The following is a 70,727-nucleotide window of genomic DNA, read 5'->3' as shown; positions in this document are numbered from 1 at the left end:
CTCTCAGGCCCGCATGGGGTTGAGCAAGGGAGTATGCTCAGAAAGCCTCCGTGTGTAAGTAAAGGAAGGGAGAGGGAAGGGATGAATGCCTGAATCTGTCACTGACCCGCGGTGGCCTTGCGTAAACCACAGGTCCTCAGTAAAATGGAGAGGTCATCTTTACTTTGCAAGGTTGTTATAAGGATGAAATTAGGGGCGCCTGGGTGGCTCAGTCGGTTAAGTGTCTGCCTTCAGCTCAGGTCAGGATCCCAGAATCTTGCTGGTTCTGTTCAGCAGGGAGTCTGCTTCTCCCTCTCCCTGACCCCCTCAACCAACCTGTGCATTCTCACTCTCTCTCTCTCAAACTAATAAATAAAATCTTTAAAAAAGAGAATGCAATTAAGTAGGGAATGCAAAAGTACATAGTCAGTGTTCAATAACTCTCAATCCTCATAAATTAAGACAATCATGGCACAAGGATTACAAGAAAAGATCTCGTATGTAAGGGTCAGTCCTTAGCCTCATGCATGGGCCCAGTTGCCCCCATTGAAAACACACTGCTAAGGAGTACGGGGAGGGGTCTGGTTTGCTTTTTAGTGTCCTTCCGGCTCACGGCAGACTGAGTGAAGGGGCCTGGGAGTTGTTCCTGTAGGCTGTTGACCGGGGCGGCTGCTGAGGACCCAGAGCTCTAAACCCAAGGAAGGTACAGGCTGGAGCAGACCCAAGTAGGCCAAGGTCAAGGGACCATTCCTGCCAGTGAAGGTGGAGGCCAGGGGTGAGGCTGTTTCTGTGACTGCAAGCTTCATTCGGTCTTGGTAGTGAGACTGGTGGGCACACCCTGTCTCCAGGCTGGGCCCCGACCCCTGCCCACTGAGCGGGAGCCACCGTAGCAAGCCAGATAGACCTGCCCTTACCTGATTCTGGCTGCCTTGAACACAGCCCACATGCAATCATATCTGTGCCTTGAGGCCTGCTGTCCTTGACACCTGGGATGTGCCATCCAGCCTTCTCTTTTTGTGACTCTCTCGCTAACCCGTCAGCAGCCAGCTCTACTGCAACCATCCCAAGATCTCCTCAAGTCAGAAGGGGTCACTCTTTAACTTGACCTTGGGCAGTTTACCTGACTCAGTGAGTTTAGTTTACTCACTTGTAAGATGGGACTGTTTGTACCTACCTGTGGGTATCATGAGCATTTAGTGAGAAAACTCATGAGAAAGTGGGAAATCCTCGAGGACAGGATTTTCCCATCCCCAGTGCCTAACACAGGACCTGACCCAATACAATGCTTGCGAAGGGAAGAGGCCCCTGGCCCCCAACAGCCACGTTCTCCAAGCACTTACTATGCTCCAGGCCAGTGGGGGAGCCTTCTGTGAGCATCATTCAACCACCTAACAAACACCTGGTGAGCTTCTACCCTGTGTCAGGTCCATCGGCGGCACTTGCGTAATATTGGTGAACAAACGGCACAAATCCTGTCCTGGGAGAACTTGCCTTCTGGCAGGGGAGCAGATGATGAAGAGCAAACATGAGTGTTAGAAGGTGATAAATGCTGTGAATAAAAATAGAGCAGTGCCGAGGGAGTGTGGGGGGAAGGGAGTGGATTACAATCTTAAACAGGGTGGTTGGTGTATGACTCCTTTGAAAAGGAACTTGGAGCCAAAGCTTGAAGGAGGTGAGGAACTTGGACAGTCATACCTGTGGTGGCGGCGGGGGGTGCTTGACCAGGGGAACAGCCAGGGCAAAGGCCTTAAGGTGGAGCTGACCTGGTTTGTCAGGGTGGAGAGAGGAACGGGAGAACATTAGAGCAAGAGGCCAGGGTGGTCACTGGGCTGGTTCGCCCGTCCTTACAGGCTCTCAGAAGGATTTTGATTTTTGCCTTGAATGAGTTAAGGAGTCATGGGAGGTTTTGAATATAGAAATGACATGATTTGATCTGATCTGATTTTTCTAATACTTATTTTTGTAGAGATATACTTGGCATATGATATTGTAGTTTTAGGTGTATAATCTCATAATTTGATACATTATGCCAGATGATTATCACAATAAATTTAATTAACATCCATTGCCACACATAGTTACAAAAAGTTTTTTTTATGATGAGAACTGCTTTTTTAAAAAAATATTTTATTTATTTATTTGAGAGACAGAGATAGTGAGAGAGAGCCAGAGTGGGGAAGAGAGGGAGGAGCAGGCTCCCTGCTGAGTAGGGAGTCCAATGCTGGACTTGATCCCAGGACCCTAAGCCAAAGGCAGATGCTTAACCACCTGACCCACCCGGGCACTCACTCTGTGATAAGAACTTTTAAGATCTACCCCCTTAGCAACTTTCAAATATACAACACAGTATTACCAACTGTAGTCACCATGCTGTACACTACATCCCCAGTACTCGTTTATCTTATAATAAGAAGTTTATGACTTTTGACCCCCTTTGCTCATGACCCACTCCACATGACTGTTCTGTGGGTTCAAGGCCCAGCCCTGTCTCTTCTTAGCTCCATCACTGGGCAAGACATTTTACCATCCAGTTTCATTTTTCTGCTCTCTGTAAAAAAGCAGATTAAGAATACGCATCTAACAGAGCCTTGGCAGAAATTCCTGTCTGCTTTTCAGCCTAAGAATAACAGCCCTTCTGAGCAGTTGGTCTGTTTCACTCCCATGAACTATGGCTGCTGGGAAGCCGGTCACAAAGCACGTGTCCAGCCAGAGCAAATGCATGGACCTTTAGGTCATCGCAGCCTTGTTTCTGTGCTTCCTCCCTTCCTACTTGCTTGAGAATTGTTTTCGAGTATTAGGCCACTTCAATAATTTCTTTACAGGAACAATTTTTCCTTGATTACAAAAATAATACATGTTCATGTTAGGGATTGGGAAAAATGGACATGTAGATGGACAGCATGGGGAAAACATGTGACTCAAGGATAACTACTGTTAGTCTCGTTTCTGGTAGAATTTCCATTTGATGATATGTATGTACATATATAGACAAAGTATATATAGACCCATGTATGTTACATATATGTGGCATATATGTAATATATGTAATATATGTGTAACATTGGGCTACTAAACTTTTATTTTCCTTTTCCCATAGTTCCTTTAATCCCTTGCCCTTTCCCTCACCCAGGCGCCCATGGGACTGAACCTTCATGCCACAGTGGAAAACAAATAATAAAGAAGCAAATATTTGGCTTTTGAGGTTTGAGGATAAGCAAAACATTTGGAAGAATTGAGGAAGAGTCCAGACCAGACAGGAATACTCTAGCAGAGCTGGGGGGCAGCGTTGGAAGGAAGGTGAGGGAGTATGGGTGCTGGAAAGGGGCTCTGTCTGTCTCTCACCTGGTCTGTCCCATCTGTCTCCCACCTCTGCTTTGTCCCTGGAAGTGGGGGTGTGGGGACCTGCCCCAGCATGGCAGAAAGGTGCTGTAGGGCTCCATGAGCAGGAAGGACCTGTGCCCTCCCCGTCAGCACATCCTGAGGAGGCCAGGGCACCTGGCCTGAGTCCCTGTTTCCTGCTGAGGTGCTGGATAGCAGAGCAGAGCAGAGGTGACTGGCAAGTCCAAGCATACCGGCCACGAGAACCCTGCAGAATGTTCCCCAGCCCAGGAGAGGCTAGGAGAGGGAGAGGGAAGTCTCAAGGCCTTGGGATGTTGTGGGGAATGATGGAGAACTCCTGGGGTTCCCTTTGGCTCATACATTACCACACACTTGCTGGCTTGGAACACCAGACATTTATTCTGTCACAGTTCTGGAAGCCAGAGGCCCAAAGTCATTTTACTGGACTGAAACCAAAGTGCTGGCAGGGCCACACTCCCTCTAGAGGTCCTGAGGGGAGAATCTTCTTGCCCCCTCCAGCCCTTGGTGGCTGTTGGCATTTGTTAGCTTGTGGCTACCCCTCTGTCCTGTTTTCATGACTGTCTAATCTCCCTCTACCTCTCACTTACAAGGCTACATGTGACTGTAGTTAAAATCCATCTGGATAATCCAGGATAAGCTCCTTCCCTCAAGAGTCTCATCCTAAACAGAAGGAAAAATAAACAAGTGCGACTATATCCAAGTAAAAGCCTTCTGCACAGCGACAGAAACCACCAACAATGTGAAGAGGACACCTACTGAATGGGAGAAAACATTTGAAAGTCATATATAGGAGAAGCGGGTAATATCCAAAATACATTACACCTACAACAACGAAATATGTAACTCCCACAACTCAGTGACAAAACGAGAGAAAACAAAAAACAATCTGATTAAATAATGAGTGGAGGATCTGGACAAAAAGTTTCCAGAGAAGACCTACAGATGGCCAACAGACACATGAGATGATGTTCTATATCACTCACCATCAAAGACATGAAAATCCAAGCCTAGGATTAATGAAATATCACCTCACACCCGTCATCAAAAAGACAAGAAATAACAAGTGTTGGTGAGGATGTGGAGAAATGGGTTTCCTTGTGCCCCGGTGGTGGGAATGCAAACTGGGACAGCCACTCTGGAAAATAGCATGCAGGCTCCTCAAAAAATTAAAAATAGAGCTATCCTATGACCCAACAATTCCACTTCTGGGTATTTAACAGATGCAAAGGAAACCACAAACTTTGAAAGATATATACATTCCTATGCTCATTGCAGCTTTATTTTACAATAGCAAAAATACGGAAGCAACATGAGCGCCCTGATGGATGGATGGATAGATAAAGATGTGGTGGACCTAGAAAAACTGGCATATTTTTTGGCCATAAAAAAAAAGGAAATCTTGCCATCTGTGACAACATGGAGGGACTTTGAGGGCATTATGCTAAGTAAGACTAGAAAGACAAATACTGCATGATCTCGTTTATATGTGAAATCGAAACCCTTTCCCCCAAACTGAACTCACAGATACAGGGAACAGATCGGTGGTTGTGAGCAGAGGGGGTAGGAGGTGGGTGAAAGGGTGGAGGTCCTCAAAAGATACAAAATTCCATTTATAAAGTCCTGGAGATAATAACGTACAGCATGGTGACTACAGTTAGTAATACTGTATTGTATATTTGAAAGTTACTAAGAGAGTAGATCTTAGAAGTTCTCATCACAAGAAACAATTTTTGTAACTACGTATAGGACAAGGATGAGGGGTGCCTGGGTGGCTCAGTCTCTTAAGCATCTGCCTTCTGCTCAGGGGTCCTGGGATTGAGTCCCTTGTTGGGGCAGGGTTGGTGGGGAACTCTGCTCAGTGGGGATCCTATTTCTCCCTCTCCTTTGCCTCTCCTCCCCTTGCTCTCTGCCCTCTCTCGGTCTCTCTTTCCCAAATTAATAAGTAAAATCTTTTAAAAAAATAACTAAACACAATTTTCAAAATAAGTAAAATCAAAATTGTAAACAAATACGTAATAATAATTTAAAACAGGCAAATCATTAAAAATCGTGACTAAGTAAAAATTTAAATACACCAGTAAATCTCTGTCCTAGGTGAGAATGAAAGAAAGAAATTGGTCTCGGGTGCTTCTCCGTCTCTATCCACGTGCGCATGGGTGTGCATTGTCCTTATGGGTCTCTCGATACAGGAACCAAAGAAGAGGGGAGTGAGGCGGGGCTCCAGTCGTTGCTATTCTTTTGTCTCTGCCTCAGGTTTGTCTCTGCCTCAGTGAAGGCACCCAAATGAATGCTTGAAATATACACAGAATAAAAGACAGAGAACGTTTTATTGGCCTCTGATGGGTCAGATGGGCACCTGTAGGGTTTTTGGATAAAGAGACCAACTGAACAAAGGTGAGGAAGATTCCTTTTCTGTATGAGAACTTAAGCTCGGTTAGGGCTGGGTCTGTGAGCCCCAGCACTTAGCAGAACTTGTGGTATATAGGTTCTTAGTAAATGCTGAAATCACCAATGAATTCAGTTTGCCCACTGATGGCACTTGGCTACATGAGCATGCCCCATTATGTTTTATTCTGATGTGAAAAAGAGAAGGGGAAAAATCAGGAGCCTCTAGGGGTGATCTGCCCTTAGGGGAACACATTTCTTTGGACCTCAGTATCCCTTTCGAAATTACGGGATGGGATTAAAAAAAAAAAAAAAGATCTTTATCTTAATCGCATATTTTTCCATTTATGGCAATATTCCTCTTTTGCCATATAAGGTAATATCCACAGGTTCTGGGGATTAGGAAGTGAATTTGTGGGTGCGAGGGGGCATTTTTCTGCCAACACAGGGGCCAAGAAAGCTGCCTGGACTGAAGGGTCAGGTGGACAGGAACAGGTCTTGACCCCACAACATCACCTGTGAGAATGGACAGCTGGGCTCCGCCAGGCTCATGGGATGTTGTCTCAGGGGACATTCCACCATTGTGGGCAGACGGCACTTGAGGACAGGGAAAAGGAGGTGGAGTTGGTTATGTGTGTGGGGACCCAGAAATGACTGAGGTCAAGTTTGCATCTCACAGAGTGGGGGTTTGTAATACAAATTAAGTTTAGATAGAAAAATACAGTTATCACTTTTTTGTGTATATCTGAATGGTCTGCATTTGGAACCCATTCCATACGCCCATGTATATCCTCCCCCAGGCAGGGCTCCTCTGTTCTCCTGTAGACTTATTTTTCTTAACTTAATAAAATGTTATAAAGAGCTTCCCATGTCATTAAATATTCTTCTACATCATCGTTTTCATAACCACCTTTAACACGCCACTGATTGATACACAATCCTATATATACCTATCCTGTATTGTTACAAAATCTTTGTAAGATTTTTTATAAGCCGCTTTAAATCCCTTTTTTGGACATTGTGAGAAATCAATATACTTATGAATGTCTCACAAGGTTGTTATGAGGATTATCTATAATATATGTAAAATTTGAAATTGTAATCCACTCAAACCTGGTCATACTTTTTTTTGCCAAATTTATTTTATTCTTTCCTTAGTTTACTCCTTCCTTCCTTCCTTCCGTCCTTCCTTTTCTAAAAGATTTTATTTATTTATGTGAGAGAGGGGGCATGGAGAGGAGGGACAGAGGGAGAGGAAGAAGCAGGCTCCCTGCTGAGCAGAGAGCCCAATGTGGGGCTCAATTCCAGGACCCTGTGATCATGACCTGAGCCAAAGGCAAACGCTTAACTAACTGAGCCACCCAGGTGCCCTTCTTTCTTTCTTTAAAAAAGATTTTATTCATCTGTGTATTTGAGCAAGCACATGCACATACGATGCTGAGTGAGTGAGCGAGCGTGGGGGGAGGGGCAGAAGGGGAGGGAGGGAGACAAGCAGACCCTTTAGGCTGAGCTCAGAACCCCACGCGGCACTCCAGATCACAACCCTGAGACCACAACCTGAGCCAAAACCAAGAGTCAAACATGCAAAGAACTGAGACACCCAGGTGCCCCCTACTTTACTACTTCTTATGGCAGTAAAGGGGTTGATCAAATTAGAAACCTGGATGTCACTGTGCCCCCCTCCGTCCCTACATCTAGCTGGATCATGCTCTGTTCTACCTTTTAGTGGGATCAGCGGGCTCTTGGCATCCTCACAGCTCCCCTCTGCTTCAGGCCCCATCACCCATCCCGGCACTGTTGTATGAACCTCCTTCCTGGCTGTCTTAGCTTGGGTTCCCCCAAAAGCAGGCCCTGAGACAAGGACTTGGGTGCACATAGGTTATTTGGAGGAGGGGTCTCCACTCTGCCTCCAGAGGGGTCTTCCAGAAACACGTGTCCCAGGCCGAACTGTATGAGAATGAGGAAGCAGGTAGAGGGGTGGTGAGACAGATTGGCTCCCCACCGTGGGGCTCACTGAGGGGCTGCCCTTTGTTCAGTCCCAGCTGAGCTAAGCTGGGCCATTCTGGACGGGAACAGGCCACAGGTGTGTGAGCAAGCCTCAGGACTAAAAATTTATTTGGTTCAGAGGAAACTGGAAAGGTCGAGTCTTCTGCATCGGGTTAGATGCAGAGGTGACCCAGGAGGCCCAGGAAAGCCACCTGGGAGTACATACAGGCCACAGACAAGCCACATGCAGATAACGGAATGTTTGCCCTGGGCCACTGGACCGTGGCACGAAAGGTATGAAGATGTATTTAAAGCAGCACTAAGGACAATTAATATCCATATATATATCCATGGTATGAAGATGTATTTAAAGCAGCACTAATGACAATTAATATCCATATATATATCCATAATATAATTATGTATATGTATAATATACATATATCCATAATATAATTAATATTAATTAATTAATATTAATATCCATGGATATATATATCATATATATATATAGCATATATATATGTATATATATATTTCTCTGTAGATCTTAACCAGGAAACAAAAAAGTATGCCACCCTTGGAGTATTGCCACTATTGGAAAATAAATGAATAAATGAGACACTCATGTGTGTCATGGATCAGCTGAGAAAGCAGCTGTCTGGAAGCCGGCGACCTTCCCCAGCAGCCCCGTGACTGGTCTCACTGACGGGACTCTCAAAGCAGCCGGGGACTTGGTTCCCCATCTGACTGTTGTGTGGACTGCCGCCAGAGCAGACCCTTCTCGGTCCTCTTAAAATCAACCTCTTAAATCAACAGCTTTCTTTATGTGCTAATTAAGTAATTAGTTCAGCCTTTTCTGCCCCGGGTCTTGAGCCACAGAGGTGGTTCAGATCTGATTTCTGCTCTCAGAGGGTTCTCCGTGAGGAGCGGCTGAGACAGGAGACAGAGTTTAGTCCTGTGATGGAGGGAAGCACAGAGACCCCCAGGTGGCTGGATGAGTCAAGGGAGACTTACCACAGGTGAGGCATGAGATGGCTCTCGACAAATGGGCAGAAGTTTCCTGGGTAGGAACAATGTGGGGACAGGGTGAGAGAGCATTCCTTCAACTCCATGTTCCATGTATCAGACCCCCTGATAGGTATTAAATGTATGACAATGATGAACACAGGAACCCTGGTGTTAAGGAAGCTGAGACCAGGAGAGGTAAAGTGATGTGCCCAGAGTCACACAGCATATGAGGGGCAGAGAAAGGACTGGGAACTCTCCAAGCCCCAACCTTTTCCCAGCCTCACTGGGCATGACTCTGGTGGACAGCCCTTCCTGGACAGTGGGTGGGATAATGGTTCCTCATTCTAAGTGTACCCAGGTATATTTTCTCCAGGCCAGCCCTCTCTTCCCACCTCCTCAGCACTGATGGATGTTGGATATGCCTTTGATTTCTGTGCCTCTCTCCACTGCTTGGGTTGGAGACTGTGAAAATATATGTCCCAGGTAAGGCCAAGGCAGGTTTCCAGGCCAGGAGGTCCTGGGGGAGGATCTCGTGGAGACAGCTGGAGGAGCTGAGCCCAAGCCAGCATTAGCATATCAGATGTGGTGGAGACAGAGTTGGAGCAGAAAGCAGCTCTGTGTCCCCTGCAAAGTACAGGTGGGGAGAGCGGGAGAAGGCCAGAAGCAGGGGAACAGAAGTTCACGTGGATGGCAGTTTTGTGACCTAGCCCCCGAAGTCAATGGCACCACTTGGGCTCTCCCTGTTTAGGCAGTTACAAGCGCCTGCCAGGTCCAAGGGGAGAGGGTATAAACGCTACTCTTGATGGGGAGTGGCAAGGTGCTAAAAGAGCATGCGGGATGGGAGAGACTATTGCAGGCTTCTGGGGAAAATAAAATCGGCCACACCCACTTTGAAGCTTGTGTTTTGACTTTACGGTATCTTTCGATGAACAGAAGTTCTAAAGTCTGTAACAGTCAGCCTTGCTGCAATTTTCCCTTTATGTTTGCATTTTTAAAAAAATTTCTTGCTCCTAAAGGAAATTCATAAAGGAACTTTCCTCTGTTTTCTCCAAAAATCCACAACAAAGAAGTTGGTTCTCGTATTTGAACTCTTAACCCATTTGGAACTGATCGCGGCTTACAGTGTAAGGTGCAGATCGCATTTCATTTTTTGCAGAAGGATCGCCAGAAGTGTCAGTGCTATTCAGTGAATAGTGCTTTGTTCATCTGCAACGCAGCTGTCAGATATCAAGTTTCCCCAGAGCAGGGGCCTACTTCTGGGGTCCCTATTCTGTCCCATCGCTTTAGTTGTTTATGATCAGCGTCAACACCCACTTTCTTAATTTCTATGGTTTTTTGATAAGTCTCAGTAGCTGGTAGGGCAGGCCTTTCACCTTCTTTTTCTTTTGGGGGAGTATCTTGGCCTTTTTGCTTATCAGTTAAAAAAAAAGTTAAAATTGGGGCACCTGGGTGGCTCAGTGGGTTGAAGCCTCTGCCTTCGGCTCAGGCCATGATCCCAGGGTCCTGGGATCGAGCCCCACATCGGGCTCCCTGCTCAGTGGGAAGCCTGCTTCTCCCTCTCCCACTTCCCCTGCTTGTGTTCCCTCTCTCGCTGTCTCTCTCTCTGTAAATTAATGCATAAAATCTTTTTTAAAAAAATGTTAAAATCAACTTGCAAAATTCTCCAAAGTATTGCTGAAATTTTTAGTGGGATGATATGGAATCTACAAATTGATTTGGAGATAATTGACACTGATAATTGATCATTTTTTTATCCATGAATCTTACATATGTCCCCATTTTTTAAAGGTCTTCTTTAATGTTTTCAGTAGAGTTTAAAATCTTCCTCCATAAAAAGGCTTGTATGTCTTTGTTAAATTGATTTCAAAGTACATTTTAATTTTTTTTTGCTATTAAAGACACATTTTTAAAAAAATTACATTTTTGAACTTTACGTTGCCAGTATAAAAAAATGCTGCCTTTTTAAATGTATTTATCTTATCTTCACCCATCTTGCTAAACTCTGTGATTTTAATTATTTGAGGGTTGTTTGTAGATTATACATAGATAATAATATCTGTAAACAATGAGAGTCTTATTTTTCCCTTTGTATCTTTGTACTCCTCTTTTCTTTTCCTTATTTTATTGTGCTGACTAGGGACTCCAGAACCCAATTCCACAGAAGCTGTGACAGCAGGGACCCTTATCTTGTTCCTGATTTTAAAGAGGATTAAAAAAAAACCCAACAACTCACTACCCAATATGGTTTGCCGGTGGAGGTTTTGTAGGTATTCTTTGTGAGACTTAGGAAGTTTTTCCGCCCTCCAAGTCTAAGAGCTGTTGTGTTTGTTTAGTCACGAGTGAACAATAGTACTGAATCCTTTGTTTTTCATCTGCAGGATGAAAATACGGCTTTTCTCCTTTAATCTGCTATTGCTGAGTTTTAGGTAAGATAAGATTTGTCACTGAATGACAGAAAAGCCAAAATAATAGCAGCTTAAACATGAGAGGAGTTGATGTCTCCCCACATACAAGTCTGGAGTGGTTGTTTGGGTGTAGCTGGGCAACTGTACTCCAGGAAGGCCTCAATGCCCCATGCTCTCCCATTTTGTACCCTGTCACCTGTCAACCAGGCTGACCCCCATGACCCAAGATGGCACCCCTGCTGCACAGGCTCCTGCTCAGGAGCCAGGGACGAGCCAACTGACTCCCCAGAAAGGCTCCTGGAGTATGGTGCCCTAGACTTTGCTTGTATTTTGTCTGGGATTTTTTAAAAAGATTTATTTATTTATTTGAGAGAGAGAGAGAATACAGGGCAAGGGCAGAGGGAGAGGAAGAATCTTAAGCAGGTTCCACAACCAGTGTGGAGCCTGATGTGGGGCTCAATCTTATGACCCTGAGATCATGACCTGAGCCTCAATCAAGAGTCTGACACTTAACTGACTCAGTTGCCGCAGCGCCCCTATTGGGGATTTTTACAAACGCATTCATAGGTATCCTAGGCCTACAATTTTCCTTTACCACACTGACTTGGATTTGGGTACAGAAATTTGTTGTATGGGGGCGCCTGGGTGGCTCAGTGGGCTAAGTCTCTGCCTTCGGCTCAGGTCATGATCTCAGGGTCCTGGGATCGAGCCCTGCATCGGGCTCTCTGCTCAGCAGGGAGTCTGTTCCCCACCCCCCGACTTGCCTCTCTGCCTACTTGTGATCTCTCTCTTTCTCTGTCAAATAAATAAAATCTTAAAAAAAAACCAAAACCCAAATATTGTATGAATTCAGGCTATTAATTCTTGAAGGTTTGGCATTGCTTATATGAAAAAATCTTTATCTTGAGTCTTATTAAAATTTTTTATTGAAAAAATTTATTTATTTTTTATTAAAAAATTTAAAAAGATTTATTTATTTGAGAGAGAAAGAGAGAGAATGAGCAGGGGAGTGGGAGAGAGAGAATCCCAAGCAGACTTCCTGCTGAGTGCAGAGCCTGACACGGGGCTGTATCTCAGGACCCTTAACTGATCCACCCAGAGGCTCCTTTATTAAAAATTTTTAAAACAAGTTTTGCATTTACACATCACATATTTTTTACATAATATATATTTTTTCCTGAGTGAATACTGTAGTCCATGTAATGCATTTTTTTCCTGAGTGAATATTTTAGTGTTTCCACAAACAAGGGCATCTTCCTACATAACCACACACCAGGACCATCAAAGTCAGGAAATGAACGTGTGTACATTACCATAGTCTACCCCTTTGGCCCCATTCAAGTTTCTCCAGTTGTCCCAGTCCTGTCCTTTATAGCCGAAGGATCCTGTTATGTTTGTTTTTTAGTCTCCTTCAGACTGAAATAGTTTCCCAGTCCTTCCTTGACTTTCATGATCTTGATACTTTGGAAGATTATAAGCCAGTGATTCTTGCCTTGCACTGGTAGAATGCCCTTCAATTTTGGTTTGTCTGATCTTCTCTCAGGATTAGATTCAGGTTTCGAGTCTTTAGCAGGAATATCACAGAAGTGAGGCTATGTTCTCAGTGCACGCTATCAGGCGGCCCATGATTTCAATTTGTCTCATTACTGGTGCTGTCTGATCACCTTGATTATGTTCGCCAAGCTTCTGCACAGGAATGTTACTCAGGAAATTATTCCTTTTCCGTCTGCAGTAAAAGAGTATTTTTGTGGGGAGGTATTTTGAAATGATATAAATATCCTGTTCCCCATCAAATTCTCCCTTCCTCCTCCTTCCTTCCCTTCCTCCCTGTTTGGACTCATGGTTTCTCCTTTTCTTCAATACACCATAATTTGTCACTATCCTTATTTATTTTGATGCTCAGAGTGTTCCAGGTCAGACACAGTGACTTCTGTATCTCTTGGATATATCTCCATCTTTAAGTACTTCCTCACTTTCCAGAACAACAGGCTCATCTTATTCTTTCTGGGCCTCAGAAATAACCTATTTCTACAATGAGCTCTGGATCCTTTTAGAAGCCAAGATCGAGGTATTTGGGGTGCTCATTGCTATTGGGGTGTTATGTCTTCCAGGTCTTCTCAGTGGAGACAGCTAAAAGCATATCTATCTGCAAAATTATTGAGATCACCCCACTTCCTCCAATGCCACTCCAACACCAAACAGCTCATTCTATATTTCTCTTTCCATATTTGTGACTTTCTTGTCCAACAGTGAGAAACTTGGCTCCCATTATCCTGAATATATTTACTTATTTGATACATCTATCTCCAATATCCTATCATGGCCACTGTCCCCTCCTGTGTGTGGATGCCTTCCTCACCCTTTCTGTACTCTGTTACCCCATGCTGGGCCAGTCCACTACGTGGTCAACATTTGTTGAATTGATCCCCTTAAAGCTCAGTCTTTCTTGAGTAACCCTCACCAAAGTATTCAAGCTTTGTTCTACAAAAATCTCTTTAAACTGTCAGTAAAAAGAGACCAGTAGTTTTCATAACTGGGGAGATCATTTTTCTGTTTTTTTTTTTTCCTTTTTCTTTTAATTCCAGTAGAGTTAATATGCAGTTGTATTAGTTGCAGGTGTACAATACAGTGATTCAACAATTCTATACATTATTCATTGCTCATCATGGTAAGTGTACTTTTGATCAATGGGGAGGAGAATTTTAAAAATAATATAAAATAAGGAAAATGCACAGTTAAAAATCCCATTCGAAATCTTATATTCTCGCGGGGGGGGGGGCATGGGTGGCGCAGTCTGTTAAGCATTCGACTCTTGCTTTTGGCTCAGGCCGTGATCTCAGGGTCAAGGGATTGAGCCCCGCATTGGGCTCCAAGCTCAGCATGGTGTCTGCTTCAGATTCTCTCTCTCTCTCTCTAAAAATAATAAATAAAATCTTAAAAATAATAGATCTTGTACCCTCAGGATACATTGCTGGACACTTGATTTGAGACCCTCTTCCTCACATGGGTACAATACGGTACAATACTTCCACTCCTCGTGAGCACTGTTCGCTGAGGAGGGTTACCCATTCTTGATAAGCATGAATCACTGGGAATCACACACCCTGTTACAGTTCTGATGCTCCTGCTCTGCATGGTCCCACCTTGAGAAACGTGGTAACTTCTGGCATCTGTTGTTTGTGATGATAGCATCTCCTACTTGCCATCAGCTGACATTACTTAGACCTGCCAGGGGCCCACCTCCACGTGCTCCCTTCCAATAAGTGTGTGAAAGTGGGTATCCTCACACTGGTGTTTCTTCAATCCAAACCACACCCCCAGTTTCTCTGCATGTACCAGGGACCCAGGTCAGGCAGGAGGTCCTTGGCTCTGTGGGACCACTGCCAGAACACCAACAGAGAGAGGTGGGTGTTCACTGTTCTGGGCACCCTGGGGGGACCCTAACCCTGCCTCCCCCATCTTTTCTTGTACTCTCCCCTTCGAGGCTTTCTGTCAGGCTCTCATCTTCCCTTCAGGTTTCTCTTTTCACTGTCTTTGTCTCCTGTGTGCTAAGCTTGATTCTGCCACTGGTTTGGTGGGCTCAGTTTTCTCATCCGGAAAATGGGGGGAGGGTTGAATGTAGACCCCTCCTGGCTCTGCCCTCTCCTCCCTCCCGTCTCTGCCACCTCTCTTCTTGCTTCCTGTCTACTTATCATATACTGTTTCCTCTCTGCCTCTGATTCTCTGGGAGTCTCTCTCTTTCCTGTTTCTGTGACTTCATTCTCTTCTGTGACTCTAAAATAGACTTTCTATCTTAATTTTTCTTTCTTGAATCTATTCTTTCTCCCTCTCCCATTCTGTGTTTCTATTGTTTCTGACTCTCTAGTCTCTGTGTCTCTCCACCCTGCTCTCTGGCTTTCTACCACGTCCCTGTCCACGACAACTTTGTTCTGGGTTCTGTTTCTCCTTCTGATCATTGCCCTCCCTCTGCCCCCCAACTCCCTGCCCCACCTTGCTTTCTCAGCCTATTCCTGAACCAATGTTTCTGGGTCCGCACCTCTTCCTGGTCCCTGCCCAGAATCCTCTTTCCCATGCATGCCCTGGCCCAGGGCTAGGAGCTGGGGGCCGCTGCCACGCGGCCCTTGCCAGAGCCAGTCTTCTCCCTGGAATGGAAGCAGCAGCTGTAAGTCGGTCTCTGATAGGCATGTTGGACCCTGTTGGCTGCTTCTGTCTCAGAGAAGCCTCAGGAAGTCACATGCAGCACTCAGAGAGGATGTCCAATCCTGTCACAGACCAAACCCAGAGAGCTGGCCTTGGCTGCACAGCAATCCCAAACTCTGTGTGTGTGTGTGTGTCTGCACACACACACACACAGAAAGGGCTGGGCCTTAGCTCTGGCAGTCATTTCTCATCAGGAACTGCTGCTGGCACTCAGGTTCACGGAAACAGTTTTCTTCTCTTTGAAGTCTATTCTGGCCTTAACTGTAAGCTTCCAGCCTTTGGAATGTTCTCCACGTAGACACGGATCAAGACTGAGTCAGGAGAGAGAATTCTGACCCATCCAAGGGTTAGGATTGGGCTTCATTCCCATCAAACCCACACGTTTTGCACCTTGCAGTCTGGACCCAGGCTTTCCAGAATCCAGGCCTCACAGACATCTACTGGACGTCTCCCGACCAGCACCAGGCGTGCCTGTCACCCCCTGGAAGCCTCACAGCAGCCTTGGGAGGCCCGTGCAAATGTCCTCCATTTCACAGGTGAAGACGCTTAGGCTCCCCCGGTCACAGGCACATCGGACAGAGTTCTCAGCCCCACAAAGTCTGATCTGGCTCTGCCCTCCTCTACCCCTCTGCCAACTGGGAAAGCCCAAGGAGGCGAATGTGGCAGTGGGGCGAGAAGCCGAGAGATCAGGCCCCCAGCCCTGGGCAGTCCTACAGACACTGTGCCAGGCCTGCCCAGTCTGGGTACTGCAAACTCCCCACCCCATGTCCTCCAGGGCACCAGCAGGGGCCCATGGGACAAGGGGGGCTCACCTGCCCATCACGCTCTTGCTCTCAGTCTTCTCCCTTCTCCCATCTACTCCTCACCATCTGCTGCTCTTGCCCTCCGTTGCCTCTGCCCAGCTCAGCGTGCTGGAGATTGGGGCGAAGGAGCCGTGGACAGGCTCCTTGACCTGCACACACATGAGGCGAGGGGGCGAGATTCACCAGACTGCAGGATTCCTTCCGAAGCATCCTTTCCACCTCCTTCTGGGCTCTGCCCTCCATAGGCTGCGACCTTCTGCATCCCTCATGAGATGAGATTTTCACAGGGGACTGGCTTTGTCGCCCTGTCTCTTGATACCAAAGACAGAGTTGGCTCAGAGTAGGACATCAGAAAATGTTGGCGTCCCAGACGAATGAAGGGGGGAAGCCCGACAAGCTGGATTCATGAATGGGATGGGCCCAGAGGAACTTTATCAAGAATGAATGCAAAGATCCTGCTTGAGCTGGGGACAGGGAGTCCTGGGGCCAGGGAACAGACAGATGCTCCTGGTGGCGGAGGCTGTGGGCTCACCCCTGCTGAGCAGAAGTGGGGCTGCTGAAACCTGTGCTGATCTGTTGGGGGTGGGGGGGCAGCAGGTTTAGACCAGGCCGGCCTAGATCCCACCCAACTCTACATTGCCCACAGCACCTGGCATGTTCTAGAGGAAAAAGGGCAAAACAAAGCATCATGACTCCACTTTTGGGTCCTCTCCCAAAAGGGGGAAACGATCCTGTGCAAGCCACTTTCAGAAATAGGAGCATGGCAGTATGGACGATATTCTTGCTCAGGGTCAGGAACAATGTCCCGGCCAGGGGACCAGCTAAGCCCTGGGAGTCTTGTTCTGGCCTGGACACTTTCTCAGACTGGCAAGGCTGCTTGCTCCTCCAGGGAAACATGGCCGCAGGTTTCTGTTTATGCTTTTGAAGCCATCTAGAACGGGGCCTGGCCTTCTGCAGGGGGCTGCTTGTCGTCAGTCTCACTCTGAGGCAGCTCAAGCCAGGCCTGGTCCCTGCGGTAAATCCCTGGCAGGGCTCAGGAGTGACAGCAACACGGAAAAATAAATGCCAACGGAAAAACTCCTGAAACACCCGCTAAGATGGCAAATTCACACCCTGCTGCCAGAGGACGTGTGAGTCAAGTTCCACGTTAAAATGGTAATCTCCCACACTAGCGAGATGCATCTGGAGCTCCTAGGCTGTGTGTGCGTGGCAGGGGGGAGCGGGGGGAGGGTGTTGTTTGGTATCCAGTGTGGGGGGGGCAGGATGGGGACTCTCTTAACTCAGAGTCTCCAAGAAACTTCTCCAGCCTCTGAGCAGCTTTCCTCCCCCAAAACTGCCTCACTCACCTAGAGCTCACTTCATTCCCCAGAACCCCTTTTACCCCAATAAAACTTTATTCTCCTAGACGTCGTCTTTTAATCCTCGTGCTTGCTGGGTGGCCTCGGGTAGGTCGACACACCTCTCGGAGCGGAGAATGCGCACTCCCTGTATCTCATCTAATCCTCCTGACACTGAAAGGACACTTATTTTCCCATTTTACAAATGGGAATGGCGCTGGGTGTGAAGTACTCCCCAAGGTCCCCATTAGTGGAGGTGGACCCCCGGGGCTGTCTCTAACCCTTCACCCCGTGGACTCTGGTCTGGTCCCCTAGGTCTTCGTTCCTTTTGTCTGCCAGAGCCCAGCACGCAACGGAGCAGGCCCCCTGAGGGTTACAGCGCCCTCCTGCCCCGCCAAGCAAAGCTCCTCTAGGCCAGTAATTGGAGCCTTGCTGCCCTCTGCTGGAGAAAGACTAAAATACTAGGCCGAGTCCACACTGCCACATTAATGTCTTCTTTAGAAGGACACTTAATTTCTTCATCCATCCGTGTGTCCAGACTTCCATTCCCCCACTCACGTGCTCACCCATCCATCCAACCATCCCAGATTTGCTAACGCCCTGTAGCATCACCCTCATTCTCTGGGGGCCCCCCGAAACCCTCAGGTCCTGCTCTACACCAGGGCGGCAGTGAGGAAGAGAAAGAAACCAGGAAGCCCCACGCGTGTACCCCTTTCTTGTTTGCAGAACACCTTCACACCCATTGTATCCTTTGTCCCCACCCCAACCCCGAGGAGGCTTAGAATCCCATCCCCATTCAACTGATGAGGAAACAGAGCCTCAGAGAGGCAGGGCAGCATGGTGCTGGAGAAAACAGTTTTTAGGGACAGAGACTGATTTCAAGACAGTGTTCGGTCACTTACTAATTCTGCCACCTCAGGCAAGCTTTTTTTTTTTTTTTTTTTTAAAGATATTTATTTATTTATGAGAGAGAGCAAGTGAGCAGCAACTGATGGAGAGGAAGAGAGAGAATCTCTCTTTCTCTCTCTTTTTTTAAAGATTTTATTCATCTATCTGACAGGCAGAGATCACAAGTAGGCAGAGAGGCAGCCAGAGAGAGAGAGAGAGGGAAGCAGGCTCCCCGCTGAGCAGGGAGCCCAATGCGGGGCTCAATCCCAGGACCCTGGGATCATGACCTGAGCCAAAGGCAGAGGCTTTAACCCACTGAGCCACCCAGGTGCCCCGGGAGAGAGAGAATCTCAAGCAAACTTCCTGCAGAGCACAGAGCCTGACTCGGAGCTCGATCTCACGACCCTGAGATCATGACCTGAGCTGGAACCAGGAGTTGGATGCTCAACCGACTGCCCCACCCAGGCGCCCCTGACCACCTCAGGCAAGGTTCTTAAGCTACATGAACCTCAGTCCCTCATCTGTAAAATTATCTCATGCAACTTCTATTTTTTTAGGCATATGCTATGTGCCAGGTATTGCTTTGGGGGAGACAGCCCTGAGCCCCTGTTCCTCTGAACCTCACTACACGAGGCTATAACAAGTCTTCTAGGAGACGAGAGCATATCACATGTCATCTAAGTGCCATTCATGTCACGTCATTGTCATTACCTCTATGAGGAAAGGATTTGGGGATGATTTGCTGGGAAGAGAAAAGGTGAGGGAATGGTTGACATGATTCAAAAAAAAAAAAAAAAAAGACGGCACCCATGGGAATTGAGGGCACCCATGAAGTCTGGAGCTGGACTGCTAAATTGAAATCCCAGCATTGCCCTTAAAAGCTGTGTGACCTGCTGTGAGTAATAACTTCTCTGTGCTTTGGTGTTCTCATCACCGAATACGAGTAATAATTCAACATACACTTATGATCTAGCTAGTAAGGGCTGGACAGGGTCTTGGGGACCCAGAAATGAACAAGACAGGGGAGGTCTGTCCTCTCTCATAGGAGTGTGACGATTAAATGAATATTACATATGCCAAGCACATAGAACAGCCCGAAATGTAACGGGCACTGTGTGTTTGCGATCGTGATTATCCTGAGTGGTGACTCTGTTGGTACTTTATGTTTGGTGATGCTTCTTGACTACCTGGGGCTGACGAAGGTGACGGGGGGCAGGCTTGTTCTATCGGCAAAGTATAGAACAGCACCTGGGTATTGAGGCCAAAGGGAGACAGGACAGAAGCCTTAATAGCCCAGCAGCCCACATCGGGGCAGCTGGCCCAGGGGGAGTGAGGGGTTCACAGTGGAGGTGTGCAAGCATGGGTAGAGATACTGCCTGAGAGGTGGCACAGGGGACATGTAAAGCTCCTTCCTCAGCTACGGGTTTCCATTTCTCCACAGGCCAGATGGCGTGGACTCTAACACCCGCGTGGAGAGGCCCCCAAGATGGAGCAGAACAGCCACCTCCTAGTCTCAACCTTGATGTCAGGTAACCACCCTCTGCTTGTGACTCCGTCTCTGTCAGGACTTGGGAGACCAGTGGACACCTGACTGGCCCTCCCAGGACCCTCCTCCTGCTCCCAGACAGGCCTCCACCCCGGGACTTGCTTCGGGCAAGCCGCCCAGCTGATGCTGTGTGACACAGAGACAAATCTTCTGTGCCAGCCTCTGCCTAGGTTGCAGATCCATGGGCGAAAGAAATGGCTGTTTAATTTTGAGGCTGTTTCCTGGTATTAGACCACACTCTGCTGGTCTCCCCCCAGAATTCAGAGACAATATGCTCATAGAACGTATGGATGTGTCTTGCACAAGCCAAGTGACTTTGCACAAGTTACATATCTTCCCTGAGTGTCAGTTTCCTCATCTGTAAAATGGGGACAACAATGGAAACATCTTGAAAGTGCAAATGTACTTTCTGTAGGAAGGGCTTGAAAATGCAGTCTATGTGCCTCCCCCTGTACCTGCCTTTGTCTTCAGGGTAGAATCTAAACTCCTGAGCCTGGACTTGAGGCCGTGTTTCATTCGGTCCGTCCAGGCTTGTTCCTTGCCTTGTCCCCAGCCAAAGGAAGCCTATTGTTCTCCTTGTTCCCTTACTTCCAGACACCTGTTGCTGCTGGTCCCAACACCTCACCTGCTTTCCTCTCCTTCCATGTGGAGAACTGCTTGCTACGGACACCTGGGGCCTAGTCAGGGGACACCTCCTCCCGGGGACTTCCCTGCCTCTGCCCAGGCAGGTTGCCCCCTCCCCTGGGCTCTGTGTGCACCTTGCACTTCCTTCTGTCAGGGCCATGTTTGCCGCAAGACTTGCTCTCAGGAGGCAGACGCCAGGCTATGGCCCCATTGGGCAAGAAGGCCGTGTCTGATTGCAACGCCGGGTGCTTGGGGCAAATGGTTAAAAACTTAGTTAGTCAGATGAGCCCAGGTGAGATCAGGGCCGGAAGGCTGTGGATCTTGGGTGAGCAGAAGAGTGGAATGTATGGGGGCTCAGCCAGAGCCATCACCTCTCGGCGGTCTCTGGATACCCAGTGCAGGAAGATGGACAGACTCCCGAAATAGGGAGTCTTCCAGATGGTTGGAGACTAGGGCCCAGGTTTGAGTCCAGGCCTGCCCGTGAGTTGTGTGTCTTGCCTCCAACCCTCTTTCTAGATACACAGCCAACATCTGGATGTACCTGGCACTCTCTGGTCTCTGCATGTTTGCTGGTGTTACCCTTTCTTCTTAGGTGCCTTTCTGCGATCTGCTCTTGGAAAGACCTCCCCTTCCGCAAGGCCTGGATGGCCGGCCGGCCGGCCCCTGACTACCTCAGGGGGAAAAGTGGCTATACCAGGGCCTCTTATTTGCCCACCCAGATCGACACTCTACCCTTCTCCATCCCTTCGAGCTGCTGGGGGCTGTCCTGTATGGATGACATCACGGGGCCTCTCACTCCGTGGATTCCTCCCTGCAGGGAGGCTGCAATCTGGCTGTGCCCTTCCGCCTTTCCCGGCAGCCCTATGTCTTCTGGTCTCCAGAAAACTCTTTCCTCTCATTTCTTTGGGCCTGGGAAAGCAGTCGTTCTGCTACCACTAGCCTCAAGTTTTTGCAATATTTTTTATGGTACCCCCATCTCCTCCTTGATAACAGACCCTTCTGAAGAAGGAGCCCTCCTAGAGTTATCTGAATTTGAGTGTGCCTTTGGTTTCCTGCTGGGACCCTGACTGAGTACCGGGAGCTGCTTTAGGAGACAGACCCTTCCAACAGGATTTTGGAATTGGGTCGATCTTGTATTCAAGCAATGCGGGGATAATCTCCTCTCTGAGGCAAAGAGGGTGCAACTCATGGCATCTGGTGGGATCGCCATGACTTCGGTGATCATTAGTGGTTGCACGGGAGGTCGTGCAGCTGGAATGCCAGTCAGCTGGAACGGTGTATCAGGGGGCTGTGGCACGTGGCCCCATGGCAACAATACTCATTATAAAGACAGTGGAGGCACGTGGCTTCTTCCTACAGCCCAAGAGAAAATGAAGAAATGAATGTAAAATTATGACATCATTGAGAAGATGCATGAACTGTAGAAGGTTCCCCCCAAAGCTTGAAGGGTTCCCTTATGTCCTGGGCCTGCGGGCAAAGGGGTAGCAGGACCAAACCCAGGTTCTAATGGCAAAGTCTGCAGAGTCATGGCATCCCCAGCCCAGGTGCCTTACATTAAATGAGGGGTAGTAACAAGGAAGGAGGGGGCATTGGGGAGACATAGTTTGGGGCTGAGAGTTGCCACCTGCAAATTTCCCTGAACTTCCTTGGTCAGCGGAGGCAGCCCTTTCCTACCTGTCAGAATGCATCTCCTTTCTCTGCATAAAAGCTTTTCAGTGGTCCCACCAGGAGCAGTCCTTCCAGAAGCGGATCCCTACACTCCTCAGAACATACTCTCATCATTCTTCATGGCCTCCAAGCCCACTACTGGAGCACGGAGGAGAAATATACAACCTACACCACAACAAGATTGTCTACATGGTGAAATTCTTAGAAGACTTTGTCGGTCTATATTGGAAGGAGCCTGTGGGAGTGGATTCCAAGGATGTCAGAGAAAAGGGAAGAATTCTAAGACTGCCTGGACCAGATTCACTGGCAAATGCCCTAGCCTGGGATTTGGGGTTTAAATTTTTCGTTTGACCACTTAAGAGTGGTTTTATTTATTTATTTAAATTTATTTATTTATTTATTTATTTATCTATCAGAGAGAGAGAAAGAGACAGAGCGAGTGAGCGCCCAACGGGAGAGGGGCAGAAGCAGAAGGAGAAGCCGGCTGTCTGCTGAGCAGGAAGCCGGATGCAGGGCTCCATCCCAGGATCGATACGCTGGCCCCAGCCAGGAGTGGATGGCAGCTGCGTTTAAACCCCCAGTGAAAGCTGGTTCTGAAACACAAAGGATGAAGGGAAATCGTCCCAGGGAGCAGAGCTTCAGGGGATTCCCAATCATTGTCCACTTTTTTTTTTTTAAATTTTATTTATTTATCAGAGAGAGAGAGGGAGAGAGCGCGAGCACAGGCAGACAGAATGGCAGGCAGAGGCAGCGGGAGAAGCAGGCTCCCTGCCGAGCAAGGAGCCCGATGTGGGACTCGATCCCAGGACGCTGGGATCATGACCTGAGCCAAAGGCAGCTGCTTAACCAACTGAGCCGCCCAGGCGTCCCATCATTGTCCACTTTGTGCAGAAGGAGAGACGGCCTGAGGGCCTAATTCGCTTTGACTCATGGGTAGTTGGAAATGGGTCATCGGGATGACCAAGGTCTTAGTATAAATGATAGGAAAATGGGAGCCGATGAGCTATGTGGGTGGATCTCTCAGAACAGTCACAAGGTGTGAAGATCCCCATCGCACATGAAGGCCCCACCAGAGAGCATCTGCGGCAGAGGAAGCCCTCAACACTTCCGAGGACGAGATGAGCTGGGCTGTCCATCAGCTTCTTCTGTTATTCCTGGCTTTACCACAGTGTCTTCCACAGCAGTGATCCAACTAGGGGAGCATCTGACCTCGAAGGAGCAGCAGCGTTGGGCTCCCTGGTTTAGCTTCATCTCCCATCATCCCGAAGCATCTGGCCTGATGGAACCGTGGACCGGTCTGCTAGAGCTCAGTTATAGAACGAGCTGGAGACCCTAGCTTGTACTCACAAGATGCAATTTATGCTTGATACTAGTGCCCAAGTGTGCAAACAGAATGTACAGGCTGGAAACCAAAAAATGAAGAACCGTGACGTCTCTCACTCCTAACCCACAAACTCACTGGAAGAATGTTTGCTGCCACCTGTGCCTGATCTTGGACTTGGCAGTTTGGAGCACCTAGTTCCTAGGAGAGGAATAGTTTCACCAGAGGACACAGTAATTCATCTTAGGAACTGGAAGCTGAAACTGTCCCTTGACCATTTTGGGATCCTCGTGACTTTGAATCAACAGGCAGAGAAGGGAAGCAGGACTATATAAGCCAAAGGATGGGTCCTAATTGCTATGGGAGGTGTCATTGTTGCCTCACAATGGGGCAGGGAGGACTGTCACCCAGGACATTAACTGGGGAGCCTGCTGTTAACCTTCTTTTTTCACTGGGTCCTGGTTAATAGTTAATGGGGACCCCAGGAAAGAGCAGGCCACCGAGGACTCAGTTCGTTCAGGAATGAGTGTTTGGATCGCTATACCAGGTAGAGACTGTGCCATATACTTTCCCTTTGCCTGCCAGAAGATCTCTCCCTCTCCCTCACTTTGACATGGGAGGCTGGCTTGTGTGGGAAACACCATCAAATCTCCATGCCCGCGGGCTTCCGCTTGAGTTTAACCAAGGTGAGACCTGGGAGATCAAAAGGAGCGAAGTCAAGAGATTTGTTTCCACTGCTGTTCCCTGCAGGGTTGTCTCGAGCTGGCTGTATCCCTCAACCAGAGGTCATTGCCTCCATCAAGGCACCTTCTCTCATGACTTCATCCTCCCAGGGTCTAGTGACTGTGCCCCCTGCCCTTTTGGGGCCAGGAATGGTAGCAGCTCTGCTACTGCTAACCACAGGTGATAGCACAAGCTTCTTATTTTGTTAACAATTCCTTGGTAAATAAATCTTTGAATTATCCTAACTTTCATGTGCCTCTGCTTCTAGCTGGGATCCTGACTGGTATAAACTTTTCCTTCTTTAAACATCCCCCTTTCCTATATTACTCAAGGGCACGGAGCACGTTCTTTTTCAAACCATGTAATCTGTATCTGCAACTAGTAAGTGCTTGATAATGGTGAGGGTGGTGATTGTTGTCATTATTATTTCCCATCACTTACAGAATGCTTTAACACTTACAGCCACCCTGTGAGATAGATATAATAGTATCACTGTGTTTGTAGATAAGGAAACTGAAGTTCAGAGAGGCTAAGTGTCTAGCTTAGGGTCACTCAGAGAGTGAATGATGGGTTCAGGATTTTAACCGAGGTCTGTAGACCTCAGAGTTCCCTCCTGGTTACTGTGCCAGGATGGGTTTACCCACTCTGAGATAGTAACTGATTATTCCTTCCATCCAAAAACTGTCCCCAGTGATTGTTCATGGCCCAAGTGTCTCAAAGTCAACCTTCATTCTCTTGGAGCAAATCATCTTGTTGCCTTGTTGTCTTGTGTCAGCCCAGCAGATAGCCAGGTTTGGAAATCCTAGTAAATTTATATCTACCATCAGTCCTTTAGTGCAAGAATGACCTTTATGTGACCGTCCTATGAGACACTTTTAGATGAGAGAACAGGATCCTGCCTGGAGGTGAGAGGGAGATGATAGAAGTTAGGGGAGGAGTATGAAGGGAAGGAAAGAAGATGGCTCTGGCTCTCCCTTTAGCAAAGTCATAAAGCAGGCGGTGATGATTTTTACAGGGAAGCTTGAGTTCAGGTTCTAGTCTTGACCCAGATTGCTGTGGAATGAACTCCTCCAGGCTGTCTGTTTCTTCCACTATAAAAGCCTGTGGTGAACAGATTCTAAGGTGGTCTCCACAACTCCTGCCTCCTGGTATTTGTGGCCTTGTATCACCCTTCCCTTTGAGTGTGGGTGGAACCCGTGACTTGCTTGGAACCAATAGAATAGGGTAAAGGATGTGGTAGGATGTTATGCTGATGATTTTGTTGCATTGGATTACGTTATGTTTTCTAAGACTATCTTGCTAGCAGATTCTGTTTCTGGCTTTGAAGAAGCAAGTTCCCATGAATCCTCTAGACGACAATGCTAGGGAGTCTAGAAGCAGATCCTTTCCTAGCTGAGCCTCTGGACGAGAACTCAGCCATGACCAATGTCCTGATTGTGGACTTAAGACCCTAAGCTGAAGTCTGGCTAAGCCGCACCCATACCTATGATCCACAGAAACTGACAAAACACATGTGTTGTTTTAAGTCACTAAGTTTGTGGTAATTTGTCAGACAACATGAAAAACTAATACAATGCATGATTTTAAAAAATGCTGGTTAAATTAAAAAAAAAAAATAGGGTGCCTGGGTGGTTCTGTCAGTTAAGTGTCTTACTTTTGGTTCTGGCTCAGGTCATGGTCTTAGGGTTGTGGGATTAAACCCCGAGTTGGGCTCTGCACTCAAAGGGGAGTCTGCTTGGGATTCTCTCTCTCACTGTCCCTCTGCACCTCCCTCCTTCCCACACTAGCTCTTGTGCATGCTTTTTCTCATAAATAAATAAATAAATAAATAAATATAGATTATACTGAATGCTGAAGAGGATTTGGTGAAATTTGTATACCTACATTGTTATTTGGTATGAACACTATTTTCTCTTATTATGCAACTTCTCAAATACAAGCAAAGTAGGAAAAATAGTTATAATTAACTCAAGTACAACCACAAACTATTCAAAAATTAAGATATTTTCATACTTCATGTATCTCTCTCCCTTTTGTATAATAATCCAAAACCAATCCCAGACATCATGTCATTTCCCTCTATATAATTAGAATATGCAGAGTTGAAAACAAATGGCAAATTTCTTTACATAACCACCTTGCCATTATTACACCTAAAAAATCTTGAGAATAACCATGTATCAGCTACTGCTCAGTCCATATTCAAATGTCCCCAATTATCTAAAGAATATCTTGACATTAATCCATTACAATATGAAGCAATATGTAATGAGTACCTTAAAAATGTTCCTATTCTTTGATCTAATATGACTATTCCTGAAGGTTTATCATAAAGAAAAATGCAAAAGATGATAAAGGCATGATACCTATTAAAGAATTATTCATAATGGTGAGAAATTGCAAACAACTCAGATATATAGTATATGAGTCATGGTACATTCTGGAAAACACAGTCCTCATCAGTACATCAATAGTGGGAAATTAGAGTAAGAGAATGATTACAAAGATGCTGGGATATGAAGCAGTTGAGACATTGGCAACAGCAGGAAATCTCTACCACTCCTACTGGGGAAAGGAAAAGGGGGGAAGGAGGTGGTGGAACCTGAGCCCAGAAATTGGAGTCACATCAGGAGCAGTGTTTGAAGAGGCCAGGACCAGAGAGACATAGCCATTGCTGGGATACTATCCACATGTGGGGGTGGGGGGTGGGTGATCTCCGGTTTCTCTCTTTCTCCTTGACTCCAGTCTCCTCTGAGTATCTCCTATTGGCTAGATCCAGCCAGAAACCAGAGGCAAGGTATGCAGGGAATGAAGTTTTCAGGGTCAGCCCTCTGTGGAGCAGAAAGCCCTGTCTAATCTCCATATTGGGAGCCCAGTCAGGTTTGGGAAAGTCAATGAATGGATCTGAGAGCAAACAGGCCTAAGTCTGGCACATCAACGAGGGCCCTAAAATCCTTCCAGAACAAGATTAGGGCTGAAAATATCCAACAAAAAGGTAATTACTAACTTATGACACACCCACCCAGTATGTTCCTTGACCATTGAGGTTACAAATATGAACATTGTGTAGTAATATAGAAAATACTTATACTGAATTATAATACAACCTTATTATCCTTCTTTACTTTTTCTTTTTTTATACCACCTATGACTTTGTAAAATAAAAAATAAACCTAACTATTTATCATGTGTATTATTCGTTGATGCCCTACTCCTGCTAGAAAGTTAGCTCTGTAAGGGGGAAAATTATTTTTACTTTGTTTGTTTGTTTGTGGATGTATCTTAAGTGAACAGTTCCTGAAACACAGTAGTTGCTCAGGAAATATTGTTAGTATGAATTGAGGGATGTGAAGAAAGCAAAATACAACACCCAACCTTATAAGGTTGTTGTAAGAGTTAAATGAGTTGGGATCACTAGCACGTGGTAAATACTTCGTGTACTTAGTAAAGGTCAATTTCGCCTATGTAGGAGAGAACAGGTGGAGAAGGAAGAGTTGAAAATCCACTGGGCTGTGGGATCTAGTTCCATAAAAGTGTCCACCCCCAAAAAAGAAGAAAGAAAAATCACCATTATGATCCCAAAGAATCAATGTGGTGTGATGAGCAGAAGCTTGGATATGTAGCTGGCCCTGCCACTTACTAGCTCTGTGCCCTTGGTCAAATTACCTAACTTCTCTGGGTACTATTTTCCTTATCTATTAAATGGGAATAACAATAAACCTGTCTCACTGAGTTGTATAAATACTGCCCAGCACAGGGCTTGGCACATTACTGGATGCTCATTAAATGCTAATTACTTTAACCTTAGCCCCTCCTTCCTCCTGTGAGTACAGGCCGGGTCTGGAGCTGTCCGGAGTGCTGAAGACATCCTCCCTCTCTCCCTCTGTTCCTTTGTCCTTCATTCCCTCCTTCCTTTCTCTGCTTGGCTCCCCAGAGCCCTAGGGTTTGAATAGATCGAATTTTCCAAGTGGCTTCTTCAGGCCCCTGAGGGGGATAAGGAGGAAATGAGCCATATATGAGGCATTCATTGGGCAAGAGCCCTGGGAAGCTGACAGGCAGCTGGAGATAGAGTGTTAACCATGGGGGCTGTGGTGGGAATGGGGGTTCCCCAGACCAGAGCCTACTTGGAGAGCTTAACATCTGAGACCCTGATGCAGCAGCCTTAGGATCCACAAAGATACAGTGAGTCTGCTTCAATGGCACAGCATGGCAGGTGGGTCTTTGGGGAACTGCCCTCAAGGAAGGCAAGAAGAGTCAGGTTTGGGGGGGTGTCAGCAGGGTGACCCTTGGCTACAGGACCTGAAGGGGCCATTGCTCTAACAGGAGTCCTCCATCCTCCTTCCTTGGGTTCCTATTACCTTTTTTATTTTGCTCATTTGTCTTTTAATGCAGCCAAAGGCATCGTCATCTTTTTGGGTTCTACTATGAGTTGACTAATTCCATGGGCTTGCTCTATAAGCCAAACAATCTGCTCCTAATCATTGGCGTCCATCTCCTAGAGTCTAAAAATACAAATGGTTTTCCCAGGTGGGTGTTGAATTAACCCACTGTGCTGGAGGTGGGAGCGCCGGCAGCTCACACACTACTGGGGGAAGGGTTGGGACATGGGACAAAACTTCAGAGACAAAAATCAACCATCTCCTGATTTTTACTGACACCTAGAGCATTAGAGCTGAAGGATCTTTGGAGACCTACATCTAAACTAAGCCCTTCCTGTACAGATGGGGAAACCAAGGCACAGAAACGGGCATGGGCTCTGTTCCACAAGTCAGCAGCAGCACTGGAGCTAAAAGGAGCTCCAGGCCCGAGTCCTCTCTGAGCCCCTGCATGCCTTCTTCAGCTGTAAGATTCCTGGGATGCTGAGTGTGGTTAGAAGGACTGTGGGGCCGGGGAGCCTGCTGCTGTTTGGTGGGACTGAAAGAAACCCATATGCCTCTGTACCTCAGTTTCTCCATATATACACAGAAGGGCTGTTTTAGATGTTTAGCTCTTCAAGGATCCTTCAGCTGTGATGTTCTTGGTGTTTGATAAAATGGTGATTTTTGTCTTCGGTTGGGAGGTAGGAAGTCAAGCTCCAGTTTTAACGCAACCCTAACTTTTGGTGAGAGTTCAAACATACTCTTGTTCCCCCAGAGTCAGTTTCCTCCTCTGAAGAAGAGGGTAAAAGACCTCTTCTTGGGGCCTCTGAGAGGACAAGGGAAAGTGGTGGATCACAGGTGCTTTGGAAAGTACAAACTAGGGGGCGAGGCGGCTGTCATTAGTACCAGGCTCGTAAGCTTACGTTTCCGACCGGAAACAATTAGCTCTCTCTGAGCCCAGAACAAGCCCAGCTACTCCAGAGGGGTTCATCCCGAGTGGTGGTATTGCTAGGAGACCACTTGGCACATTACGACAGAGGAGGAGGGAGGGCACAGAGTGCTCCTCAGAGGCTGGGAGGAGAGCAGCCCTCCCCAAGTCCCTGAGCCCCGAGCTGGGAGAACTGTAGTATCACAGGCCTGAAGGGCTCAGGGTTGGCCAGCGCTGCCAACTGGCGACTCTCACAGGTAGGGAGGTTGAGGCCTCAAGGAGGGCAGGGGCAGAAAGTTCCTGTCCAGCTCTTTTCACACCACAGTACGCCTGCCGCTCCTCAGAGATCCCGAGACGGTGATGGTCGTGACAGTGACGGTGCTGGTGGTGATGAGAAACTATTCCAAGTAAGTACCCACTTCCTTCCATTTAGCAAGTACTACTTACTACTTATTTACCTCCCTACCCCAGTGATATCCCCATCATAGACACTCTAAGCATTTTAGTTTTTGTCACAATATCTGCTGGATAGCTATTTTCATCTCTACAGACGGGAAGATGGAGGCCAGAGAACTTAAGCGACTCATCCAGGGTTAGGGACAAGTGAGTGATAAAAATCAGGGTTTATTCTGCTGTGTGATTCCAAGGACCTTCTTATTCCTCTGCACTGAACATCATTTCTTTTTTTTTTTTAATTTAAATATATTTATTTGAGAGAAAGAGAGCATGAGTGGAAGGGGCAGAGGGAGAGGGAGAGAGGCTTTCAAGCAGGTTCCGTGCTCACACAGGGCTCGATCTTACCACCCTAAGATCATGATCTGAGCCCCGAAACCAAGAGTCAGACACTTAAGCAACTGCACCACCCAGGAGCCCCTGAACATAATTTCTGGGACCTCTTCTGCAAAGACCATTGCTGTTGGCATTGAGAGGCATCCCTTACTCTCCTGACCTACGCTTCCAAGTGTAGGCTGCTTCCAGCTCGCCTCCCCTGGGAAGCCCTCCATGAGCTCACAGCACCTCCCTACAGGTCCTGCCTACTACCAGCACTTGCAGTCAGCTCTTCTCTTCTCTGGAACCCACCTCCCTACCGGCCCAGCGGTTTCTTAAGAGTAAGATTGGATTTTATCCATAGGGACCCCAGAGTGGAAGGCTGCTGGCTGCATGAAGCGGGCAGGAGGACTTGGCTGAGGGCCGTGTCTGGGGAATGGGCCATGACCAGGCTGTAGGCAGAGGGTGGACATCAAAGTCCTGGGACAGTGGGACGGAGTGGGGGGGTGCTTTAGTCCAAATGTCTTCGTCAAGGAGATCCTGTGTGGGCTGGAGGATGAGTGGGAGAGACGTGTCCTCATCCTGGCTCTCTGCCAACTCTATCCAGTCTCCCTTAGTTTCCTCATCCGTACTATGGAGATAGAAAGGCCTTTGTCTGAACAGGGCTGAGCAGATTAGAGAGGGGGCTATGCACGCGCATTGTAAACCCGCCTGCTACAAACATGCGTGCGCTAAGGCACCCCAGAGTCCAGCAGAGTCAAGTGCTGGGGGATGGTGCTGGGCTTGAGGGGATGGGACAGGGGAGGCTCAGAGGGGGACCAGGGGACTGGCCCACCTGGGTGGATGAGTGAAGGAAACAAACAAATAATAGAAAAAAGGGAGAAAAGCAGGATTTATGGAACACCTAAGTATCAGGAACTGTGCTAAGTTCTTCATGTCATGCCACTTAACTGTCACAATCCCTCCATAAAGTAGTCTTTGTTTCCCACATTTTTACAGAAGAGGAAAATGAGGCTTAGAAAACTCAGAGATGGGGGTAGGGCAACAAGAAAGGGGAGAATAGGAGCCAGGGCTGGCTAGCTCTGACTCCTGAGCCCCCACTGAGGGACCAAGCTTCAGCCTGGGACCATACTCGGGCGTCACCAGGCTGTGAGCCAGTCTTGGGGAGGATGTAGGGCCCCTAAAGGGGGGGCAGTCTTCAGACATCATGGGTCCAAATCCCTCCTTTTATCAATGAGGAGGCCGAGGTTCTGGGGAGAGGTGCTGTCTGCTTCAAAATCATGCAGGCAGTAATGGCAGAAAGTGTCAGAAAGCAAACTTTATTCTTGTCCCCCTTTCCCAGGACTCACAGGGGGTGTGTACCCTGAAGATTGGTGCTGGGCGTGGTTACGTGGGAAGATGTGCCTGCCCTCCCAGGGCCTGTGGGGGGCCACTGTCCATCATCCAAGGACAGCCTTTTCCCCTCCTCTTCTCTCTGTGGTGCTTTGGGGTGCCTTCCTGTGGGCTGGCTCCCTCCCCGATCTGGCCCTGGGGGCAGGGACCTTCACCTTAGGAGTGCTGGGCCCCTGGGACTGTGACCCCATCTTTGCCCAGGCCCTCCCCAGTGTGGCTGCCCAGCTGGCTGTGAACCAAGCCAACCAGGACTCCTCACTGGTGCTGGGCTCGAGGCTGGCTTCCGTGGTCCTTCCCACAGGCTGTGACACCCCTCATGCCCTGGCCACGTTCCTGGCCCATAAGAACACCGTAGCTGCTTTTGTGGGTCCCGTCAATCCTGGTTACTGCCAAGCAGCCGCTCTGCTGGCCCAAGGCTGGGGCAAGACCCTCTTCTCTTGGGTGTGCGGAGCTCCCGAAGGAGGAGGGGAGCTAGTGCCCACCTTGCCTTCAGCGGCCCACGTGCTATTGTCCATCATGAGACACTTCGGCTGGGCACACGTGGCCATCGTGTCCTCCCACCAGGACATCTGGGTGGCCACAGCCCGGCAGGTGGCCATGACTCTCAGGACACATGGGCTGCCTGTGGGGCTGGTGACTTCTCTAGGACCCGGGGAGCAGGGGGCCACGGAGGTCCTGGAGCAGCTCTGCAGCGTGGACAGCCTGAAAAGTAAGTGTATCTGGGTGCCTTCCTCCTGTGGGCAGCCGGACTTCCTGTGGCTGTGAAGACACTGGCCTGAGCCCTGGATGGCAGCCCTGCATTTAATCTCCCAGCAGCCCTGTGAGTGAGTGCTGTTGAGCTCTGCACTTTGCAGCTCAGAGAAGGTGTGTAACTTGCCCGAGTCACACAGTTGGGAAGCTGTGCCATTGGATTTTGAGCTCTGATTCAAGCGTTAGTTGTGGAATGAGAGCTCAAAGCTTCCTTGCTTCCTGCCTAGTACCCTGAAGGAAATGAGAGCGTAGCAGTACTTGAGCCAGGGAGGCAGCTAGAGTCAGAATCACTCTTTCTTTTTTTTAAGATTTTATTTTTAAGTGACCTCTACACCCAAAGTGGGGCTTGAACTTATAGCCCTGAGATCAAGAGGCACATGCTTCCCCGACTGAGGCAGTCACTTCTTGCCTTTCTCAAGCCCCTGTTGTGCTGAATGCTGGGTCATGCAGGGGAACAGGACAGACAAGGGAGCTCCGGACATGACTATGTGATGGAGAGACAGGTATATAAGCCGGGGATTATGACAGAGAGTTCAAGACCATCTGAGGGAACAGAGGCTTGGAAAATCAGAGGAGATTTGGGGCTGGGCCCTGGGGCTCTGAGGCTTTTTGGGAGAGGTGGCAGATGCCTGTGTTTCAGGAAGTAGTCAGGTAAGGAGAGGCATGGTGTGTAGACTGTGGGGCAGAGGCGGCACCTGGAAAACTGAAGGGACTTCAAAGTTAATCCAGATTGGGGTTATTTCAAACTGTGGCGTGTGGCCCATCGGGGGGAGGGTCAAGAAACTAGTGAATCAAGAAGAGCCGTACAAAAAGAGAAAGAAGGAAGGGAACAGAAAGAGAGAAGAGCGGAACTGAGTACAAGAGAGAAATGAGAATGGCACAAAGGTGGCAAGTATGAGAAGGTTTTGCAGGCAGCAGGGGAAAGTGTTTCTCAGACTCGTGACTGCCGCCCCCCACCTGAGGGAACTGCAGCCCACGTCTGACGGGGGAGGGTGGGCAGCCCACCAGCTCGTGTGGCCGCTCTGAGAGTTCACGCCAGGTGGACAGCAAGATCTGGCCCCGGGGTGCCCACTGCCCGTTAGGAGCAGGATCTCACTTCTCTGAGCCCCAGTTTTCCAGCCGGTGAAATGGGGATCAATAGAGCCTCATGGTGTCTTGAGCAGCAGCTGCTTGGGGCTGAGTGCTCTGAAAATACGTCATTCAGCCAAGAGTCACCGAGCGTTGCCCTGGGCCAGAGCCTGGCTGGGCTTGGGGGGCGTGGGGGGGCAGTGGTGGGGAGAGAGCACCCAGGCCCCAGCAGTAAGGAGCTATGGTCTTGTAGGAGGTGCTTTGTTTGGGGCTGGGGAGGGCTTCCCAGGGGAGGTGACACCAGGGCTGGGCCTGAGAGGAAGTTGAGTGAAGGCGGCAATGAGGAAGAAGGTGTTCCAGTGCAAGGGAATGGAGTAACGTGACGATGGGACTAGGAGAATGGACAGCTCTGTTGTGCATGGCCTGGACACAGTGGCAGCAGTGGGGGCCACGTCATTAGACTCCTTCTCCACCCTTGTTGCCGAGTTTTGAGTTCCAACCAAATCTCCGGCTTTCAGGAGCCAGGAGGCAGAGGAGTTCAGGGCACATTCTTTGGGGTCAGATTGCCAGAATCTCACTCCTGGCCCCACCTCTTACCAGCTATGTGACCTCAGGCAACTCACTAAACCTCTTTGTGCTATGGTTTCCTCATCAGCCACATGAGGCTACTAAACCCTCTCCAACCCAGTGCATGCTTCCTCCCAGGTTGTGGGTATCAGCTTTCCCCTGTGGGCAACTGCAGAACAGCACCCCCAACTTATCACATGAAGGGTTTTTTTTTGTGTGAAGCCAGAGTAAACACAGGGCCAAAGAGATGGGGCAAAGGAATCCTTGGTTCTATTTCTTCCTGGGCCTACTGAGTGAATCTCTGAGCGTCTTCCCCACTCTGCTGGGGCAGGGAGCAGGTGGCTTGTGGCCCATGACCCACACAGCATGGCCACCCAGGGGCTCAGCAGAGCCCAGGACTCTAGGCTCTGACTTCCACATGACCAGAGGGCCTTAGGCGCCAGCAGGGAGACCCCCCAGCCTTCCTAAATGGCTCTGTTTTTATGGATTTTCTAGAGAAAAGAGACTGTTGCAGGAACCTGAGTGGGTGGCCCTTTGTTGGCTGAGGTTATAGCCCTGGTCAGGGACCCAAATGAGAAGAGAGGAAAGATACAGGGGACCACTATCTTGGGTAGGTGTGTGAGACACTTGCCTTGGGCAAGGGCTCCCGTCTGTCCTGGAGGCCTGGGGACAAACCTGGCTGCCGAGTCACCAAGGGCCTATCTCCTTCGTGAAGGCAAAGAGGAATGTGCTCACAGTGGGGATCAGACCTGATTGCTCAGAGCAGCTCTCCAGGGCCACAGACCCTGGGCTGCGGGGAAGGCCTGCAGAGGCAAGCCTGTCACGACCCCCTCCTGCCCCCTGCCTCCAGTTGTGGTGCTGTGTATGCACTCGGCGCTCCTGGGGGGCCTGGAGCAGACCGCCCTGCTGAGCCGAGTGTGGGCCCGGGGCCTGGCAGACGGGAGGCTGGTCTTCCTGCCCTACGATACCATGTTGTTCGCCTTGCCCTACCGCAACCACTCCTACCTGGCCCTCAGCGACAGCGGGCCCCTGCGGGAGGTCTATGACGCCGTGCTCACCATCAGCTTGGAGTCTGGCCCCACGGACAAGGCCTTTGAAGCTGCTGTGGCCAGTGGAGAGGGGGCCACGCACTTGGAACCAGAGCAGGTGGGTCTGTCCAAGCCCTCACCGGGCCCGGAGTACGGGGCTGTTGGGCGGGTTACGCGCACTCTTCAGGCACTCTAGGCCTTCCTGGTCTTGGTCAGCCAGCCGCCTGCCCGATTCAGCCCCACGTGACCTGTCCCTTACTGGACAAATTGTCCCTGCCTAGTCCCTAGGGGCACTTGCGCCATCTCCAGTTTTCTCTTTCTCTCTGTCGTCTGTGTCTGTGCGTGTGCGCGCGCGTGCTTGCTTGTGTGTGGGTGTCTATTAGTCTCTCTTGGCCTGCTTCCTCAATTCTCCCTCTCCTGTGACTTTTTGCTTCTATTTTTCTATCTCCAGCTCAGCGCCTGCAATTTTCCTTTCTGGCCCAGCTGCTCTTCCTCTCACAGACATTCTCCCTCTTCTTCCTCTGCATCGCCTAGCACGTTGTGCAGATCAGCAGGCGAGATGCTGGGGTGTGGGAGAATAGGAATGTTTTCTGGAGTCACTGCTGTGAATCTGAGGGGGGCCAGCGGAGCTGGGGGCGTGAGTGCTGGCTCGGCTTTGGCACAGGAGGACTCAGCTGCTTGAGTCCCCCTTGGGATGTCTGTTTCTTGGTGACAAGAAGACAGCAGGGTCTGGAGGTGGTGACAGGAATGTAGAGGCTGATGGAGGGCCTTAACAGGAGCCATTCATCTGACAATTGTGAATGGGGTCCCTCTGCTCTTCCCCTGGGCCAGGTGTCAGGGACACAGTGATGGATAAGGCAGACCTGGCCTACAGGGAGCTTCCATTAGGGCAAGACAGATAATAGCCAAGCAACCATACAACCGAATTCAAATCGTGATAATGTCGCCAAGAAAAAAAACAAAAACAAAAAACAGGATAAAGTGACAGAGAGCGGCTGGGATGGAGAAGAGGGTAACAGGAGTTAGGACAAGCAGGGGAGCACACTCTGAGGAGTTAGCCCTTGATCGGAGTACTGAATGGGAAGGAGGCAGCCAGGGTGCAGATCTGGACGAGGAGCACCCAGGCGGGGGCAGTGTCAGGTGTAAAGGCCCTGAGGCAGAGTGAGCTTTGGAGGCTAGAGGAACAGGCAGAGGGCGTGGACAGCTGGACTGTCATGTCACAAGGGAACAGGAGTCTGAGATAAGCTTGGGGCGTGGCCAGTGGGGCATTTTATGCCAGTCAAGGAGTCTCAACTTATAAGGGAAATGGGAAGACACCAGCAGGTTTTAAGTAAGAAATAATTTGATTCATAAGTTTTTTGGTTTTTTTTTTAAGATTTGTTTGTGAGAGAGAGAGAGTGAGAGCGAGAGCGAGAGAGAGAATAAGCAGGAGGGGCAGAGGGAGAGAGAATCTGGGCAGGCTCTGTACTGAGTCATAGCCTGACCCGGGACTCGATCCCATGACCCCAAGATCTAAAACCAAGAGTTGGCCGCCCATGACCCCGGAGCTGAAACCAAGAGTTGGCCGCCCAACGACTGCCCCACCCAGGTGCCCCTTGATTTATGGTTTTTCACAAAAAATTGCTTTGGTTGCCTGGGTGACCTGAAGAGACCTAGATGAAGCAAAGAGACCTTTAGGAGGCTCCTGTGTAGGCCAGGTGAGGGTGAGGGGGCTTGGACCCAGATGGCAGGAGCAGAGCAGGTGAGGAGTCAGTTGGGCTGAGAATAAGTTCTGAAATAGAACCGAAAAGATTCAGTGACGAACTGGAAGAGAGAAAGAGAGGAGTCGGGAATCAGATCTAGACTTGAGACAGCAGGCAGGTGGTTGTTCCATTTCCCAGATTGTGGGAGGAACGTTTGTGTCGCAGAACCAGACAGAAACCTTGAAGAACAGGAGTTCCGTTTTGGACATACCGGGCGGATTGGAGGTGCCTGTGAGATGTCAGAGTTGGTGGTGGCCGTGGAGACTGTCTAATGGCTGAGCGGGGACTGAAGTCCCAGCGGGACCACAGAGAGGGCTGTGTGGGGGGCAGGGTGGGGTGATAATCCACAAGATCATGGCTGGCAGGGCTTAGAGATGTGTGGGAGTCTGTGTCATGGGGTTATGTGGTTGAGGGACCGTCTCTTCCACAGGTGTCCCCTCTCTTTGGGACCATCTATGATGCGGTTGTCCTGCTGATCCATGCCCTGAACCGCTCTCAGAGCCATGGGGCCGGGCTCTCTGGGGCCCACCTGGGAGAACATACAGGGGCTCTGAACGTGGCTGGCTTTAGCCAGAGGATCCAGACGGATGAGAAGGGCAGAAGGCTGGCTCAGTATGTCATTTTGGACACAGATGGTCGGGGAAGCCAGCTGGTCCCCACCCACATTCTGGACACAGGCACATGGCGAGTGCAGCCCCTGGACAGGGCCATACACTTTCCAGGAGGGGCCCCTCCAGCACGTGACTCCAGCTGCTGGTTTGACCCCGATATGCTATGTGTGAGAGGTAATTCATCATCCATCCATCCATCCATCCATCCACCCATCTGTCTGTCCATCCATCCATCCATCCATCCATCCATCCATCTGTCCATCCAACCATCCATCCATCTGTCCATCCATTCAATGCATTTTTTTCCTTCCTGGAGTGCTCGCCACCTTGCCAGGTTAAATCTCACCTGTCTTATCTGTCAGGGCTGAGGCCTCTCCTCCGTGATCCCCACAGCACCTTTATGTTCAAAGGGTGTGTGTCCCACGCTGGGGAGGACTGGTGTCATCCATCCCCCAGACTAGCAGGTAGCTCATGAAGCTGCCTTCATCCAATTGCTTCTTTGCCCCTTCTCTTCCACAAATGCTGCTGGAGGACCTCCCACGTGTCAGGCACTGTGCCCAGTCCCAGGGATAGAGGAGTGAATGATTGATGTCCCTGTCCTCGTAGACCTGATGTGCTTGAAGACCAGCTCCAGGGCCTGCTTTCCAGGGGCTTCTGTCTGGTGGCAGAGATGGAGACAGCTGAAAAGGACACAGCATAGTGTGATCAGAGCTGTGAGCGGGGAAGCCAGGGGCTGATGAAGGGGGATCTCTCTCCTTTGGGCTCCATCAGCCCTGGCTCACAGACTTCACCATCTAACAGGTTTCAATTCATTCATTCAACCAATCAATCAGCCAACATTTATTCAGCACCCGCTGTGTCCTACGCTCAATGCCGAGAATCGAGGGTGCGACAGCAGAGAAGACTCCTGCCCACGGCCAGCAACCATGATGAAACTCCCTGATAAAGGGAGCAGGGGAAGGGCAGGTGCTCTGAGCCAGGGCTTTGAGGGGGTAGTGGTGGGGGACTGAGCAGCAGCACCGGCCAAGGGATGGGACTTCTCCCAGGAATCCAAAAACGACAGCTCACTCTCTAGCCCAGGAGTGTCATGATCATCTCCAATACAACAAATCGGGCATCATGGATGGAGAGCCTAGATGCAGGGGCTTTGGGGCAAATGTGTTCAGTGCTGCTGCTGACTAGCTGTGTGAACTTGGGCAAGTTAAACACCCTCTCTTGTTCTCCATGTTTTGTGGAGAAATAGGAACAAAGACCTAGCACCCTCCACTGCTTGTCCTTGCACGAGGGGCAAGGCAGAGCCTAGGAGCAGGGCTTGTGCTTCAAGGAGATGGGAAGGGGCTACATGGTTGCAGATCCTCAGTGAAAATTACTTTCTCAGGGAGCATCTAGGAACCCTAGGACGGGCTGGACTCGTCCCGTCCACTGCTGGCTTCTCCACCGCCTGAATCTCAGGGGTCTTGTTGGCAAGAGGACGTGCCATGTTCTTTGTTTTCTCTGATTATCTGTCTTGAAATGTTAACCTTAGAGAGCCATTCATTCATTCACCCCTCCTTTCAGGCTCTGCGTTCCCTGACTCTCTTTGGCAATAAGATTCCTTGAAATGGTGCCCATGCTAAGTGGACTAAATGTCACTTCCCCTCTTCTCTTGAATCCTCTCCGCTGACTCTCTCCACCCCTCTTGTAACAGAAGCAGTCATAATGAGGCTACCAATGGCTTCTGCAGGGCTGAGACCCAGGGCTAGTTGTCAGTCTGTGCCTTGCTGGGCCAGGGAGTGTCAGTCCCTCTCCCTCCTCCCCGCTGCTCCATCACTCTCCAGGTTCCCTGGCTCGTGCTACTTCTTGGTCACCTTTTCTGTTCTTCTGCAGAACCGGCCTGTTACCACGGACACCTGTGGGCTCGGTGCTTTGAGCCTTTTTGTGTTCCCTCTGTGCTCACTCCCTTGGCATCTCACCCATTCTTGTGGCCCCCAGATTGACCTCTACAGCCTTGTTGACTCCCAAAATCCGTATCTGTCCCACCTCCTACTGGACATGTCCAGTAAGATGATACCTGGAGGTCTAGTTGGATCTCAGACTTGGTGTATTCTGAACCTGAACTCCTGATCTGGCCCCCAACCTTCCTCCCATCATCTTCCCCATTGCAGGTCACGGCCCCCCAACCTCCCAGAGGCGCAGGAACCTCTAACCTCACACCCCACATCTGATCGGTCAGCAAACCCTAGGGTCTCCATCTCTGGAATTGGCCCAGAAGCAGAGCGGTTCATCCCTCCCTGGCCCTGCCCGGCCCAGGCCCTCATCATCTCTCATTGGGTTGCTACCCTGCTTCCCTCCTTGTCCTCGTACAACCCGGCAGGCTGGAGGATCCTTTGGAAACGTGATCAGATCTGGCATGCCCCCAGCAGAACCTGCAGAACTTGGCCTTACCCGGAGTCACATCGTTGGAATCCTGGCCTTGGATTTCACAGCACCCTGGCCCCCTCAACTCCTTGGCCTGCCTTCCTCCTCCTCTGCCCTGCCCTCCCTTGATCACACGCCTCTGCTCATGCTTCAGAAACTTGGCACTTGCCACCCCCTAGGCCTGGAACACTTTTCTGCTGCAGGCTCTATGCCTGCTCCCTCATTGCCTCCAGATTCAGACTCAGAGCTCAGCCCCTGGGAACCTGGGAGGGAGTCAGGATGGAGCTGTGGTTAGGAGGCCAGATGCCAGAGCAAAACTGCCTGGCTTTGAACCTGGGCTCTGCTACTCACAGACCATTCTTTCTCTCTGTTTTCTCTCCTACTAAGTTGTGATCATGACCATCCCTGCTTCCAGAAGTCATTGTGCAGAATAACCGAACTGAGCTACAGGATAGTCTCAGAATAGGTGTTGAATGCAATACAATAGTGTAATCGGCTTGCAAGCTATTTGCTGCTATTATTATGTCAGACTTAACTCAGATTGGGGACCTCTGCAGGGGGCAGACAGCAGTGCTCATCCTCCAATGAGCGAAGGAAGGGAGGAGGCAAGGAGGGAGGAGGGGATGGCCCCCTTCCTGTGGCAGCAGAGGCCAACGTCCTTTCTCCAGAATGGTGCTGGGCATTTAGCCTCCTTGCCAGCCTAAGCTGATGCCAGGGTTGCCCAAGGTAGCCCTTCCAACCTTGCCCAGTGATCCTTAGCAGCCTCTTTATATCTAACTCCTGACATGAGGGCTGAAGATTTGGATTCAGCCTAAGGAGGGCTCTCCTAACAGTCAGAGTGAAGGACAATGAGACCGGCTGCCAAAACAGGTAGTGAGTGGCCCATCCCAGGGGGAATGTAAGAAGTAAGACAGCAATTGAGAGGGGTACAAAATTTTTATGGAGCCCCATCCAGGCCCTGTGTTGAGTGCCAGGGACAGTGAGATGAGTAAGACACAGGTCCTCCTATCCAACTACTCTGTCTAGTGGGAAGGGACCTAATATGCCAGGAGACAAGAGACCATGGTATGATCAGGACTATAATGGGATCTGAGCAGGGTCCATGGGGACCTGGGTACAGGGAGCCAAGAACCCAGACAGAAAACACTAGGAATCAGTATTTGTGTGTGATGACCAGCCCACAGATAGGACATTCCCACTTGGAGGCCATTCTGAGCCTCATCCCTGGGGAGGGCCTGGGGAGAGGTTTGTGTTTCCATTTCCCAGAAGAAGGTCAAGGGGGAGGTGCAGGAGCTGGGGGAAAGGGGCCGCTCTCCTTTCGCTGTTGTTACTGTTAGGACTCACATGCACCCTGCTCCCCCAACAGATGCCCAGCCCCCTGGCAGCCTCCTGGCTTTTGCCCTGGCCTGTCTCCTGGTCCTGGCCGGCGGGGCCCTCACATGCCTCATCAGGTAAGACTCTGTCTACCCTGGAGCCTCATTCCACCCCTTGGTGCCCCCCCCCCCCCCCCCGCAAGGTGTCTCTTCCTTAGGCACAGTTCTGGCCATCCGCAGGAAACTTTCCTATCCTCCTAGGACCTCAGGACCACCCAGAATTCCTGTCTGTCCTAGAACCTTGGTCAGGGCCCTGTCGAGGCTGGGGTGCCTCCTGAAATGTCCATTTGAAAGCTGGGGAAGAAACCTGGGACCTCCCCCAGGACTGTCCCTTGCTGAGCTTCAGGCTATGAACGTGGGCAATGAGGGCTTGACCAGGATGACTCCCTGGGCCCTTCAGCGTTAAAGACAATTCTTCCTGGGTCTATAGTTCTCTGTACTCCCTGAGTCTTAGCCACATCTAGGAGGGCTAGGGCTCTACCCCCCAGCCCTCACCCTAGGCTCTGATCACCCCAGAAAGCCTCCAGGCAATTTGGGAACTTGTGAACTAGGGACCAGCAGGCATACTAGGCCAGGGGGCAAAGCCTGAGCTGGGGCTGAGAGCCTTTTTAGGAGGAAGTGCTCAGCGGTGCCTTCCCAGCCCAGCTGGGGCTGCTGGGGAGAGGGCTCCAGGGCAGCGTGGGTCCAAGGGGCTGGATCAAGTTGGGAGTGACATGTGTACCATCCGTCCACCCTGCACTTTCTCTGGCCTCCAGATTGGGCATCCAACAGCTGCAGCTGGTGCGGGGCCCCCACCGGATCCTGCTGACAGCCCAGGAGCTCACCTTCATCCATCGGCCCCCGAGCAGACGGGTAGGTGGGGCAGGCACCGGGCAGGCTGGGTAAGCCGCTGATGGAAGCCTGGCCCAGGCCTTTGACCATGCCTGCTCCCTGCAGAGGCTGAACATGGACAGCCTGAGCGAATCAAGGAGTACGGTGGATGGCGGAAGCCTGAGGTCGGTGGCCCAGGGGTCAGGGAGGAGCCTGCCAGCCCCACAGGAACCCACCAGTGTGGCCGTTTACCAGGTGAGAGCTTCTGTCATCCCAATGTCCAGGCCTGAGGAGCTGGAGTCTGGGAGAAGGCGAGGGCACCCACAGCCTCTTGGGGCTCGGTATGCCCTACTCCCATTATGGAACGGGAAACTGAGGCTTGAAGAAGACAAGTGACTTTCCTGGGTCCTACAGCAAATCAGCGGCATGGTAGGAGTGAAAAGCAAGTCTCCCAGCTCCCAGTTTGCATGGTTTGTGACCAGACCTTGGGAAGTACCCAGATCCTGGCCACGTGGGCCTGAGCACTCCGGGCATGGGTCCACCCCAGGGTTTCTCTCATGGGGCCAGCCTGGGTCACCCTCCGGCCTCTTTCAGCAAGGGGCGGTGAGATCCTAGGTCCCTGAGGTCCAGAGGTGTGGGCCAGCACCCAGCCCCAGACTCTGCCTCTAGGCAGAGCCTCGCCACCAGCCGATAGGAAGGCTGCGAAGTCAGAGATTAGACCAGCAGGATTCTAAAGTTGCTGAGGACACTGTGGCTTCTCAGAGGCTGAGTTTCAAGATCGACAATTCACTGGTGCTCCCATCCTCATATTCTGTGACTCACGGTTGAAGAGCTGGGCTAATTGTGCAGGAAGTGACATGAGGCTCAGGCTCCTTCTTTTCCACCTTCTCTCCAGCAGAATCCCATATTTTTTCTTTTATGCTGAAAGGAGGCTTTAATGATGTACACAGCATGTTTTGTCTGCTCCTTTGAGTTAGCTGACAAGCCGTGTGAGTCTAACAAGGCAGAAACCCATCAAGGCCCCAGGACAAAGGGCCAAGGCTGCAGCCAGCTCTGGGCAAGGCCAAGGCGATGACAGAGCCCTGGGCCAAAGCTTCCTTCTCTTCCATCCTCCCCTCTCCTACAGACCCTGGGTCAAGCACCTCCCACCCTACTCACTTTGCAAGCTTTGGGGTGTTGTAGGTGCCTGAGGTCTGCAGAGTAAAGCTGACCTTGAGATTGGGAACTAACATGCTTAATATACACCAATTGTTAGCCTCTGAGGTGTCCCTCATCTGTCCCCACAGATGGCCTGGCATCTTAGCTGCAGGGCAGGGCAGCAATGGAACTGAAACTGCCATCCCCTCCCATCCCCAGTGGGTAACATGAGGCTCAGAGATCCAAAGTCACACATCCAAGGTCACAGAGCTAGACAGTGGCAGGGTTAGGACTGAACTCGGGTCTGTCAGCCAAAGCCTGGCCCCTTTCTTGGCTCCACCAAAGTGAAAGTCTAGCTTCAGTTTCCACCCACCATGCTCTGCCTGGCTTGGAGCACACAGAAAGAATAAATTTATGGGGAAGAAGCCAAGGCCAATAGACATGGAGAGATTTACCCAAGGTCACAAAGCTGGGGACCAGCAGCAGTGAACTCTTGTTCTTCCTCAAACAGGGAGAGTGGGTGTGGCTGAAGAGGTTTGAAGCGGGCACTGCCCCTGATCTGCAGCCCAGCTGCCTCAGCCTCCTGAGAAAGGTAAGACTTATTTACCCATGATGTTTCCACTTGGTTTTTCACCTGCTTGTTCATTGAACCATCATCTGTCCATCCATCCACCCATCCATCCATCATCCATCCATCCACCTGTCCGTCATCTTCCTTGATCCATCCATACATCTATCCATCCATCCATCCATCCATCATCCATCCATCTATCATCCATCCATCCATCCATCCATCATTCATCCATCCACCTCTCCATCATCCATCTATCCATCCATCCATCCATCCGACCATCCATTCATCCAACCATCCATTTGTCCATCCATCATCCATTCATCCATCTGTTCATCATCCATCCATCCATCCATCCATCCATCCACATATCCATCCATCTATCCATCCATCCAACATTTCTGGTGCCTCTCTGTGCTTTGCCCTGTGCTGGGTGCTAAATACTAGAAGCTAAATCCAAATGTGGATTGTACCTGGCCCAGCCTTTGACAAGCCCTTGTGGGCTGGTACTGTGCCCTTTGCCCCAACAGATGCGGGAGCTGCGGCATGAGAATGTGGCTGCTTGTCTGGGCGTCTTTGTGGCCCCTGGGGTCAGCGCTCTAGTGCTGGAGCACTGTGCCCGGGGCAGCCTGGAAGACCTGCTGCGGAATGAGGCTCTACGGCTGGACTGGACGTTCAAGGCCTCTTTGCTGCTGGATTTGATCCGTGTGAGAACCCTCCCTGGGTTTGGAGCTGGGGGGCCAAGGAGAGGGCAAGGAAATAAGGGATGCTCAGATTTCCAAGACCTGGTCTCTTTCCACTTTGTCTAAGAAAAACTTGAACAGTGTGGGAAAAGGTGAGAAGAGGCAGGAAGGGTTTTTAGGGTCTGTGGGATTCGGAGAGGACCAGGGCCCCTTCCATTCATCACAGGCCTTCCGGACCACCGTTACGTCCAACTAGGGTATGCGCTATCTGCACCATCGGCATTTCCCCCATGGCCGCCTCAAGTCCCGCAACTGTGTGGTGGATGGACGCTTTGTTCTCAAGGTCACTGACCACGGTTATGCGGAGCTCCTGGATGTTCAGCGGGTTCCCCGGCCCCGGCCAGCCCCAGAAGGTCAGCTTGGGGGTAGGCAGGGGCCACTAGTAGGTTCTGGGGCCTCTGTTTCCATCGGATGCTTATGGGGCAGGCGTGGGGGTGGGGAAATGTCCAACCTTCCAGCACTTCCCCTGGTGTGACCTTGAGCTGCCCCAGGCTCCTTGCCTGGGAATGGGGAGAACAGAAGAACCCACGTCCTCCTGGGCAAGGACACCACATGTGTGCCCACCCATTCCTGTCCAGCTTGAGGGTCGGTGGGTGAGGATGGTGTGGCCCTGCCCTGTGACTGCAGAGTTGCTGTGGACGGCTCCGGAGCTGCTGCGGGCGCCAGGGGCGCCTGGGCGGGGCACCCTCAAAGCAGACATCTTCAGCATCGGCATCGTCCTGCAGGAGGTGCTGACTCGAGGCCCACCTTACAGCTCCTCGGGCCTCTCTGCAGAAGGTACAGCACCCCTGTCTTCCTTCCGTGGTCTTCCCCTGGCTGGGGTCCCCATGGTGTTGGGGAGCCCCATGGCCATCAGGAAATCCAGCCCTGGGAATAACCACACAGACATGCTTGCCTGGTTTGACAGTGAGAATTGAGTTTCTTTGTCTTAAGGCAGGCAGCCTTTGGCAGCTCTGCTGAAAACGGCAGTGACCAGCTCCAGGGCTGAAGACACTGGTTTCAGGGAGAAAACCTCCACCCCCTTCTGCCTCCCCCGGGGTCATCGCTGTGTCTTTGGGGGCTCATGCTCTAACCAACCCCTTGCTTAGTGGCGACTTTGTGTTTCTACAGACCTCAATTTTCCCCAGCTGCGTCACTTACTTACTACACGACTTGCCACAAATCACTTCCCCTCTCCGAGCCTCAGTTTTCTTATCTTTGAAATGGGGTGAAACAAAAAAACGGGCCAGACATCTGGCCCATGTCAGATGTGGCTGGGCTGCTCAGTATTTGGGGGCTTGCTTCTCTGCCCATGTGCGGCTCCTTCAAGAGCATCTTCATCTCCTTCAAGCTGTGCAGGACCCTCACTCACACCTTCCCCATCATCACCTGGTCTTAGACATTTTCTTCTCTGACCCCAGTGCCAGGGTCCAACTTCAGAATCATTTCTTCCACTTCTGTGTTCCCTGTTGGGGTGAGCCAGATCCTGGGCTATTCTTCTAGCTGTCCCCCTGCTGCCTGTGTCTAGTCCCAGGGACCTGTCCCCACAGATGGCCTGGCATCTCAGCCGCAGGGCAGGGCCGAGATGGAACCGAGCCTGCCATCCCCTCCCACCCACAGTGGGTAATCTTTAACTTACAGGAGGCCTGGCTCCCTTCCTTTCTCCAACAAACCCCTGCTCAGTGAGTAATGAGCATTCAAGGCCCCAAATTTATGAGGTGGAGGAGTGGGAAGGAGAGGAGCCTTTCTGAGGCCATTTGTTCAACACCCCTAGCAGTCCGGCCCCCCACATTCACCCACCAGGAGAGGGGAGACCAGCCAGATGGAGTACGTGAGCCTGGCACCCAGGGCATGGCCCCTCGGGCCTGGACTCTGTGAGGTTTTAGGGGAAGGAACCAGGCCTGGAACCCTTGGATGGTCACCACTGGGTTGGGCTGCGAGTCCAGGGCCTGCTACTTCCTGGGGCGGTGTGTGTTGGTGAGGGGGGTGACTTCCCTGGGCTCAGGGAGGAAAAATGCAAAGAGCACAGTCACTGGAGGAAACCGACCTAAGCCCAGATCCGTGCCAGTCCACTTCATAACTTTGACTAAATCCCTCTTAGGCTCTGAGCCTCAGTTTTGTCATCTGTAAAATGGGGGGACCATGTTGCCTGCCTCTCAGAGTGGTTGTGAGGGTTCAGTGAAATTCTTTAGACAAAGGGCCTGACACCTGGTGGGCCCTTCATAAATATTTGCCCAAGTGGTTTTAAGGATATGATGATAGGGGGACCCCACATTCTCTCCTGACTTCCCAACTTAGATCCTCCTCGCTCTTAGAAATAATATCTTCTCAAGATCCTGCGGGTGGGGTTGCGGGTGGGCACTTCCAGAACTCTGTCATGTGCATTACTCCCCTGGACAAGCTCGTGGTGGGGGAGGGCAAGTGCATTCTTCGGGCATAACTGAGTGAGGCTCAGAGAAGGGAAGGGACTTCTAAGTGGAAAGCAGTGGGTCAGGGCTCTTGCCCTCAAATCTTCTGGAGTCACCCATGGAGCATATTCCGACGGAGCTGGGCATGGCTGGTCAATCCCGGTGAGGACTTGGGTGTGGACAGCAGGCCTGGCATGGTGAGGGAACATGGGACCTGGCCTGGCCTGGGGGGTAGTTTTCAGCACATTCACGTCCGAGGACTCCATTTCAATGTCAAAAACGTTTGGAGCCTCACATGCTGCTATTTGATTTTTAATATCCGCTGACTGAGACAATACCCGAAGACAGAATCTGCTCTGAAATCAGCAACACTTTGAAAGGCATTTGTATTTTGAAATGTATTCATCACAACCTCATCCGAATACTTCTGCAAAAGAGTTGTATGGGTGTGTTGTGTGTTATTGATTCCATATGTGCACACTTCTTTGTAAGCGCATACAGCTTTCCAGACCCTGTACCCAGAGGCCCTCAGAGTCTGAGGACTGCGGGCTGGAAGCCTCTGGGCAAAGAAAATCATGCTGGAAGAGGTCAGGCTCACATGGAGAGTTTGCTCTTTACCAGCCCTGTAGCTGTAGGGGAGCCACTTCACTCCCAGGAGCCTCAGTTTCCCTATCTGTACAATGAGGCAGGGACTCATGCTCTCTCCCCAGCAAGGGGGCCAACAAGGAATGGGGAGGGGATTGAAGTCCAGAAAGAACCTTCTCCTCATGGGCACCAAGGGCTCCCAGTTTCTGGGCCAAGAGAGGGGAATCCCAGTCCTCCTCAGGGGGACTATACCTCTGAGAGCCCTAGGGAGTCTGGACTGTTTCATGCTCTTTTTATATGTGAGTAAACTGAGGCTCAGGGAGGTGACATAACTTAGAATGTGCCTGGGTGATCTAGAAGTCCCCTCCTGATTTCAGTCCCACTTTTTCCCAGGGCCCTTGTGATCTCACAGCTCCCCCCAGGGCTCCCAACAGCTTCCTGAGGCAGAGCTGTTTCAAGCAGTTGTTAGCTGGGGAAACTGAGGCACAGAGTGATGGCAAGTGGCAGAGCCAGAACTAGAACACTGATCTGTTGGACCTCGACTTAGACTGGCGGTCTTTATTACAGGGAGTGGGGATAGGAAGATCATGGTAGGGGCTGTCTTGGGAAAATAATAATGATGACGATAATGAAAGCAGACAGTCTCGTTCTTCCACGGGGAACTGGCACCAGAAAGTCTCCAGGTGGCTGGGCTGGTGGAAAGAGTCACAGCGTCAAGGTTTCAAGCACATGGGTGGTCATCACGGGCAGGGAGCAGCAGTTGGGTTTGGGGGTGAGGGAGAGACTGGTAGGTGCTGGCCACCTAACATCCATCCTCTCTTCCCTCTACACCCCTTTCAAGAAGGCAGTTTATTAAGCTAATTTCACAGAGGCTCAGAGCGATCTCTGGTCTTGTCCACCATCTTCCAGAGAGGTCATAGCAGACCCAGAATTCAAAACCCGCCCTTCCAGCTACTAGCGTGAGACCCTTTCCCTGGTCACATCCTGGACTCTCCTGGGTCCAGTGGCCAGCATGTCCTGGGGTACAGAGCAGGGGAGCCAAGGAGTACTCTCAGGGCCTGATCCCTGTACCCCCAGAGGCCTCCCCTGCCTTCCATCTCAGGACCACAGGCCAACCCCTTCCCACAAGCCTTGCTGGGGACCTTGAACCCATCATCCACATGCTGTTTATTGCAGAAATCATCAGGAAGGTGGTGTCACCCCCTCCCTTGTGTCGGCCCCTGGTGTCTCCTGACCATGGGCCACCTGAGTGTATCCAGCTGATGGAGCAGTGCTGGGAGGAGGCTCCGGAGGACAGACCCAGCCTAGACCAGATCTACACCCAGGTCAGTGCTCCCCAGGCCAGTGCTCACATGAAATGGTTCATCAGTTCACCTCACTTTCCCAGGGGGAGCCAGACACTACCTCTGGGTCCTAGAAATTCTATGTGGTAAGGGGGCACAGGCCAGCCCCATCATTCTTGAGGGCTGGGCCTGAGGTCCACTGTCTGAGAAAAACTTTCTCAGAGCCCCAGGTTCCAGGGATGTTTGTCGAATGCCTTTCTAAGTGCCACGCCCCATGCTAAGTGTTATGCTTAGTTCATTTAATCCTTATAATAGCCATCCAAAGAGGTCCTCATATTATCTTGGGTTCATAGGAGAGAAACTGAGGCACAGAGAGGTGAGGGGCTTCCCCAAGGTGACTCAGGGAATGAGAGGTGGGGCTGGAATTTGTGAGGGGCCTTGGGAACTACAAAAGGATGGGTGAGGCAAGTCCCTACGAGTTTGCAGGGTGGAGGTGGACTGTGTGGGCCTGACTGAGCTGGCTAATGGCTCCCATGGGGCCAACCCACCAAGCCTGAGGTGACAGCTTCATGTCTCACCTTTCCACCCCCACTTTCCTGGCCGCAGTGGCATGTCGCCAAGGAGCGGCTCAGCCAGCAAGACAGGCATCCAGACAGGTGATGAGGGAGCAAGAGTCAGGAAGACAGACAGGAGAAATGCACGGGTGTCCTCTGAGAGCCCTTTCCACATCCCTTGACTTCCCACATCCTCTCCCCACCTCAGCTCTGGCATCAGGGGTGATGTCCCCATTCCAGACGAGAAATCTGGGTCTCAGAGTAAAATGAGCTCTCAGGGACCACAGTGAGGGCGGGTAATAGAACTAGGACCAGCAGCCAATTCTTAACACGAGCCTGGAATTGATCCAGGGATCAGAGATCACCGTGACCAGCGGAGGGTGACTGGGAGGACAGATGCTGCCCAGGGCTCTGGGGCAGAGAAGGCAGGGACAGGCGCGTGAGAGAGAGCATGAAGGTGGGGATTACCATGCTGTTTGGGGGCTAAGGGTCAGAATGCCTGCATTCACACCTACACAGCACTTTACCTCCTTGACCTTGGGCAAGTTGATTGCTCTATTGAGCTTCAACCTCCCTAAAAGCTGCCTGGAAAGACTAACTCTGGCCCGACTTGCCATATTTGAGTGACCATCAAGTGAGAAAACAAAGTTAAGAGCGTGGTGGTTCTTCTCTGAGAAAGAAAGCGAGTGAGGTGTTAGAGAAAGAACGATAACCTCGAAGTCAAAAGCCCTGGGTTCATGTTCACTTAACATTGTTCTGGGAGTGCCAGCTAATGCAATTAAACAAGAAGATGAATATTAGAAAGGAAGAAGAAAATTATTGCTATTTGCAAATCCTAAGATTGTGTTCCTGGGCAACCAGAGGGAAACAATGGAAAACACATCCCAAATTTTAAAATAATCCAGTGGGGTGGCTGCTGATAAAATGAACACATGAACGATCTCAGTTCCACAATTATGAGATACTTGGCAAGTTATTTTACCTCTCAGACCCTTTGTTTTTTCATTTGTATGATGGGGGCCTTCCTTGTGGAGGTGAGCTTCTGGTCAGCCTTGTGTCCTTGATGTCTCAAGGTCAGCAACTGCCAAGCCCACCTTGACTGACCTTTAAAGCTTACACCTCTGCTTTTAATGGGCAATACAAAATAGGTGTGTGTTAGGGACTGCTGCCACTCTCCACTTTACAGATGTTTGGTTGAGAGAAGTGGTATTAATGGAGTTGGATATGCACACCCACACACACACAGTAAGCTGCTAGATTTAGACAGCAATGGACTCCTTCACTTTGACCATCATTAATTTGTTTCTTCCACTGACTGCACTTTGGAAAGGTGCAAACTGGGTTGGGGAAGGTTCTAGTAAATCTCCTTAGGGAACACACTGCCATATTTCCTGCAAGATAGTCATTGAAGATATGATTTATGACCATATGTGACTGTCCTCCTATGAAGACCCAAGAAGGGTATTTCTCTCTGTTCAGCAACTCGCTGTAGCTGTGTTTCTATTGAGCAACCAATTTAATGCTCCACTGTCTCATGGACTCTGTGGGTTGTGTAATCTCTGTTTCCCTCTTTGTTTTGTTGCTAGGAAGCTAATATTCAAAATTGGGATCAACTTCTAGCATGCATTTTGCTAGACAAAAATAGCATGTATTATTCTTCTTTGATCCCAGTGTCCTTACCTATTTATTATTTTTTTAAGTTTTTTTTTGAACAAGGAAAGAAATAGGTACAAATGGTTATATATGTAAATAATCTACATACATCCTTTCTACCTACCCATCTGTCCATCCATCCATCCATCCATCCAACCAATCAACTATATCCATCCATCCATCCATCCATCATATCTACCCATCTGTCTAATCATCCATCCATCCATCCATCCATCCATCCTTCCATCCATCATATCTACCCACCTGTCTATCCATCCAAAGAATGTCTCTTCTACAGTAATTTTGTGAGAACCAGAGCACTAGGGTGAGTGGTAATGCTACACTGGGCATAGGCTCCTTTGTAAAGTCATCTTCCTGACTACCTGCCTCATAGGGAACTAACTCACGCTTCCTCCCAGCTGTCTGTGCTTTCCCTTGCCAGAGCCGCCATCCCTTGACTATTCTACATCTGCTCCCCACCAGTGGAGCTCCTCCAGGCAGGGACTGTGTCTACTTCATTCCTGTGGCTGAGGTTTCCAACCTGAGAGCAAGTGTGCTGACTTTGATGGATGAATTGGGATGTTTGTTCCATTTTCAGTTCAAAAGCATCAATCAAGGCAAGAAGACCAGTGTTGCTGACTCTATGCTGTGGATGCTGGAGAAGTATTCCCAGAACCTGGAGGACCTGATCCAGGAGCGGACTGAGGAACTGGAGCTGGAGAGGCAAAAGACAGAGAGGCTGCTCTCTCAGATGCTTCCTCCGTGAGTGGCCGCTTAGGACTTAATTGTATCTCTAGCTTTGGTGGCTCTGAGCATGGCACCTGCAACATAGTAAGGGCTCACTATATCTGGGTTCCATGAACTCATTCAATTTGTTCATTGTTTATTTATCTAGCACATTTTCACAGAGCCCTTATATGTGCCACGCTCTATTTAAGTATTAATCCTGCTACCTTACTCCCTTGAGAACAAGGAGAGGGCAGTGTCCCCCATCTGACTTCAGAGGAAGTAAAGTCCAGAGAGGGACAGGTTTTTGCTGGAGGGCAGCCAGCCCACAAGCAGACCTGACCCAGATGTCCCGATGCTCAACCAAAGAATTTCCCCCCAAAACCCCTCCCTCACCTCCGAACTGTGGGAAGGGGGTCCTCCCACCTTGTGACTCTGGTCCTTCCCATTCCTTTAGGTCTGTGGCTGAAGCTCTGAAAATGGGGGCAGCTGTGGAGCCAGAGTACTTTGACCAGGTCACCATCTACTTCAGTGACATTGTGGGTTTCACCATCATCTCAGCCCTGAGTGAGCCCATTGAGGTGGTGGGCTTGCTCAACGACCTCTATACACTGTTCGATGCTGTTCTGGGCAGCCACGATGTGTATAAGGTGAGGAGACTGGGAGGCTGGTATCGCATCCCTTCTTCCTTTACTATTGTGTTTGTGTCATGCGTTCACTTCCCGCCATTTATTTGTGAGTTTTTATCAGTTAGCTATTGCTGTATAACAAATAATACTGAAGCCCAGTGATGTAAAATTAATTATAAGCATTTGTTACTGCTCACAAATCTACAGGTCAGCTGGAAAGTTCTCTTGGGCTCAGCTGGACCACTCATACATCTGTGGGCAGTGTGGGTGAGATAGGAATTTCTGCTGATCTTGGCTGGGCTTTCTCACATCTCTGGAACCTTGAATGGGACAGCTCTGGCCCCCTTGGTCTGTCAGACTCAAGCAGGCCAGTTGGTACTGTTCCCATAGTGTGGTAGTGTTCTGAGAGAGAAAGCAGAAGCACAGAAGCCTCTGGAGGTCTAAGCCAGGATTGGGCACATGGCTATTTCTGACATATTCTATTGGTCAAAGCAAGTCAAAAAGCCAACCCAGGGGCACCTGGCCAGCTCAGTCAGTAGAGCATACAATTCTTGATCTCAGAGTCATAAGTTCAAGCGCCATATTGGGCATAGAGTTTACTTAACAAAAGAGGCCAACCCAGATTCAAGAAGGGGGAAGATAAACTCCACCTGTGCTGGGCAAGGGCCAAGAGGTGAGTCATCTCCCATGCCTCCCCTCTGGGACCTCTCAGTGCTGTAGATGAAAGATGAAGATAACCCACAGTCAAAGTGATGATCAGGGCAGGCAGCAGAGGCTGAGAGGGCCCCCAATCCAGCTAGGGATAGATGTGTAGAGTAAAAAGCAAGAAAGGCTTCCTGGAGGAGGTGCTCTTTTCCTAGTGCTGTGCAGTCTGGGTATGGTGGCTCCAGGCAAGCCGTGGGGGAATAATGTGCCAAAGCTGGAGCCTTTAAAGGATGGGCCTAGTGAGTATAAGAAGTGCTGAATGGGTTGTAATGGCTGGACATGAAGTGGGCTGGTGATAGAGTGGGTGATGCCTGGGGGACACTAGAGAGAGGAGCAGGGACAGAGCTGTCAAGACCTTACATGACCTAGTCCCTGTGCATCTCTCCATCCTGGTTTTGAGTCCCAACTTGGCCACCAGCATCTGTGTAGCTTAGGCAAATGGCTTCCCCTCTCTGGACTTCCACGTCCTCACCTATAAAACAGGAATGATGACTCCAACCCAGGGGGTTACAGATAATAGGTGGATCCTATCCCCCTTGAGGAAGTGCTGTGTAAGCCGAGATTGTAGAAGTGACTAGCGTCCTCTCCCTCCCTGCCTGCTGTGGGGACCCCACCCCAAACCTGCCCCTTATTCTGATGCAGTTGCTGGAGGTCTTGAGTTGCTTTAGACACAGTGAATGGCGGTGGGGAGCTCCCCAGAAACCACCACACTCAGACTCCAGTTTTCTTTTGTGACCCACCAGTCCCCTTCCAGCCACAGCCCTCCAGACAGGCAGGGACAGGGGAGGGCCAGGCCCTGGGGCAGAAACCAGGATGGACAAGAGGACTGGGCAGGAAGTTTCAGAGGCAGTCTGCTGATAGCACTATGTACTGTATCCCAGGAGCAATAATTGCCAATACTTACTGAGTGCTTACTCTATACAGGACTCTAGTCTGAGTGCTTTATATGTACTAATCCACTTAACTATCCTAACAATCTGTGAGGTAGGTAATGCTGCCCTAATGTAGAGAGGAGGAAATGGGTGTTTAAGGGACTTATCTAATTACAAATTTCCAATGGGATGTGGAGCTGAGAGTTGAACTTGGACATTCTGATCCCAAGGACCCCCTCCAGGGGGCTCACCATCCTCATGTCATGGATATCCTCAGGAAAAAGCCACAGGTTCATAGTGGCCCACAAGACCCTCCAGGAACTGGCCCTACCTACCTCCCCAATGGTATCCCTGGCCATGCCACACAGACCTCTGCATTCCTCACACGTGCTTTGCTCTCAGGGCCACCAGGCCTTTGCACATGTGGTTGCCTCCTCCTCAGACCCTGCTCTCCCTCCTCCTTACCTGGCTCCCTCCTACTCCTCCATCCCACTTCAGGTTAGTCTCCTTCCCCTCCCAGACATGGTTAGGAGCTCCTGGGCGGTGCTCTCATGACTACCCCTGGACAGCACAGCCACACTTTATGGCTCTAAATCGCTCTGTCTCCAGTGCCTGGCAATGTCCAGCACACTGTAGGTCCTTTGGAAATAGATACGGACTGAGTGAGGAGCTCGCTGAAGCCCAGAGAGGAAAGTGACTTGCCCAAGGTCACACAGCCCGCAAGTGGTAGAGCCAGGAATCTGCAATGCCTACCAGCACTACCCGGCTCTGTCCACACTGAGCCTCAGACAACTGAGCCGCCAACATTCCAAGGATGCAGTGTCCCTCCCGCCCCCCATTCAAGAGCCCGCACTCCTTCCCCAGTCCCAGGTTCGGAGGTCTTGTCTCTTATGCTGGCTGAGTTTCCCTCTTGCTTCCAGAGCCGCACTGGCCCCATGGGCCCCAGGAAAAGATTCCTCATCTCTCATCTCATCTTGCTGAGCCCCGCAGCTTTGATGTGCCCTGAGTCACCCCTGGCTTGTCTCTTCCTCTCCTGCTAATCTTTTCTCACACATGTGTCCCTCCCAGCTCTGAATCATGCTCTCTGGTCTCCTCTGAACTCTGGCCAAGAGGTCTGCATCTTTCTGGCAGAATGAAATGAAATAAAACAAGGCCCGCGCACCCCTCCAGATGTGGGAAACAGGCAGCCTGTTCCTGACGATGTGCGAGTGCTTCTCTCATCACTTCCGCCATCCGCCTCGGTTTCCCCTCCGTCCCCAGCAGGATCTGGTTACTGCTCTTTAATCCGGTCTGGGTTGGGAGGCAGCCAGGCGATCATTTCCCGGTTCCGCGGGGGTCTGGGACTCCCTGCCAGCGCACACTGAATGAACACTTTATGGACATGGCTCTAATGTGGAGCCCACGTGGGCTGCCAGAGTGGAGAGGACTTACCCCAGCCCCTCAGCCCCAGCGGGTGAGACTGGCCTTGGCCATGCTTCCAAGTGATCCTGGACAAATCACTTGACCTCTCTGAGTCTCACGCACCCATTTGTAAAACAGAGGTGAAGTGCCTGTGGCTTATGATGGTTTTGCCCATCAAGCCATGTGAGAGGAAGTGCTATGGTTCCTCTATTCACCAGCTCGATTCCGATGCCGCCGAGCACTACCATGAGCAGGTGCTGAGGCCTCCCTCTGTAAGCACAGAACAGAGCAAGGGTTAGGGGTGGGGCCCAGAGCTAGGTAAACATCTATAGAGGACTGGCCCAACCTGGGGACTATCACAGGGGATTTCATGAATCCTTGCAATGGCCCGCAGAGGCCATTATCCCTTCAGATGTAACCCAATTCAGAGAGGTAAGTAACTAGCCTAAGGTCACACAGCAAGTCAGTGGTGGAGTTGGATTTCACCTCCGTGTTTGCTAGTGTGGAAACCTTTGCCCTCACTTCTCCTCTGGCTACGTCCTCCCATCTGCAAAAGGACTGCCCCTGTGTGCGCCCTTGCTTGCAGCTGAGTGCCGAAGATCATAGGAGTCTTTGAGTGATCGTCATCATGGGTCCAAGGTCCTAGAGAGTGGGACCTTTCTGTCCCTGGAGTTGTAGGGGTGATTATTAGTGGCACCAAACTGTCCCCGCTCCGGTGGAAGGCTGACAGAAGGCTGGAGGTCAGTGTAACAGCTTAGAGAAACCGCCATGCTCCTCTCCCCCAGTCTGGACCTTAGGCAACACAACTGAGGCAGTGCTGGGTCCCCAGAGCAGGCGTACTGTCCCTGAGTTGCAGCTGTACGCTTGGTGGCTAGAAGTGGGGCCTACGAGCTATAGGTCTCCGGGGCTGCCTCTGGGAGGCCGGTCTGACCTACATGCACATGCTGACTGCGTGCAGGGCAGTAGCAGAGGGAAACCCCACACAGCAGGCACACTCCCCAAAATAGAGAGCGAAAGGGCCCGAACCCAGAGTATCAAGAGGCAGCTCAGCATATAGGCTCTGGAGCTGGACTGACCAAATTCAAATCTGCGCTATGTGACGTTGGCGAGTGACTTAAATCTCTGACTCACTGTTCCCCTGTAAAATGGTAGAATTCTTGCCATGGATGGTCTAATGCATTGATATTTTTGAAGGGCTTGGAACAGCGTCTGGCATGTCATAGCTGCTCTCCAAGGACTCGAGCATTTAGTCCTTCTTCCAACCTTGCCAGGCAGACTACAGGTCCTTCCTCCTACGGGAAGAAGTGGGTGGGCAGAGGGATAGCCAGGGCTCACTCATAACTTGCCCTCCCAGGGCATGGGGTGGGAGGTCTTTCTCGTCTGTGGAAATGTACAAAGAGGGGAGTAGCCATGTCCTTGACCCCTGCCACATTCACCGCCAGCCCACCAGGGCTGGGTGACGTCAGCAGGTGATGGGGAGGGGAGGAGGAGCTCCCAGCCCCGAGCAGGGAAACAGGTGACCTGGAAGATCTTACAGACTTGAAGAAGTGGCAGCTGGGCTGAGGGTGGGCTTGGATCTCAGCCAACAGGGACTGAAAGAGAACATTTGAGGCAGAAGGGCCAGGCTGTCAAGCAAGCACTGAGGGTCTCTGCAGACCACAGGAAGGTTCCTATTGACGGAAGCATAGGCAACCAGGAGCGACGGTTAGGAATTGTCCGGAAATTCTGCAAATCATGGGAATCCCTGACTGCCAGCCCACTGGGAGCAAATTTAAGTATCTAAACAGAATGTGGCATGATTAGGGCAGATTACGGCCTGGTGTTGGGGTAGAGATAGCCTGGGTGAGGGAGAGGCAAAGGTAGTTGGGCAGGGTCCATAGCAAATGTGGGAGATTTATTGAATTACAGTGCCCCTTAGGGGCAGGGGACATATTATTATTATTATTGTCCACCAAGGTGCTGAGGGAAAGCAGATGTGGGGGGCCGGAAGGACAGCTCTGCTCCCCAGGTCCCGACGTGCCAGCATTTGCTGGCTGCAGAAGACACAGTGCAGGAGCTGGAGAGGGAAAGACTTGGTGGAGGGGTAGCCTAGCCAGGGGCAGAGCAGAAGGCCACAGTACACATCTGTGTCTAAATCAGAGTTACTTGGAGGAAGAAGCAGCCACCTCTAGAAGAGGGACTTTCCTATCAAGAGGTACAAGTAGGCCAGGCCAGGCATCGGGGAAGAAGGTGGGTGGACTTTAAAGCACCTCCGAGTTCTGGGATCCTGGAATTCTTTCATCTCCCACACCATCAGTCAAGGAAGTGATCATGGTGGTGGTGGTGGAGACAGAAATGTCCATCCATTGAGCAGCTCTAATGATTCCTGTTCCTTTAAAACAATTTTGGGGGGGGGGGCGGGGCGCCTGGGTGGCTCAGTTGATTAAGCGTCTGCCTTTGGTGCGGGTCATGATCTCAGGGTCTGGGATCGAGCCCCACACCTGTCAAGCAGGGAACCTGCTTCTCACTTTCCCTCTGCAGCTCCCCACAGCTTGTGCTCTCTCTCTCAGATAAGTAAAATCTTTTTAAAAAAATTATCTTAGGTCCCATACAGTGTAATATTAGTTTCAGGTGTAGAATTTAGTGATTCAACATTTATGTTCAACACCTGGTGCTCATCACAGGTGCCCTCCTTGATCCCCATCCCCTGTCTCATCCATCCCTCACCCACCTCCCTTCTGCTAACCAGAGCCTAGTTCTTTCAATACTTTATCTTTAATGTGCATTCTACCTGAGAGGAAACTGAGGCTTGCATAGGTGAAGTGGTCTGTCCAAGGTAAATGGCAGAGCCAGGATTGGACCCACATCTATATGATTCCCAAACCTACATTTTTTCTAGTACACCTTGGAAGGCAGACCAGGGGTACTTATTTCCCAAAGCCCTCTGGGGTGCATCCAATATGCACACGCTCCTCTCCAAATGAAGTCCTGATACGTCACCTTGCGTTGTGCAGACAGGGGTGCCCAGGTCTTGCCGCCAAGGAGGGTGGGGGGGGGAACCACAGAGGCGCCATCAACTGCAATTCAGACCAAGGTGAATATGAAGTGTGCAGATCTGACTGTTGCTAGGGCATCTGGGATGGAGGTCCTGACAGAGACAACACCGTTGGGCTGGAGACTTGAGGGGTGGGTCGGGGCTCCCCAAGAAGGGTCTTGTGCGGGCTCTGGAACAGTCCAGCAGGGCAGGCTCTTGCACTGTGTGTGAAGGCTGTGGCTTCTAGGTGGAGACCATCGGGGATGCCTACATGGTGGCCTCAGGCCTGCCGCGGCGCAACGGGAGTCGGCACGCGGCTGAGATCGCCAACATGTCCCTGGATATCCTCAGCTCTGTGAGAGGCTTCCGCATGAAGCATGCGCCCGACGTGCCCATTTACATCCGTGCTGGCCTGCACTCAGGTACAAATGGGGGGCCGTGGGGGCGACGGGCTAGGGGGCATGGGCTGGGGCAACCCCAATGGTGTGCTTCTGGGATTCTGAGATTCTAAAGTTCTGGGATAGAAAATTTGGCATTCCTCTTTTTCTTCTGTTATTTGAAGGTTCTGAGATGTTTTAAGTCAAAGAATCTGTGATGCTCAATTTCATTCATATATATAAACACACACACACACACACACACACACACATTGTCTCAGCCTCTGTCAGAGTCATCTGAGGCCATCCCGAGGAGCTGATAGTCTGATGGAAGAGGCAGGACAGACACCTTCTGTGATTACGCAAGCAATAAAATGTTTGCTGGGATGGATCTAGGAGAGACCACCGGGTCTCTAATACATACTTCTCAGGCCCCCACCCCTTCCTCCCTCCATGGTTTCCCCTGCAGGATAAAGTCCAAATTCCTGACACCCCCCCTCCACATTCTCCCAGGCCCTTTGCTATTCCGTCCAAGCTCAACTCCCATTACTTCCCACTTGCTCCTCCAACCACACCCAGCTGCAGGCGCTTCCCATAGACACGCGGACTCTGTCTCTGTGCCTTGGCATCTGCCATTCCCTGCCCACTCATTCTCTTGTCCTCCAAGACACAGCTCACGCACTACCTCTTCCTGGAAGTCCTCTGTGCTGGATCAGACCACCCTCTCTGGGCTGGCACAGCTCTGATCCTTCCATCTGACAATACTGATCACAGCTTACACGCCCCCCCCAACCAGGCTGGGAGCTCCCCAGGAACAAAAACTGGCTCTGATTTATCTGTGTTCCCCTACCCCCGGCACAGATATCATCTCCTCTCTGGGTACTGTTGGAGATTCCATAGAGCTTCCTCTTCATCCCCAGCTGGAGCCCAGGAAGTGGGGTAGAGACAGCAGGGATGGGGGTGGCAGGGGGATGGGCAAGGCTGTGATGGGAACCTCTCTTGGGTCTAGGACTTCCCGGAATTCACTGGGCACATTTGAGTTTCAGGGCCCTGTATGGCAGGGGTCGTCGGTCTCACCATGCCCCGGTACTGCCTCTTTGGTGATACTGTTAACACCGCATCCCGGATGGAGTCCACAGGACTGCGTGAGAGTTTGATATTTCTATCTTGCCTGAGTGAGGGCTCTCAACCTCTGCAGCCTGGCTGTTTGAAACAGTGCTTAGTAACCAAACCACCACCTGGTGGCAGCGTACCTTAGTTGTCAGTGAAACAACTCTATGGAGATAATGTATTTCACTGGTTCTTTTAACTTTCCATGGGGATTTTGTGATGATCTCATGAGAGAAGACAATGACTTGAGAGGCACGAAGCCTGGGTCCTAGCCCAAATCTGCCACTGTCTTGCTTGATATCCTCGAGGAAAATACTCTTCCTCTAGGTCTTGGTTTCCACGTCTTTACAAGGAGGAGATCCCTCTCAATTTTTAAATGCCATTTTAGGCCCTTGTTGACAGGAGAGGCCACTCTGATAGCTTGGATAGAGCAGGTGCAAAAGTTGGAGTCCTAGGACCTCAGCCTTTGGCTGTAGAAGTCATGTGTTCCCTAATGTCATTTGGTACACATCCTGAATGACTAGATATGTGGGCCCTAGTGGGGAGTCCTGCTTTTAAAATAAAAATAACTGCTTATCTGCTCTGACTCAGCCTTTACAAACTTCCCTGTAAGTGAAAATTATGTTCCTAGGGGTTCTGACTTCATTTTAAGTTCCTCTAAACCCTCGAGCTATAGAATTTGCTTTTCCTCGAGGCCTCTATTTTAGTGACCAACAGGCTACCAGAGGGACGTAAAGGTCAGGTGAAGGGTGTCGTATGAATCAGAATTTTACATTACTGGCTGGAACTGGGGCTGTTACCGGTCTTGATGATATTCCCGAGCACTAGGGATGCTGCTTCCAGGTGGTGACTTACGACCTTTCTTGTCAGCATATAGAATTCACGTCAGCAGAAGCACAGTCCAGACACTGCTCAGCCTGGACGAAGGCTACAGAATTGACATCAGAGGCCAGACTGAGCTAAAGGTAAGGGAACTTTCTTTCCTGGAATTGATGGACCCCCCCCCATTCCAGTTTCTGTGGGCAGCAGGCAAGATTCTTACTCATTTGACTGACATAGAAGGAAATGCCTGTCTGTAGTTGAGGATGGAGCTGATCACCATTGCCCCAACAATCGTGAAAGAAGGATCAATGTTCCCATTTTATAGTTGAGGAAATGAAATTTGGCGAAGTGAGGCGTCTGCAGTCAGGTAGCTGGCATCCCACGGCTGATGGCTCTAAGGCCCATGCTTTCTCCGTAATATCGTCAGGTTCCTACTCATCCCTCAGGACCCTAGAGCACATCTCACCTCCCACGGAAACCTGCCCTGACCCGGGGGCACCCAGCTTCCCTTTCCCCGGCTGTGGCTAGCCTGCCTTCTCTGTGCACCCACCCTTCCCACGACCGCCCTCTGCTGCTGCAGGGGTGATACCCGGGGATCCCTGCCCACAAGCACCTCTGCATTCTTTTTTGAAATGTTAACATTCAATAAAGGTAATGGTTTAGTTTTCCTACGAGTGAGTGACTTTTCTTCCTATCCTACTTCCTTGGGTACAGTCAGGGGCTGGTGGTAAGACCAGGACGGCCTAGACAGTTAAAGGCACAGAAGCATGACAGGAGCCTAGAAATTGCGTGCTCCGTGGAATTGACTTCATCTCATCCCACTGTGAAATGTCACAGCAGGAGGGTGCAGCAAATTGTCCACGGTCACACAGCCTGTGAGGGCTGGCGTGTATGTAATCCTTTGCTCTGGAGGTTATGGGAGCGTGAGCTGGAATAAGGCTTGTTTGCGGGGTGGGCATGAGATGTCCCGAGGAACAGAGGATTCTGATGCCGGAGGGGAATGCAGAGAGGGGGCGGGGAGGGCAGCCCACCAATCAGACGTTCTTCAGGATGGCCTGGGGGCTCCACGGGGCAATACCTATCCCTGGACCCAGAGCCCCTAAGGCCTCCTCTACTCCTGAGTTCCAGGCAGCTGTACCCCTATCCCAGGCGAGGGGTCCTGTAACAGTTGGGGAAAATCACAGATTGTAGCATCTTGGGATCTTAGCATTCCAGATCTGCTGGTCATAGAATTTATGATTTATTATTATTCAGTTACTTCTCTAACAGAACAACAACCCATGAGGTATTGAGGAACAGACAGGTGAAGTAAGTTGGCCCAAGCCACACAGCTAGCTGGGGATGGAGCCAGGATTTGGACCCAGACAGTCTGGCAGAGGCTGCTCTGCACTGGAGCTGTTCGCAGCTGCGCCCTTTCCTCTGGCCTTGCCTGAGAAGCTGTGCTCAATCCCCTTTCCTCTCTCCTCCAGGGGAAGGGCGTAGAGGAGACCTACTGGCTGGTGGGGAAGGCAGGCTTCCCCGGGGCCCTCCCCACACCTCTGGACATCAAACCTGGGTGAGTAAGAGGAATATCCCCCAAAGCTCAGCCTCTTTTGTTTGAAGTTGGGTTTGTTCTTTTTCTGATTATAAGAGTATCACCTGCCCAATGTAGAAAACTGGGAAAATACAGAATTCTTTAGCGATGAAGGAGTCCCCTGTTCCCACTGCTGAGACACGGCCTATTGCTGCCACGTGGGTTGTGGTTGAGGTCTTGCTGCCTGGCTGGTCTTTCATTCTGCTCTGGGCTCTCCATTTGGGTTAGAGCACGTCACAGAGACACCTTCCTCGCGACGGCGTCGGTCCTGCCTCGCGGAGCTGCGACAACCTCGCTCTTGCGGCCGCGCACGCGCAGTCTTCCCTTCCTGAGCAGGGTCCCCCGTGATGCGCTGATAAGTGACGGGGTATTTGTTGCCGTTCAGACTATTTCTGCAGACGGGGAATTTTTAGATCAAAGGACACGCACGCGTTAGAGCACTGGTGCCTGCCTGGTAGTTTGGCTCTTCCCTTTGTACTCTGTCCTGTGTGACCCTGTGTCCTTCCCCAAGGGATACAGGCAGGCTGGCGGAGGGAAAGCTGTTCTGCTGCGATGTGTTCTTCTCAAGCAGCAGACAGTCCAGTCCACAGAGGGCCCAGAGCAGAGTGGCCGGGTGCCGCCAGTGGCCAAAAATGACAGTTTCCTAGAGATGAGAAGGTCCTGGGGTCCACAGGCTCATTGCAGGTGTGGAGGATGAGCTCCACTAGAGTTTTCTGTCATCAGAACTTCTGACTAGTTCCCCTCAACTCTTCCAGGGCGCCCCCCACCCACCCAAGGCTGCCCCCTCTCAAAGACAGGAAGTGTGCAGGATACACATGGGCTTCCGGGGAAAAGACTAGCCTGACTGGTGGCGCAGGGGCTATGGGCAGGGAGCTGCTCACAGAGGCCATTTCCTTTCCACCTGCCATCTGGGGGCCCCAAGGGCATCTCGAGTGCCTTCCCCCTGACACAGAGTGGGGTCCAGCACAGCAGGGCCAGTGAGGGGGCGGCGGGCCCACACCAGTGTACAGGCCAGGTTGCAGGACACACAGGGCTCCCTTTTTATAAGGCCACTCCAGCCTCCTGGGTGCAGAAGCAGCTTCTGCTCTCAGAAAGGCCTCCACGCAGCCCAGAGTCCTTCTGCTTCGCAGTGTCTGTGGGGACACTTTGCTGGGGCAGCCATGTGGGGTGAGGAACACAGGTGGTCCTGGGGCCTTTCCGAGAGCCACAGCACCCTGGCTCACCCATCTGCAGGAGAACGGCTATGGCCCTTTGTGTCCTTTCCTTGTCCACCAAGGTCCTCTGCTCCAGCCCGCCTCTCTTGCCCCTCCAAGAGCAGGCCTCGGTCTCCCAGCCTTCCAGGTCCCACCCTCACAGGGAGCCACACTTCTCAGAAGGCCTGTCTGCTTATGGTGACTTCACTTCCTCACCCAACACTCCCTGCCCAGCCCCCGCAGTCTGACTTTCACCCCCACGCACGCAGAAGACTCCGTGCATGTCACTGGTAACCTCCATCCGTGTCACTAGATCTGCGGGCCAGTTTTGGTTCTCAACCCGACCCACAGCTGGAGCATCATTTCCCCTTTGCCCTCCCTCTTCCCAGAAATATGCCCCAGGCCTCCGAGCTGGGCTCCTTCCTCTCCAACTCACCCTTCTCAGGCTCCACGCCAGCCAGCCCCATGCCTCTCCCCGGCCCTGAAATGCAGGGATTCCCTTCCCACCCAGACGCCGATGACGTCTATCATGGGCCAGGGCCTGACCTCCCCTCCAGAGCTCCGAGCTATGGAGCGCTCATTGTCCCTCAACAGATCCTTTCGAGAGCTCCACCTGGCAGCCTGGCCTTCCTCCAGGGCTCTCTCCTCGTGGGTGGCCTCACCGTCCTCCGTCTGAAAGGTGGAGGATGCCGTCCAGGAGTCCCCCAGTGGTTCCCCTCCCACCCCCTGAGGGCTCCACCTGGGCACCTGTCTCCTGCCCGCTGCAGGGGCGCCTCACCACTCCCCTATCCACTGTGCCTCTCCACCCAGCACCTGGCAGCCCCAGAGAGGTCTGAAGGACAACACGAACACGATCTATAGGAAAGTCCCACAGTTAACACCCTCTGGGTCTCCCTATTACTCTGAGGCTCAAGCCCAAACTCTTCTCTCCTGCCCTAGAGGCCTGCTCCTTGGGGCCTGGGCCGGCCCCTGGCCTGGGCTCTCTGGCCACCTTCCACTGCACACCACCGGCTTGGGACCTCCTTGCTGTTACCTTAAAACACCCTGAACGTCTTTCTGACTCAGGGCCTCTGTGCCTGCTATCCCGGTGCCTTGGCCCATTCCTGTCCTGTCCCCCGGGCCTCAGCTCTGACGCTGCTCCTTCGGCAGGCTGCTCTGATGCCACGCACTAAAGGAAACCCTGCTGTCACCTCCTTCCCATCTCCCAGCATTGCATCCCCACAGCACTTGCTGCTTCCTGATGCTTCTTTTTGAGTTCTTTATGGAACTTTCCCCTGCTTACATAAGCTCCAGGAGATCTGGCTGGCTGATACACCACAGGTCTTTCAGTGCCAGGAGCCCAGGGAAGGGGGGCTCGCAAGCTCCCGCTGGCTCCCATCAGGCCCTGGCCCACCCCATCGGAGGAGCGGGAATAGCAGGTCTGGCAACCATTTGTCATCCCGAGCTCGTCAGCTGATGACTTTTCCACTCCCGGATGGAAACTTTAGAAAGTGCCAGAAACGTTTTCATCTTCTTGGCTCAGGGAGGAGAGAGAGCTGAGATGAGTCGCAGGGAGTTCCACCTGACTTGGGAGCCTCCCAGGCCTTCAGGCAGGCAGGGGGGAATTGACACCCACCTCACCCATAGGCTCTGTCCTAGCACGTGGCCACACGTGGGCCCACAAACGTAAGTGTGCCTACATGTGTGCACACCCACATTACCTCCATCGTGGGCATCAGATACATGCATGCATGGAAAGGCCACCACGTGCCCCTCTGCTTGCCTGGAGATGAGATCACAGACAGACCAGCAGATACACACACCCCCGCACGCGCGTGCGTGCACACGCACACCCAAAATCTCTACAGGAAAAGCTTAGGGGGACTTGTCTTGGAGTTGTGGCTATAAGGCAGTTATGAAATTTGAAATTTTTACTTGAAGTATATGCTATAACATGATTTTCTTTAAAGTCAAGTTTTCTAAAGATGCTTTTATCCTCCCTTTCTGTATTTGCCATACCTGCGGAAGTTATTAGTCGCTATTTATTTGGGGATGTTTGGGGAAGCTGGTGAAGATCAGGGGAAGGGGACACAACCACAACAGCAGGGCTCGCAGAAGTGCCTTCCATCTCATGTCACAGAAACACTCCACAGAATGCTCCCTTCTCTTCCTTCTACCCCTGCCAGTCGGGCTCAAAAGTGTCTCCTGCCAGGTTGATGTGAGGCCCTGGCTGTCACTCAGAGCCTTGCTCTCTTCTCCAAGCAAAGGCCATAACCCTAACCCACCCTCCTCCAGGCATATAAGGGAAGCAAATAAGAAAATGAAGGTGTGTGCAGGCAGGGGCCCAGGGGCCCTATCCCAGATATGCCTCATACCCCAAGAGTCACAGAACCCCTCAGCCCACAGCATTCTGGCTTCCTAGCAACCCATCTGGAGCAGGGGATGGACGTGGGGCCTGCTCCCCACCTCCTGGGAGGCCACTGGACATGAAGCTGTGCATGCACACGAGTCTATGACATTGCCCCTCTCCGAGCCTGGTCTGGGGATGCCCATGGCGGGGCTGCCACAAGGAGCAGGACAAGCCCAAGAAGCAGAAAGGGCTCCTCGTGAGCACCTGGTGGCTCAAAATGTCCACCCCTATTCTGGGTGGTGGTCTTATTATTCTTGTTTCTCCTTTTCTCCTAGAGATCCCTGGCAGGACCTCATCAACCAAGAAATCAGGGTGGCCTTTGGCAAAGCACGCCAGAGCTCGGGGAAAGCCTTCACTGGGCCCTAAGCAGGAGGACAGAGTGGAGCAGGGGCCTGTGCCAGTCCAGAAACTCTTTGCCTAGATACCCCTCAATCCTCTCCCTGCTCCAGTCTCCGCAAAGAATTCTCTAGAATTCTCTCGCTGAGCAACCAGGCAGCCAGCAGGGTCCTCGTTACTAAGTGCCCTAGAGCGATATTAATTGATGCATTCCAGTATGAATCCTGTGGGTAAACCTGCCCCTATAAAAATAGAATTATTCCCTCCCTTTCAGGCAGTGCTTTGTTCCTGACTAATCGTTTTGACTCTGAGAGCTTGTTATCACAGGGCTCATTATTCCTCACATCCAGAACACTGTTCCCACTGGAAGGCTGAAGTGCCTGCGCCCAGAGGCCGGAGGCCATGTGCCCCGGGGGCACAGATTTCACAGGGGAAAGCACGATGAAGTTAGAGCCAGGCAGATGAGGGCCCCCGACTGAGAGGGACTGCCTCCTGACAGCGCTTCACGTTTCCGAGACTGTTGGTCCTCTCTAAAATGGGTGTTGATGAGGCCATGTAAGCCCTGTTTCTGAAACCCTGTAAGTACGCTGCTTCCTTCCCTGCCTCTCCCGTCCTAACCAGCCTCACCCTCTGGGTATCTGTGAGCACTGTGCAGGGAGTCCAGGTCTCGGGCTCCCAGGATGTCGGGGAAGGAAGGGGAGTGGAGTGATAATTCCTTAGTTCTTAGGAAAAGGAGACTTCTGTCTTACCGGAGGAAAAAAAAAAAAAAAGCAAACAAATCCACAACCCACTCATTAAACCGGCTTCTAACATCAAAGAGTGCTCACCAAAGCCCCTGGGCTGATTTCAGAGTGGGCAGACAGAAGCAAGTGGAATTCATTTCCCCGACTGGGGGCAGAGGGCCAGGGGCGAGGGGGCAGGTTCAGCCCTAAACAAACTTGTCCTTCTTCAAAAGAGCCCTTGGGAAACAGCTGGCACTACACGGAACTGGGGGTCATTGGAAAAATGTCCCAGTGGGTGGGTGCACTCACGGACGCTAGGTTGTGTGTGTGTGCATGTGTGCACGTGTGCTCGCACTGGAGCAAGAGAGAGGAAATGCGAGAGGCCCATGGATGTTGTGTGTATGGAGCCAGGAAAAGCTGTGTGGTGGAAAGTGCTAGACTTAGCTTTGCGAGACGCCACTGCTGTTCCTGACCTTGCATGACTTTGGGCCTAACCTTTTTACTCCAGACTTTCCGGAAATGCTGAACCGGGCTGCTTACCCTCAGTTTCCTTGAGAGAGAGCACTGTGGACACAGCACATCAGGCTGAGCAAGGCCGTGGAGGTGCTGAGGTGGGAGTGCCTGCACATCCCCATCGGTGGGACATACCCATGGCTTTGGGCGGGACCACGTCTGTGCCCGTGGTATAGCCAAGGGGGTGGTGGGAACAGAAGCATGGCCCTGTTTCCTCCACTGAACTCTGTGGCCCACATTCTGCCTGTGGATCTTCTCATCTGTGGAAGGGATGTGGGGTCGAGGTGACTGCGAGGTCCCTCTGGGCATGAGTCTCTGTGAGCACCCATGTGGGAGGCAGACCCAGGAGACCAGAATTCCAAGCAAGAGCCAGCTTTCCTATGGCATCCCAGACCCCAGTCTTTCCATACCCTGGGCTCCTCACCACAGAGCAGCGACCAGGCCCCTGCCCTGCCTGCCTTATAGGGCTGCTGTTGGGTCAAAGGTCAAAGGTGAAGCCATGCTGTCACCTGAGGGAGGCCTCAGGGCGCACATGCGTGTGAACAGACCTATATGGCTCTGTGTACATTATGTGTCCACAAGTGTGTGTCTGGGAGCAGTGGCTGATCTCCATATATTCGTGTCTGTGTCCATTTGTGGTGTGTGTCCAAGTGCACACCTTGTACACATATGGGTTGTATGTCAGACTATGCCTGGATCCAGCCATGGGTCTCCCTGCTCTTGGACCCTCCAGAACGGCAGTGTGGGGAGAGTAGGACTTGTCCGTCTAGCCACCCTCTGAGCTGCCCATGTTGAGAAGGGCAGAGGCAGCTCTGTTCTCAGAGGTCCCTCTCAGACCCCACACCGGGGTCCTTGCCTTTCCCCAACCTTCCCTCATTAGCTGGAGACAAGATCATGGAGGACGAAGGCCCACTTTCTAGATGAGGAAACAGAGGCTCGGAGGGGTGAAGTGATCGTCCATGCCAGCCTCCTTCTGCCCTCTGATTGGATATGGTTACACAGTGTGACAAAAGGCCAGAGAAAGAGCAGTGGTCCCTGGAAAGCTCTAGAGGGGGCATCCGCAAGGGGCACACAGCTTTTCTGTGAATGAGGTGGGTGAGGACAGAACCTTCCCGGTAGGCTGAGGAGGCTTTGAGGACTTCATCCTCCTCTCATGAGGAGCCGGCCTGGCATTTGCATGGGGCTTCCATGCAACTGCCCCGGTGGAACCCCAGAGATGGGGCCCCAAATCATGACTTTCATGGTGAGTCACTGCTAGCTGGTCCCCATGAAGTCCCCCACCTTTGCCATTAGCCCGGGGCCATCCTCCTGTCCCTTGGTCGGTTTCCAGCAATGGAACACTCCTGGCACGTCTAAGGAGTGGAGTTCTCACCACGGCAGACAGAACCACAGGGTTCCAGAAGGTGGATGCTGGTCCTGGTGATCTGGAAGTGTTTGGCATATGGTTCTTCAGGAAGGCACAGATCAGGACGGACTCCTTGGGAAAGCCAAATGCTTTAGCCTGGCTTTCTTCTACTCATGCTGGCTTCGCCCCAACTGCCCCCTTCCACTCAATGCTCTGGGCACGACAAACTGTTCTTCCCCAAACCCCAAAGGATGCCGCATCTTAGTCTTGTTCTTTTCTCTACCCACGTGTCTTTATCCTTTTTTCCACATTTGGCGAACTCCCAAATGTCATTCAAAACCCATCTAGAAACCACCTCCTCCAGAAACCCTTTCTCAATCTGCCCCCTATATGTAATCAGTAGTGGCCTGCCTGACCCTCCCTTGATGGCAGGATCTGTATCTAGTTCTTTCCTTTAGTCCAATGCCAAGGGGGAGGTGTGCAGTGGGAAACTGAATGGATGAACTAACAAACTAAAGAACTAGCTCGCCCAAAGGCTCTCAGCAAAGAGTCTCCCCTCCACATGGCCAGCTTCTGAGCTCTCCTGCCTAGTTGAATGCTTAGCTAGGACCCTACATGCCAGGTATGGGTAGGGTGTCAGCCCATGGCTTCCCTTGGCTGCCCTGTCTCTCCTCACCACCACCCTGTCTGCTGCTATGGAGGGTGTCACCTCCGTCCCTGCACTAGCCTGGGTGACCTTCCCTAGCCCTGTGCTTCCCACCCCTTCTGGCCAGCTCCTCCTCACCCTCTATGCCTCTGTTTCCCTGCCTCCTCCTCCAGGAAGTCCTTCCTGAAGCCCTCCCTTCACCCCTGCATACTGTCGGAGGGGCACTCCTCTGGGCCCCCAACCCCCTGGCCACCCTGTTCTGTCCTGTCCCTGCAGACTGGGGGCTTTCTAATGGCAGGGCAGGGTCTAAGCCCCCTTTCTGTGACCCCAGTGGGGGAAGAACTATAATAGGGCAGGGGAGCTAGAGGAGGCTACTGTGGTGGCAGGAGAACTTCACTTTGAGGAAATCCACCTGCATGAAGATCTAGATTTGCACAAAGACTGTTCGAGCTGAATCTATGCTCTTCCATAGGGACATAGAGCAGGAGGAAAGGGCCACACATGACTGAGCATGTGGTGTGTGTGTTGTCAGGGAGCCAGCCTTGTAGCCCTGCTGTCATCCCCACTGCCCCTGTTTTTCACCTGGGGCCGCAGGACGCTAAAGCCTGGGCTCTTCCCCAAGGGCCAGCCATGCCATCTCCAGCCCTGGCCTCGCAGAAGCCATTCCTGCCGGGGGCTTCAGTCTCCCAATTACAACGGGGAAGGGGTCTACTAAATCTTCAAGGTCCCTTTCCAGTTTCTGGGAGTCCTTGAGACTCTTCAGAAGTCCACTAGGGGGCAGGCAAGCTGTTCCAGAAAGGAGCAGGAGCCCCTCGGGCCTCCCCAGGATTCCCAGTCCCTCCCTAGCCAGCAGGCTCAGGGGCTGACTACCAGACCAGAAAGGGAGGACTGACTGTGTGCACAGAGAGACAGGTGGGGCCCCGCCTCACAGAGGAGTCCTGCTGGGGGACTGTCTCCGATGAGTGAGGGACAGTGAGAGGACAGATCTCAGTGTCCTGTCCCCATCCAAAAAGCCTGGCCCAAGTTGGCCTATGTCAGACTTTTGTCCAGTCTCCAGACATTTATGCTACTGAGTAACACCTAGGGGACGTCCACAAGGCCCCCATACCTTGTCCCGGAAGGCAGGTGTAGTGGTCCCCATGCGCTGGCAGGAGAATGAAGTTCTTGCTGGCAGCTCTCTTCCATCACTGACTTAGTCCTCCATTTGGGCTCCAGGCCCTGACTGTGCTCTGCCTGGTCACCTGGCCAGAATCGGGAGTGATCACCTTCTCTTCCCTGTCCTTCCCATGACTCTATCCCCAACCCGTATCCCCACAATCAATCCCCAGGTCTGTCCCACCCACTACACCGGCCTCTGCCTTTGTTCAGGGTCCACCATCAGGGTACTCGATGATGGCATCGACTCCAGGTCCAC

At 51.1% G+C, this 70,727-nt stretch overlaps 1 protein-coding gene across 1 annotated transcript; it reads left to right on the top strand.

Moving 5' to 3' along the window:
• The first annotated feature begins 31,688 nt into the window (after window positions 1-31,688).
• Window positions 31,689-66,117, top strand: LOC111159348 (olfactory guanylyl cyclase GC-D-like). Its single transcript, XM_022521745.1, has 18 exons — window positions 31,689-32,391; window positions 34,918-35,213; window positions 37,268-37,622; window positions 41,212-41,296; window positions 41,974-42,070; window positions 42,155-42,283; window positions 43,677-43,757; window positions 44,267-44,443; window positions 44,676-44,832; window positions 45,107-45,256; window positions 48,628-48,776; window positions 51,540-51,703; window positions 52,125-52,317; window positions 58,535-58,709; window positions 59,711-59,809; window positions 60,645-60,739; window positions 62,066-62,151; window positions 66,027-66,117. Exons 1-18 carry the CDS (start codon window positions 31,689-31,691, stop codon window positions 66,115-66,117), a joined length of 3,282 nt encoding a protein of 1,093 aa, XP_022377453.1.
• The last annotated feature ends 4,610 nt before the right edge of the window (window positions 66,118-70,727 follow it).

Source organism: Enhydra lutris, unplaced genomic scaffold (assembly GCF_002288905.1).
Source record: "Enhydra lutris kenyoni isolate GAN:26980312 unplaced genomic scaffold, ASM228890v2 scaffoldscaffold68, whole genome shotgun sequence".
Lineage (NCBI taxonomy): Eukaryota > Metazoa > Chordata > Mammalia > Carnivora > Mustelidae > Enhydra > Enhydra lutris.
The sequence above is the reverse complement of the archived record's forward strand: the minus strand, read 5'-3'. Positions and strand labels throughout refer to the sequence as shown.

Coding starts and splice junctions, on each gene's coding strand:
- LOC111159348 (XM_022521745.1), top strand. CDS start 31,689: ATGTGCCTGCCCTCCCAGGGCCTGTGGGGGGCCACTGTCCATCATCCA. Junction 48,777..51,539: donor TAGACCAGATCTACACCCAG/GTCAGTGCTCCC, acceptor TTCCATTTTCAG/TTCAAAAGCATCAATCAAGG. Junction 58,710..59,710: donor CCGTGCTGGCCTGCACTCAG/GTACAAATGGGG, acceptor TTTGAGTTTCAG/GGCCCTGTATGGCAGGGGTC.